General features: G+C 29.2%; 4 protein-coding genes and 1 long non-coding RNA gene across 7 annotated transcripts; 3 read left to right on the plus strand and 2 right to left on the minus strand.

The window, feature by feature from the left end:
• Positions 1-12,498: 12,498 nt before the first annotated feature.
• Positions 12,499-13,206, minus strand: LOC105436256. Its single transcript, XM_011661446.1, has one exon. The coding sequence runs from the start codon at positions 13,204-13,206 to the stop codon at positions 12,499-12,501; it is 708 nt and encodes a 235-aa protein (XP_011659748.1).
• A 5,246-nt stretch (positions 13,207-18,452) lies between these two features.
• On the plus strand, positions 18,453-21,107 carry LOC116405029. The gene is made up of 2 exons (XM_031888539.1): positions 18,453-19,281; positions 19,414-21,107. Exons 1-2 carry the CDS (start codon positions 19,029-19,031, stop codon positions 19,782-19,784), a joined length of 624 nt encoding a protein of 207 aa, XP_031744399.1. The 5' UTR covers positions 18,453-19,028; the 3' UTR covers positions 19,785-21,107.
• A 6,900-nt stretch (positions 21,108-28,007) lies between these two features.
• Positions 28,008-30,141, minus strand: LOC101216105. The gene is made up of 2 exons (XR_180852.3): positions 29,912-30,141; positions 28,008-29,257 (listed from the first exon to the last, which is right to left on the minus strand). It is a non-coding gene; the product is annotated as a BURP domain protein USPL1 (long non-coding RNA).
• Positions 30,142-47,637: 17,496 nt separating this feature from the next.
• On the plus strand, positions 47,638-49,344 carry LOC101212185 (hypothetical protein). Its single transcript, XM_004151433.3, has 2 exons — positions 47,638-47,725; positions 47,970-49,344. Exons 1-2 carry the CDS (start codon positions 47,684-47,686, stop codon positions 48,996-48,998), a joined length of 1,071 nt encoding a protein of 356 aa, XP_004151481.3. The 5' UTR covers positions 47,638-47,683; the 3' UTR covers positions 48,999-49,344.
• Positions 49,345-62,354: 13,010 nt separating this feature from the next.
• LOC105436132 (proteoglycan 4) lies at positions 62,355-70,216 on the plus strand. 3 transcript variants are annotated; one of them, XM_031889425.1, is made up of 4 exons: positions 62,355-62,433; positions 68,291-68,377; positions 68,849-69,294; positions 69,364-70,216. In XM_031889425.1, the coding sequence occupies exons 2-4, from the start codon at positions 68,330-68,332 to the stop codon at positions 69,989-69,991; spliced, it is 1,122 nt and encodes a 373-aa protein (XP_031745285.1). In that variant the 5' UTR covers positions 62,355-62,433; positions 68,291-68,329; the 3' UTR covers positions 69,992-70,216. The 3 variants fall into 3 exon arrangements, with proteins under 3 accessions (XP_031745285.1, XP_031745283.1, XP_031745284.1); XM_031889423.1 differs by having other exon boundaries at positions 62,356-62,433; positions 68,849-70,216; XM_031889424.1 differs by lacking the exon at positions 62,355-62,433 and having other exon boundaries at positions 68,272-68,377; positions 68,849-70,216.
• Positions 70,217-72,089: the final 1,873 nt, after the last annotated feature.

Raw genomic sequence — 72,089 nt, forward strand, 5'->3', positions numbered from 1 at the left:
TGGAGTCAAGTGATAGGAGAACTTTAAACCTGAACATTTTTTAACCTGAGAATGTAAGTAAAATTAGAGCATGTTCTATATATGTCTATCTAGATAAACAATGATAGATTTTTATCATTGTCTATTTTGTTTATCAATACAATTGCTAATTTTTCACTAATCATCTAACATCATTTTACTTGTAGTTTTCTATGACACCCCTAGACTTAACAGAATAAGAGTCTTAAACAATTTTGAAATATTTCAAAGAGATTGAGAAGTAGGATAAAAAAGAACAGTCATAGAAAGAAATGGAAACAGACATAGAAATAATACAAATAAACAAAATATTGAATGAAATAAGTGAAATTAGAAAAAATGGAAGAACAAATTTTGTTATTGCAAGGCCTAAAAGAAATAAAATGTATGTTGACACAACTATCAGAAGCTTGAATGTTGGGATACCATTAGAAAAACTTCCACAACAACAAATAGAGAAAGAAAGTGCGTATTGACGAGTTGTGAAAAAAAAAATAAACCACCTACTTGTAGCCTTGGCCTTGTTGAGGAAGATGAAGTTAATACAATGGTCAACTATGCAACAACATATTGCTCTATGGTTAGTGTTTAGTTTATTACATATTACTTGTTTTGTTAAATTGGTTAACTTCTAAATAAACAACAATTGTGTTTTTTCTAGGTAAGGAACTGTGGTCCTTGAAATACAAAGTGATTTGGAAACAATATGAATTACAGATTTAGAAATACCAAAAATAAAATTGTTGCCACATGTTTAATTCTTTTGCAAACAATAGATTTATCTATCTATGATAGACAGAGATAGTCATCTATATCTGATGCACAATCTTAGACATCTATATGATGTTTTTCAACATTCTTACTTTATATACTTGCAGGTGGATGAAGAAGAAGATGATGATATCAAAATTACAAATTTAGAAACACCAAAGACACGAGTGTTGACCCAGGTTTGATTTCTTTCGTATACAATTGGTTGCACGATTGTTTAGATATGTTACATGATCGTTTAGAGCGTTTACATCATCATTTAGACTTTATTACATGATCGTTTACAATTTTACACGATCATTTACTTTTTCTTGGACAATCGTTTACATTTTTTTGCACGATCATCTCGACAAATTTTTTTTGTTACATTCAGACAACAGATGAAGATAAAGATGGAGGAGAAGAAGTAGTTGAAGATGATCAAGAAGATAATGAAACATCATATGAAAGTGATGAAGAAGAAAATATGTGGAGGTAAAACAAAACAAAAGGAAAAACCAAGAGCAAAAGGTAAATATTGTGATATTCCACTATCTCTGTTTATCTAATAAGAATAAACAACTATCTCATTGCGGACCATTCATTGTTCTTTATTAACTCCAATAATTTCTTGTAGTAACCCATTGAAGAAAAGAAAATAGAAAAAGAGGATGAGAAAGTCTTATTGATAGTGAAGGAATTATGTTTACGACAAAAAGAAGACAAAGTGGAAACAAGTTATTGATGCTGATGATAATAAAACTGAAGAAGAGATTAACAGTGGTAGTAGTGAAGAAGATGTATAAAAGGAAATAGAAATGAAAGTAAACAAAATAAAAGCAAACGGGGAAATTGAAAATTGGAAAAACCCATTATTTTAAGAACATTTACTTTGAATCTCAAAATGAATAATATCAATGTAACACCCGAGATAAGAAGGGAGACATGAATGAACTGATATCACATCTGAATGAGATGGATTCTAAGGATATGAAAGTAATGTTAAGAAAGACTTAAAAGAATTAAAAAAATTAATACATATACCAACAAGGTGCACATTCTTTTTCGGTGGCTTGATCATAGATACTCCAAAGTTAACAATGTTTAACTTGGAGTAATTCTATTTTGGGTGACCTTTCAAGTTACTTAGTGTTTGTTTCCTTGATTTGATGTTTGTTATTTTTTAGAACAGTCTTATGTGTTTCTTTTCCCAAAAAGATAAAGAAAAATATCTCAGACCTCCTCTCTTCTATTTATTGACAGATGGGCTTCGAGATGTAATTTTAAAAAAACTATACAAGTAGAACTTGAACTCATGTTGGATAAGCACAATTACCACTACCTATCTACAAATATTAAACATTCATTAGTTTTTTTTATACATATTATATAAAGACGATAAAATTGAGGAGACGAGTCCCTGAACCTATACTAATTATGCCGATGATTGAATACGTTGAATGAGCTTTGGGTAAACAAACGAGGTATTTCACCTTGAAAAACTTTGAAAGATCTCTCTATCAAAGAAGATTTACCACATGGTAGAATAATTAAGATGTTTCTTTTCTAATCTTCATTTGGTCTTTTCCTCTTCCCCTCAATCAACAACTAATTAGACGTTTCTAAAAAGCAATTAATTATATGTAATTGACAAAATTGCCACCAAACTAAAGCGAGAAATTATTATTATAAAAGGACACAAATTGACCTAAAAAATTTAGAAAGATGAACCCTTCAAATTATGTAATTAAAGCTCTACTCTCTTCATTTTCCATACCATTTAATTTGCTCACTCAATTACAAAATAAATGCATAAATTGTTGCCACCAATTAATAGTGAGAACACAATTGATATGGTAGAATAGTGTGGAAGGACAATGTTGTCACCAAACTAGTTGTAGAAGAGTTGTACTAATTAGAGAGTAAAATGGGAACAAAAATTTATTTCACATACCTACTTTATATCATAAATATAGATATTAGATAGATGTACTAATCTTTTGGATGCTTTTTCAACTTCAAAGGTTTAGAATATTTTGTCATGTGTGTGTATTATATTGAATAGGAAATGCAAGTCCCCATATTGAATGAATAATAAATATGCATATATCTTCCCAACTCTTATAATATAATATGTGGAAGAGATTTTTAATCAAATGAAACTGAATAAATTTTGGTTATTCTAGAACATATAACAATTGTTATTAAGAACTCTAAGATAGCCCATTACGAGTGCTATTAAAATTTGCTAAGGAACTCAATCTCTATCTAAGTTGAACTAACAAAACTCATCCTCACACGGTAAGGTTGTGCTTAAAATTTCAAATTTGGGGTTTTGAAAACAAGACAAAAACAAGTTATAATGATTAAGTCCATAACACACAAACTTATTGATTACAAAAATGGCAAAACGAAGTCTAGCCCACATATATAAAATGTAAAATGTCACAAATGCCTTTGTTACTGATATACATTTCATACTATTTGATACACTCAATACCCTTTAATATACGTGAAACACCTTGGTGCACCTACTACTTTTTGTTACACTTGATTCTTCTTAATATACTTGATACTCTTTACGCCTTGATACACTTAATGGCTTCAATGATAAGTTTGATATACTTGATGCACTGCTAATAAATTTGTTATGCTTCATTAGTACACTCAATAAATTTGATACGCTTGATGCACGTGATATGTTTGATACATTTAGTATTTTTCACTGATACACTTGATATGCTTGAAGTCCTACCTATACATTTGATACATTATTGATGTACACTTGTAATTAAACTTGATTGATATATACTTGATAATAATTTACTTTAATGATATTCTTTTATACTTTAATAATATATTGTTGATATACTTGATAATGATACACTGAGTTATATCATTCATATACTTAACAAAATTTGAAAAAAAATGAAAATTCCGTACGTTTTTCAACCAACTAATACATATAATATAAACAATCACAACACTAATATACAAAACTGATACAAAGTAAAACCAAAACAAAACCAATGTAAAAAAAGTAAAACAAAATCATTTAAAACCAAATTCAACTCAAAATACACGTCGATGAAAGTAGAGAAAAATCACAAACGAAGTTAAATTACTCCAATCAACAACTATTATATTTCATGCAATTAATGTACCATTGATATCCTAAAATCAAGATTAAGACAGAAGAACAAATCATTTTTCTAGTATAATAAAGGATGATTAGGGCCTTAAAAAGTGGGAGAAGAGATAAGTGAGATAATTAGGGCCTTAAAAAGGGAAGAAAAAATAAGTTATTAAAGGGTAGTTTAAAAATAATAACAAATTTAAGAGGGAGAATATTTTAAAAAGTAAGAACAATTTTGCAAAAATCTAAAACAATATACTATATTTCTTATATCACATTCTTGAAGCATTACCTAGGGCAATCTCTCCACAAATTTATAAACAAACTTATCCTTAGTTATTGATCTTTAGAAATGATAATAGTCATTTTATATTCATTAAACTTTGCTTGAATTCACCTATTTATAGGTGTCGACAAAAAAATCTACCTAAAAAGGTAAATTTCGAATTTTATTCATCGGTAATCCACACGTTGTACTCTTAAAGAAAAAATACATCGATAAGTGAGTGAATCAACATTTTCATTATATGATCACACAAACTATTTTATAATAAAAACTTTAATTAAATGATGCCTACTACTAAGAATAATAATAATTAGATATTTTTAACTTATATACAAATAGAACAAAATATTATATTTTTATCATTTAGGGAGCGTTTGACAACCGATATATATAAATGACACTTGCAAAAATGGTAAAACAAGTTATAATAATTAAGTTTATAGCGCACATACTTTACTATTTGTGAAAATGGCAAAAACAAAGTTCAGTCCACACATCAAAAGGTAAAATGTTACAAATGTCATCGTTACTAATATACATTTGATACACTTTATACACGTCTATACACCTAATACCCATCGATACATTTGATATTTCTTGATACACTTGATGCACATGATACTCTTTGATGCACACTTGAAACATTTTAATCTACATAATACTCCTTGTTACACTTGATTCTTCTTGATACATTTGATTAATTTGATACACTTAAAGACTTCATTTATACGTTTGATACACTTGATACACCGCTAATAAACTTGTTATGTTTCATAGGTACACTCAACAAATTTGATGTGTTTGATGTACATGATATGTTTGATACACTTGATGCACTACAAATACACTTAGTATTGTTCACTTACATTTGATTGATTAAATAGACTTGATATGCTTGAAGCTTGACTTATACACTTGATATATTATTGACAAACACTTGTAAACCTGATTCATATATTTAATAATGATTCACTTTATTGATATGCTTTAACAATATATTATTGATATACTTGATAATGATATACTGAGTTATATCATTCATATACTTAATAATACTATAATGAACTACATAAATTTGAAAAAAATGAAAATCACGTAGTAAATCTATCAACCAACTAATACATATAATATAAGTATATCATAACACTAATATACAAAATTAAGACAAAGTAAAACCAAAACAAAATCAATGTAAAAAAATAAAAAAATAATAATAGAAATCAGATTCAACTCAAAATACACATCAAAGAAAGTAAAAAAAAAAAAAAACAAATGAAGTTAAATTACTATGATCAACAATCATTATATTTTCATATCGCAATTATTATACTATTGATATTCTAAAAGGGTTTTTAACTAAGATAATCACCTAAAATAATATACTATATTACAAGATTGACTTAAATTTCTCAAAATTTTCAGAAATATTCTAAAAGACTAATATTTTACACAAATATATAACCCAAATGATCAACTTATCCATCATATATTATTAATAATATATTAAAAATAGAAAAGGAAAATGAAAAGTGGATCATGATATAAATGAATTTACATTTATTAAATATCTCATGTAAGTATGGTAAGTGATTAATTCTGTTATGGTAATATTTTAATAAAAATTATTCATTAATTATTTTTCTTTTGATGTTTTTGTTCAAAAATTCTTTCCTCCCGATCTCTCTTCACTTTCCAATTTCTCTCTCCGTCCATTATTTCTTTCGTTTTGCATTTTTTTCATATATTCCACGTAATTATAATATATATTGAATAACACATTGTATATTTTAGTTGTTGTCTAGTATATGTAATGTTGAGGAGTGCTGAATATGTTTGCGATATCGATGTAGGAACTTTGATGAAAAAATTGAAAATCTAGCGAATTGTATGAAAATATGGTTGAATGAAAAATTGGTTTATAATAGTATATATGAAATAATACATTATTATGCTATCAATTTGTTAAATTGGTTTATGAATAGTATATATAAAATATATGTATTATGCAGCAGTATATATGTAATAATTAAAAAAATTAATGATCCGTTACATAATATGTGTATGCAATTATATATAATTTCGGTGAGAAAAGATTACATAACTAAAAAAGAAAAAGTTGTGAATGTATTCTTGAATATATGCAATAGTATATATGAATAAAAAAAATACAAAATGGATATATAATCCGTGTATATGGAGTGATATATCTAACATGATAGGAAGATGAACTGAAAAATATAAAATTAAACAAAATAGGAGGAACATGATCGGAATATATGTAATTGTTGCTAGAAGAAAAGAGCAAAAAAATTGAAGAATGAAGTCGTTGTTGGCGACTGATGGAGGCACTCAGATTATTTACGAGGTATGGATAATATGAAGTCGTTCTGGATGGAAGAAAAGACAGAAAAAATTGAATGATGAAGACATTGCCGGCCATGGATGAAAGCACTAAATACATGTATACTTAATTATTGAATTATTCTATGTTAGAAAAGATTTTGTTTTATACTTAATTAAAAAAACTATTTCTAATTTATTTCCATAACAAAGTTAGACATTAATTAAATGCATAAATAAGAAAGTTATCTTTTCATAATAAATTGCATATAATGTGAATAAGAAAATAATATAAATTTAATTTTAAAAATCATATATAATTAATAATAATGATGGGGTTATAATTGTCCAAAAAATATACGAAATCTTAACCAAGAAAATTTCATTTATATTTATATTCATATATATTTATAAAATTTCATAGTCAACTTAGGTCTTTTGTCTAAATCTTTCATTTAAATCAAGATTAAAACATAAAGAATAAATATTTTTTCTCGTACAAGAGTAAATAAATAATTAAGGCCTTAAAAAGTGGGAAAATAAATAAATAATGAATAAGTCCATTGAAAAAAGGAAAAGAAATAAGCGATTGAATGGTAGTTTAAGAATAATAACAAATTTAAAATGGAGAGTGTTTTTATAAGTGAAAATTTTGTCATATTTACAAAATTCTAAAAAATGTGATATATTTGCTATATCATATTCTCAAAATGTTACCCTCTCCAATTTTTCTATATATAATTGAGTTGAGTAGGTAAAAGAAAACTCACTCAATATTTAGGGACACCAACAATCTTGAGGTTTGTTAATTAGCTATTCGTGTTAACTCATACTTATTATCTCGTTATTTGTGTTAATTTATATTTTTTTACCTTGTTATTCACTTCAACTCATCTAATTACTCTCTTATGATAATCATGAACTCCACTCAACTCCTAAAAAATAACTACAATCACAACTCAGCTTATGGGTTATAAGTGTACCCGATCAATGAACTGATCAAGTAAAGTCAAGATCAACTCAGAGGTTAAATTCCTGGTTCCAAAGGTTTGGCTGACCTAATTATTTTGAATGGTTTTTTTTTGGGGGATTTTAAAATATAATAATAATAAACAAAATATTTACATTTAGAAAAAAAAAAACAAAAAAACACTAGAAGACATGATTTTTCTATTACTAAATATTTTGTCTATTTTTTATAAAAAAATTTATGCATTTTTTAATTTAATTTTAAAATTGTCCATCTAACATTTTATCAAAATTCTCGTGAAGTGTATATGACCTCATTGTCTCCTTAAACTTTCTTTCAAGTTCAACTAATTAACATTTGGTGGAATTCAAATTTCTAATCTGTTAATTGAATATATATGTAATATACAATTTACATTTTGATTAATCATATCATCTTTTGTTTGTGGTGTAGTTTATTTGGATGGTCAGATTGAAGTTCATTCCTCAATGAAAAGGAATGAAATTTTGGGGATAAAAGCACTTAGGGAGTAAAAAATCACAGAGATCAAACTCAAATTTAATTTGGGAAAATAGAAATACCGATACATTATTGGCAAAAAAAAAAAAAAAAAAAAAAAAAAAAAAAAAACAAAGAAACAACTACTATAAAATTAAGATTAAATATGCTTTTGAACTTAAATCTAATTTAAAAAATCATACAGAAAAGAAAGACCTTACTCTTATTGATGTCTCTAAATTCTACAGATCACCAATTGATAGTCTCAATTAATCTTCATACACCAACGCTTGGAATCTCTCATATTCTTTGAGTTAAATATGAGATTATTCTTGGCTTGTGGGAACGGAAATGAGATTTGAAAAAATAGAGAGAACTTTTATATAGAGAGATTAATCTCTTTTGTAGGTTTATTAATTAGGGAGAGGGAGAAACATGAGAGAAGACCACATAATTAGTAACTCCATGTAGGGAAAAGTTACATTTACATAATTACTTTAACATTTAAATTAGTACATAATTAAATAATTGTTAATTAATTAAATCATATTTCAAAATAAGTTTTGTCTAGGAGGGAGAATTGTTGGAGAAGCTAAACTCAACTTCCTTCGCAATTGAAGGTTAGAAAAGAAAAACAAACATCAGTTGTGAAATCAGTTTGTAGCTAACTGATAAAGTGTGAAGTAACCTTCTGATAAAGGTGAGGAAGTTAGATGAAAAGAAGAAGAAAAAACTTATCTCTTCATTGTAATTGTAATGAAATGAATTGACAGTGTTCAAGTGGACGTAGGTACACTCTTTACCAAACCACTCTAAACTCGTTTGTTGATCTTCACTCTTTAAGAGAGAGAGTTTGTTCAAATTAATTGCAAGCATGGCTCAGAAGTGAAAAATGAAAAGTGTTTTGAGCTACCCTTTACCTTCACTTTTGTTCTTTTTAAGAAGAGAAAAAGCAACGTGGGGCAGCTGACCATTTTAAAGCATCACAGACGATAATGGTAATCATACAGTGGACTTTTTGTAGTGTAATCTAATTAAAGAGAGTTTTTCTTTATATCACTTGATGTGAAAAAGTGACTATTTAATGTATTCCCTGTACCATATTGCATACATTTTATGACTTTGCATCAGTCTCTCTCATCTTTTATTCTCTCTGACTCTCTTCCCATGCTTTGAATATATTTAGAAAAACTTCCATATTCTTTCGATCTAATTCTCTTTATGGTGCATTTGTATGATTTGTATTGATTGTTATAGATGTGTTTTTACTCCTCTACTCTCATATACATAGAGTTGGGTAGAGTTATGTTAAGTTCATTTTCCCTCTTTCTACAATCATTTTTTTCTTGCAATTTTTTTTTTGAATTTTAATTACTGTGATCTAAAAAACATGAAAATTTCTTCTCTGTACAAGAACAATAGAAAATTTGTTGTTGGACATTTTAATTGTTTTCATTGCTGTTGGAGACATAAGGGGAATCCATGGACGGTAATCATTGATTAGTTTTCTAAATAGTCTTTTTTTAGCTTAGACCAAGACAATGTACACTTAGGGAACATAATTAAATATACAAATAGTCGGAAAATAAGGAAGGTATATACTATCTAGGGAGTAAGACTATAAAGACTAGGAATATAAACGTAAAGAAAGGAAAGAGATCTAAAAGATTTTTTTTGTTTTCTCTACCTTTCTTAACCTAAAAAAACAAAAGGCAACTTACATTGGCTCAAAAGAAGAGATATCTTCAATTCTAATATATAAATAATACCAATATATTAAAGATTCATAATAAAAAAAATACTTTTTTTATTTATTTCCTTCCAAAAGTCTTTTTCATTTTATTTTTACTTCACACGGCTTGACTTGGTTAGTGTGTGTTTTTTTGTTGGGAATGAATGGTAGATTAAATTATTTATTTGTTTTGAAAAGAAAGAATAGGAACAACAAAAATAAGATTTATTATTTCAATTCCTATAATATAGGAAAAGATATAGAATCAATTAAATTCCTTCTCTTTGGATAGATAGGGAGGAACCAAATTGGTTATTGGGTAGTCAAAATTGTAATTATTATATATATATATATAAAAAAAATATAGTTATTCTCAACTCAAATTGTTATAATTTCCACTTGTTTTTTTACTCATTTGTGGAAAGGTTGTGAGTTATGTATCTTGATAGTTTTCTTGATTAATCACGGATCAAGTTTAAAGAAATGATTCTTTAAAACTTAGGGAGAACTGAGTTTTACTAGATGAAAGGAAGATATATCATTTGGTGGGAACGAACCCTACACTTAATTAAGAGAGCCTAAAGGCACTAATGTGATCTATACTCGGACGGATCATGTGATATCTTGAGATCTGAATCCTTTTTAAGCTCCAAACAATGGATCTCACCTATGAAAAAATCAATACTAAGGGTTAGAAACCCTATTTACGAAAAGCTACATTAAATCCAAATTGTTCCAAAACCTTACTTCTTACCAAAAACGTACTGAATGCTCTTGAATTTTGCTGCGAAGTATGATAACACAGCTTCCAAAAACTCGAGTCTACGGTCCAAAAATGATGTTTAAATTAAATTTGTGCCAAACACACACGGCGGGTTTTTGAGACGATGAACCAAAGAAAATCTTCAAAATTAGTTTACAAAATCCTTACCCATGTTCAAGAATTCGGCAAATTAAGGAGACGGCTGACTCACAGTAGCTGCAACAATGTCACTCCGTTACAGTGGGCGAGGGCAGTGGTGTACGGCTATGAGGGAGAGATCCTGTTAATAAGATAGGAAAGAACGTAGGGCTAGAAAGATGCATGACAAATTATATACTGTGTGTTTCCATACTTCCTAATATAAGACCTGATACCAACAAAACTACAAGAAAATCATGTCAATGTTCTAACTGGACTGAACTGTCTCATGAGGTTCTGAACCCAGCTCACACATTTGGTTGTGAATCCCAATGTGACTGATAAAAAGCCATACATCTACATGGCCGAATCAATAGTTCAAGTCACAATCTCATAATCCATTTACTCTTTCAAGAATTCCCTTCAACTATTATTGAAAATAATAAAATTTTGTGTAGTTGAAATAAGCCATAAATTATGCATATTTGCAGCAGTACCCTTTTGTTGAAGTTGGTTTGAACTTCTCTTGAGAGTAAAACGAGGTATTTTCTCTACCTCTTCAGTTATATACGATCAGATTATATTTGTTTGATACACTGTTGTCAATATGAATGTGAATAATGAAAAACGCTTATAATGGACAAACCAAAAGAATTATCACGAAGGTCATACAGTTAGAACTCAGCATGAACTTTGAAGACCAATGATATTCTTCTCTTTAAAATAATCATCCCCCAAACAAATACAAAAGGAAACTCTACAAAATATTACGAGCCCAGCAGATAAGAAAACACAACATCGAAGTGAATAAACAAAAATGCATAGCGGAACATAAAAGGAAATCCTACATAATATTATGAGCTCAACAGATAAGAAAACAAAGTATCGAAGAGAATAAACTGCCATAATAATCTTCTTGCTAAGGAAACAAACAATCCACAAATATGCACCCTGACAAGTACACCACGGAGAAAATATGAATAATTCTTAAGCAAATATTGCCAATATATAATACAACTCTAATACTATTTACACTTCCATTTTCAAAATCCAACAAGATGTGCTTGAATTTTCAGTTTTTCATTTGAAAAAAAAAAACTTGTTTTTTCTTTTTTGTGATCTAGAAAGTTAACTAAAGAAATCTATATTTCCTAGGACAAAAGATAAAAAGCATGATAATAAAAAGTGGCGTGGGAAAATAAACACAATTTAAAAATACAAAAAACAGAAATAAACAAATGCTTACCAAGCAAACTTTTATTTCTAAATTGATAATTAGTTGTGTAAATTGGGAGAGCATATATTAACTTATTATGCAAATATATATGGATAAAATGAGAAGTCAAGATGATATGAAAGTGGTAAAAAATGACTTTATGTACATAATTTTGTTTAAAAACCTATTTTGAATTCTTTAAAAATAAAGTAAAATTTCCCAACTTTAAAATCAAATTACATACCCTAATTAAATTACTAGGGTATATATAACATCATAAAAATAAATAAATGAAATAGCGGACATATAAATAAAAGTTAAATAACAATCTCTTGAAACAAACACTACAAAACAGATTTTTTAATGTTAATCAGAAAGAGAATATACCAATTCAAATGTGACCATAAATGGCTAAAACCCAAATTTTTTTTCTTTCCTCCAGGCTATAGGTTTGGATTGGAACATTCGACCTAAAACACAAAATAAACTCGCAATCATACTAAACAATAGACGTAACATCTCTCGAACCACATAGATTTCAAACACATCTGAAATCCATTTTTTTTTTTTTTGACAATCCTAATTAATTAGTTCCTAATCAAACCACACAGTTCAAAAACAATAATACTAATTAACAATCCAAATTATTGCTTAAACTCGATTGAAACGGCCAGAAGGATCAACTTGGTGGCACAAAGTGATATAAGTCAGATAAAGAAGGCGATTCTTTGCTCCTGTTCGATGATTGTAAGTGTTACTGCAGAAATATTTCAGATGATTCAAATTCAAAACTCCAAGCATTTCTCCCAAAAGCAAGAACAACCAGTTGATCTTTCTCCACTGCTTCGGTATCACTGGCCTCGCTCCATTCTCGTGTCCGCAAAATCGACAAGTAGGGTAATTAGGGTTCATCCATGACTGAGGCGCTCGGTCACGAAACGAGTTCTTGTTCTCCTCCACAAAGCTTGCAATCTCCTCGAATTTCGAATCCATGTCATATTCGATCGTGTATTCCACTTGGCACTGTCGGCACTGGACGTCCCCAGTGATTTGGAGGATTTGATTTGATTTTAAGTCGTTTAGGGTTCTAACCATGGCTCGTCGGTTAGTTGACCATGGATATGGTGGCTCGATTGTCTCTGTAGTCCTTGGCGATCGAGAATTGCAGCGTTGGTGAGATGATCGACGAGTTCCCAAACTGCGAGTGACTCTCATATTGGTTACTGCATTTGGCCTTGCATGACCGATGGGGGCAGCGGATGGCTGGGACGAGAGATGTCCGGAAGGTGGGCGGAGTGAGAGTCGAAGATCAAGGCCGTTGTGACGTTCATTGATTTGGTTTCTGATGGTGATTTTCATCCTTTAGGTATTTTCTCCCTGTTCTTCTATAATGAGAAGGTAAATGATTTTATAAAGAGAAAGAAATGGAGTTTTAGAGGGAAGATTATCGAATTAGGGTTGTTATGATGTGATCTTTACTGTTTCATATCAATCGTTGGATTGCATGTTTGAAATCTATCTACTTCTCAAGAACCGTAGGATCTTTCATTTCTTTATAACAGCCGTAGGATTACGGGGTTACAAATTTTTCTACTTAATAACCGTTGGATACAAAATTGTTGTTATGATATGGTGTTCCCGATAATCATCCTTTGTTGGATTGCAAGCCTTAGAAAATGCGTATAGTTCGTTTAGTTGTGTATTGTTCCATCTAGATTTTTCTAGAATCAATTACTACCACTCAAGCAAGAACAATAAATAAAATTGAATTGCATGTCTTAATAATCATTGGAGGTAAGGTTTAGAAATTTTGCTAATTTCCTCTATTAAACACGTGATACAAATTCAAAATACTTACAAATTTCTCTCTTCTACAACTAAATTCCCAATATTCAATTACTTATAGTTGATAATATAATCCAACCCATTAATTTTTTTCTCTCTAATATATAGAGATACAATAGAGAATCGAATAAGGAAGATCATAGAAGCACCAAAACTAAAATCAAAATTAGTTTCTAGTAGTTTGTTGTGATGGAAATTTCTCGTTTATTGAATTTTTTTACTGCCTCTATATTATGTTTTCTGTTTATTAATATAAGTTTCAAAATTCAAAATTTCAAACTATGTGTGATTGTTACTCTCTCTTAGCACATTGGAGTTGTTTATTAAGTTATGAGTACCTGAATTGATTTCTATTGTCGCTGTCCTTTCAAGGTCGGAGTAGCTCCTAGAAGAATTAGTTAAGAACTGGACTAACTTCAAATTTAGCCAGTGTTTATTGAAATATAAACTTAACTTTGAGTTAATGATATTTGAGTCTGGTCCAAATAAAAGTTCAATTTCTAGAAGCAGTAATTACTAGGGGTGGCATTCAAATGGCACATTTTCTAAATCGAATTGAAAACTCAATGAAATCGAAAAACGTGGTACAATCCGGTTTAAGAAAATTTGAAACTGAATGGAACCAATTTTAACTATTGTATATTTATTTTTATATTTGTATATATATATAAAAAAAAGAGAAATCGAATTGAAAATCGAACCACTTTTAATTTAATTAAAGAACAAAATTGAATTGAAACGCATAAATATGGTTCGATTTGAATAAATAAATTGGATTAGTTCGTAATTACTATAATATTTTATAAAAATTAATTGCAGGAGATATTTAGAGTAGAAATTATATGTAGGAAAATATGAGAAAGAAGAGTAATTGTAGAGAATATTCTAGGGAAACATTTGTAACCATTAGATCATGAATGTATTATGACAAAATACGTCATACATTTATGTAGGCACCGAAAGAAATTGAGTTTTTAGTCGCACACTAAGAACATTTTACTGAAACCAATGTCATTCATCGTTAGGATTGTTGCTGTATCTATGTAGCTAAAAGCTTTAGCAACACAATGAATGCACGTCGCAAAAGATATACTTTGAGTGACATTTGCATGTTACTAAATGCTTACTTTTAGTAACATATATGTTTTGTCACTTTATTTTTTATAGTGACATAGTACACTTGCTACTAAAGATGATATTTTAGTGACAAATAATATTGTTGCTGAAGGTTAATATATTTGTGACCATTACAAAGATCTTTTACAACACATATTGAAATTAATATTTAGCGCCACTACTAAAAGTTACAACTATTTTTTTTAGTTTAAAAAAACCAATGCTTTTGTGACGTTATTGAAAGTGCCGGTAAAAGTATTTTTATTAAATAAAAAACAACATTCAATTTACTATATAAATCAGTTATAAAATGTTAAATATAATACTCTTAAGAACTATCACTAGTCAACATGCAATAACACAAACTTTATTACAAGAAATATATGTCAAGAAACTTCGATAATTTTATAAAGAGTTTGAGTAATGTAAACTTAAGCTATAAGTATGAAGTTACATCAAGTAATAAATGGATTTAAAATGTTAGTTCCAAAATTATTAAGTATGAAGTTACATTCGTGCAAAAGTAATGTGTATAACAAAAATTCCTACAAGTCTTGGAAGTATACAATGATATTTCCTAACAAAACTCTTTTCATTTTCATATGAAGTTAACATCAAAATCTTGTATAGACCATTAGTGCATCAAATCCGAAATATGTAAGCATAACAAAATAAATAAAGGGTGTAAACGGGTTGGGTTCCAACCCCTATTTTTGGATTAGTTGAGTGGGCAACCCGAATAACCTGAATTAATTTTCCAACCCACCCCAACGTAACCCCATAAATTATGGGTTAGGTTGAGTTGTATTATTATTATTTTTTCATTTCTAACCCAACGATTATTTAGCTTTCTATACTATGGTTTACCCTCTTACGCGATCGTTTAACTTTCTACCTTCAAACGATCCTTTACTTCTTACACGATCGACTAACTTTTCATATGATTGTTTAAGAAAGTACTCTTAACTTTACTTTTATATATATATATATATATATTATTAATTCGGGTTAGGTTGGGTTGAACCAAATTTTGTCAACCCCTACCCAACCCCAACCTGAAAAAAACCAAAATTTTCAACTCAATTCAATCCACATTTTAAACTAATCAAACTCAATCCATATATAATGTGGGTTGGATAGTCCGGGTTGGACTTACACTCCAACATTTATGAGTGTCAACTAGAATATATAGGAGGGATGTCATATCACTTGTATAGAAAAAAAAAACGTCTAAACTCAAGTGTACCCTCTTTCCTCAATTCTCTCTTCCAAATTTCTTCCAAGCTCCAAAATTCCTTTCCAACAAGAATATGATTTCAAAGCCAATAAGGTTCTATTTTTGTAATTACACCATGCAAACTCTTAGTATTAGATATAACTGTTGTAGTTAATCATTTTAGTTTAGGGCAAAAAAGTCTAACTTAGCATGTTCTATTCTAATCACATACTTTCAAATGTCCAACTTTAGACAATGTCGTTTTAATCCATTTTAAATTTAAGGTCTATGCTTGTTTATTGTTGTTTTCTCATTTTTTGTTATCTATTAATATTTTGGGTTATTTTCAAATATAAAAAAACGAACCAAAGTATTTACAAAATATAATATAGAATAATTTCAAAATCTAATGTTGACAGAGACAATGTGTTATGGCATGGATTGATTGATTAATTTTTATTATAGACATATAACTTGAGTCATGTCAAGACACTAGCAACAACAACGGGACTGTCTATAAGCAACAACTTCATGAGGAAAAGATTGTTTCCATATATAATTGTGTGTGATTTGTAGATTTGTGTGGATCTTAATTCTTCAGCCATATGTTATCGTCCCTTCCCTTATTCTCTTGTAATTAATATTTATTATCCCTACAATATATTTTCAAAAGCAAACCATATTTATATGATTCTCTTATTTAATTTTAGGTTAGTCACCTCAAAAGAAAAGTGTATATATTAAATACATTTGAGCTTAGGGTTTGTCTAAGTCTCAACCTTCATGTATTGATATTGAAAATTCTTATACTTTTCGTGGAAACTTTTAGTTTGGTAGCCATTATAGAACTTGGGAGGAGTTCAATATTGATATTGTACTTAGGTGGAACCTAAATATAATAAATGTGAGGGGATCTCTCACTCTTAGGGGGTGCCTAAGCATATCGTATTGAGGGGATCTCATATAAAGCTTGAAGAAGCATATTGTGAAAATGAAGGGAGCTCAAACTCAAGGGGAAGCTTAAGTTGAAACATTGGAAGAACAAGTTATACAAGAATCACTAAAGAAGATAAGTACTATTATTGTACTCGAACTCTTTACATAGTAAAGTTTCTTTCCACCGGACATACTGTCCCCCAAACGTATGTGATTTTGCACCAAATTGAGTTATCAATCTTTGTGTCATTACTTTTTTTTTTGCTTGCTTTCGTAATAATTCTCTTGTTGGATACATTGTTGTTACATTATTGTGCTTGACAATGTGTGTCCTCTATTAGATCCAACTATTGTTTTTTCACTAATTTTATTGTCATTTGCAATACTTTTCCTAATATTTTCAATATATATATTTTGAAATCACATTGAAAGATTTTTTTTATTATTTATAAATTTTAACTTTGAAGGATTATATTTAAAATTTAGTAAAAGTATAAAGAAGATTAAAATTAAGAAAATTGCATTAGATGACAAAAAAATTTAGAAAAAAATAACTCATAACACCTCTTTTTTGCATATTGTAAATTTGACAAATATGGCGGTAATGTAATGGTAATTTACTTTTAAATTTGCTATTTTTGCAAATTCTCCTTAAAATTAAGGTTAATTTTCATAAATATAACAATCAAAATATTTATGACTCCAATAACCAAATAAAAAAGCTCATTAACTTAACCATTTTTAAAAATATTTTAGATTTTCCTTTCTTTTCATTCTTTTGTGATTTTTTTCCTCCCCGTTGTCTTTCTCTCTTCTTCTACCATTTTAATTTAATTTTTTTAAAACTATTATTCCGATTAAAGAGTACAAAATATAAAAAGATATATATATATATATAATATATATATTCTATTTTTTCACGTTGTTGGTTGTTCAAGATCATCCGCCAAATACAAAGAATCTTGAAAAAAAAACATTGTTTAGATTTGGAAGCCAAATCTAAACTATCCTATAAAAAATAGTCAAATCTAAACTATCGTATACAAATGTTAAAAAAGTCGTTTAGATTTTGGTAGCCAAATTCAAACTATCAGATCTAAACACCAAATATAAATAATTTTGTATCAAATCTAAACGATCGTATATCAAACCAAATCTAAATGATTAAATCTAAACGTTTGTGTACGAAATAATCTTTAAATTTTTTTTTGGGAACAATAAAATCTAAACGATTGTGTAGGAAACAATAGTCAAATCTAAGCAATAAATATGATGTCAATTAATCATAACACATTTTTTGTATTTTTTACTATGGATCCGTGAGTTTTTTTTTTCGTTTTTGAAATTGTTCTATGAAGTGTAAATATTTTATTATATTTTTGAAAATACCCCTTTACAACATTTGAAAGTATTTGAACTAAAATTGAACCGAATTTGAAGTATAAAGAACTAAAATAAGATGTTAACCTGCTTTTGAAACAAAGTTGAGAGGAGGAAGCTAAAGAAAGAAGAAAATAAGGAAAGAAGGAAAGAAGGGAAGAATGAAAGAAGAAAAGAAGGAAAGAAATGCAAAGCTTAGAATGGGGAAGGCTTGATTGAAATCGAAGATGTGGGGAATGACTCTCTCTCTGGTTTCTCCCGCATTAACTTTTCCTGATTACCCAACCGTCGATTCACTATCTCCAAGTAGAACAGCTTCACCTCTGAACACATGTCGATCTGCGGCAAGAAGATTTAAGTATTAACTCTTGCATTTACTTTATCAAATCTTCTTCTACCCCAGGCAGATTTTCATATCATCATAAACAGGTACATATTCCCAACCTCATCTCTCTTCTACCATTACTTTCTCCTCATCTTCTTTCCTTATGCTCTCATCAAGCAATATGGCTTTTCTCCGAAAACTTCCTCGTCATGTTCCATTGAAAAAAAGGACTTTGTGATCTCTGTTGACAACCGGTCCAGAGAGCTGAAAATCCTTATAACAGAAATGAGTCCTTACAAATCCTTCTCCATTGCTGTCACGCCAGAATCCTTTGACTAGCTAAAGTCTACCTTCAATACCCTGATGGATACTCCTAGAGCGACAAGATTTTTCCTTGAAAAGAGATTTGATGATAAGCGCTTGTGGGTCGAAAAGACACACAATCGAAAAGGTTATTTGGCAGAAATCTTCAGAGTGAATGACAGAGGAAGGAAACCTTGCATTCTAGTTCCTGAAGGAATAGACAAACAAGGATGGGTCCAATTCACAGAAATGTTGACGTTAAGGAAGGAAGTTATCCAAAAAAGAAAAACAACAACAATTACAGAGGACATAGGTAAAAAAGTTTTTTCTTATAGCTCATGATCATCTGAGTCAGATAGTCCTTGCAGTTCATATGTTGAAGTGCTGACTAAATATAGCTCATTCGACTCTGGTTCTCCTAAATCATATTCTTTTGATTTTAAAGGAAAAAAGAAGGAAGAGACAGACTCAGGGGCTTTTGATTCTCTCGATTGGAGTAAGACAGTGGTGATCACAAGGAGATACTTCCACGCTGACTGGAAGAAAATCATGGTGAAAATCCAAGAGCAGCTGGATCTTAACATTACTTATAGACCCTTTCATGCAGAAAAGACAGTGGTTGTGCTCGAAGATAAGAACTTGGTGAACCTCTTCTGTAAAAACAGAGGATGGACTACGGTTGGAAAGTTCTATGTCAAATTTGAGACTTGGAACTTAGCTAAACATGCTTCCCCAAAACTTCTGCCAAGCTACGGTGGATGGGTCAAATTCAAAGGTATTCCCCTTCATGCATGGAATTACTCGTTTTTTTATTAAATAGGAGAAGCTTGTGGTGGGTTTGTTGAAGTTGCTAAAGTAACCAAAGACAGATTCGATCTCATTGAAGCTGAAATCAAAATTAGATACAATTACACGGGTTTTATTCCTGCCTTTATTAAAATTGCTGATGAGGAAGGAAATCGTTTGACGATTCAGACCATTGTACAAGCTGAAGGGAAATGGCTTAAGGAAAGGAACCCCAGAATTCATGGCACTTTCACCAATGAAGCAGCAAAGAACTTTGATGAATTCAAACCAGATTGTGAACAGTACCAGTTTATTGATAATTTTACACTGCCTGCAAGCTGGGCCACATTGGAAAATTTCCAAGAAGGTAAACAGAAAAAAGTTCACCGGAACAGTGATTTGCCAAAATCCATCAAAAAACCGAATGCAATGATGAAAATTTTAAATTATGACAACGGAAGTGACAGTAGTGGAAAAACTCAGGGCAACTCAATTGACAAGACAAAGACTTCTGTTGATAGTAAGAAAGAGAAAAAATTGTACAAAGGGGAAGGCTCCAACCAATGGTCTACTTTAAATTCTAAGAGGAAGGTTTCATTTACTTCCCCAAAGAATAAAATTTATTTCTTTGACCCAAGAAGTATGCCCCTTAGGCCCATCAGAATAAGAAGCCCAGATGAGACCACTCAGAAAGGAAGCCCGAGAAGCCCAGCCAATTTAAAGAAGAAAGGTAAGCAGATCTATCGAGTGAAGAATCCACAAATGCCAATGGGATTAGAAAAAATAAACCCAGAAAAAGAGAGGGGAAACCAGATGCAAACAAAAGATGAAATTTTTGATATGGAAGGAATAAACCTCTCGATAGACTTGGGCCCTCTCTCTCCTATCACTGATGTGGCAATCTCAAGTACATAAAGATTCTCTCCAACAACTCCTCCTCCTTGTCCAACTCAATCTGAGATAGTCAAGGGCAGTATTGGCCCAATGATGATTAGCGACAAAGAAGAAGCTGGATTGGAAGACACAAAACAGATTAATGAAGAAGATGCCTTTAAAAAGAAGCTTATGGCTTGGCTGAAAAATAACAACCTGAAGCTTACTACAAACTCATTTGTTGATATTGAAAATGAAGATAGGGAGGCAATCAGTGAAGTGAATGTAATGAATTTGTATGAAAAGGGGCAAAATAGTTCCCCATGAAAGTTATTTGTTGGAACACTAGAGGGTTGAGCTCTCCCGCCAAAAGAGCACAAATAAAATGTTTGCTTTCCCTTTACATCCTTACTTTGTGATTCTTGTAGAAACCAAATTACAAAATATCAACAAAAAAATTATAAAATCACTTTGGAGCTCTATAAGTGTAAAATGGCACTTCTCTCCAGCTAAAAGTAGTTCAGGAGGGATTGTAATCATGTGGGATGACATTAGATTTAAAGTGGTCGATTATCTTGTAAAAAAATTCACTCTCTCAATTGAAATAACCTATCCTAATGATTCAAACAATTTAAATTGGTGGCTTACTGCAGTCTATGGCCCTTCTAAAAGAGAAAATAGAGGAGATTTCTGGATTGAGCTTCATGAGATTAAATCAATTTGCCTTCCAAGATGGCTTATGGGTGGGGATTTTAATATTGTTAGTGTTGGCTTTTTCGCCCTTAATCTCAAATTAATTTATTTTAATTATTCAATTAATTTATGTTTTGATGATAACAAATCTGATTTTTTTTATTGACAATTTTATTAATTTGAATAGACCATATCGTAGAGCTTGGAAAAATGATTCTAACGCCTCTTGAATCACCCAAATCGAAGTTCAAATGAAGAAAATATTGCTAAAAGAAGCTTAACGAAAAATACCCGAGATGGTGACGTGGCGACCAAGCATTCAATTTGAACCAATTAGAGAAAGCCACTTGGAGCAATGAAGGAGTAACAAATGTGGCTTTTTGTTATGTTTTATTGGCTTTTATAAAGAAAATGAATTTAAAAGAAAATGATTTTAATATTATTATTTTTTCTTGTGTCTAACGGCTAGTTTTTTTAAAAGATGGTGAAGTTGCTTTATTGATTTCTTTTTAAACAAATATTTTGAAAAGACATATTATTATATTATTATTTGTATTGTGTCTAACGGCTAATTAAGTTTAAATCTCAACCATTCATTTTTCTTTTACTTATATCTAATGACCCAAATGATTTTGAATTTATCTTTCCTCTCTTTTTAAATATCACTTCAATTTAAAAGACAACATCATTAAATCTTTACAATCCTCAAGCAAAAAGCCAACATTGTTATTCTCTCTAAAGCTTCCAATTTTTATTCTTTTCATCTTATTCTTGAGAGCTTCTTATTGTATTGTGAGGATTAAATTTGTGAGCTTCAAATTGTATACTCACTCTTTTAGAGAGTTTTCTTTTGTGTGATTTAAAAACTTCAACATATTGTAACGGTTGGATCCTAACCCGTGGAAAGGATCGGGTTTGCTCTTGAACCCGAAAAAGGAGCAAGAATCGGTTCGGCTCAAATCCGTGGAAAGAGTCCAAAGAAGATTTTCAATCAAAATCCCAAGAGGTGCTTGGGAAAGTGGATGTAGGTTGAGTTTAACCGAACCACTATAAAATTACGGTGTCTTCTTCTCTAACTCTTTTCTAATTATTTTTTAATTTAATTTTAGTTACATATTCTTATTGGTTGAGTTTGATTGCATACTTCCATTCATATTTTTTATCAATCTTGTTATTTAACAAAGTTTACAAAGTTCTTTATTTAAATTTTAAAAATATCTAATTAGTTGATTTTACTTTTTATTTGTCAAAAAGTTTATTTAAACCCTATTCACCCCCTCTAGGGTTGCCATACCGATCCAATAGTTAGATAGCATTCAGAATCTACAGACAAAAGTATTACATTCTCTTGTATGAATAATTTCAATACTTTCATCTCGGGATGTGATTTCATTGATCCTCCCTTAATAAATGCCAAATTTACTTGGTCAAATCTCAAAGCTCAGCCCATTCTTTCAAGACTCGACATATTTCTATACACTCCAAATTGGGAAATTCTATTTGAACCACACTTCTCCAAAATGCTCCCTAGAGTAACATCAGACCATTTTTCCATTGCTCTCGAGTCCAATAGTCTAAAGTGGGGCCCTTCTCCTTTCAGATTCACAAACTCCTTTCTCAAAGAAGTCTCTTTCAAACAAAACATTAAGGTATGGTGGAAAAACACTGCTCAAGTTGGTCACCCGGGTTACTCCTTTATGGGGAGGCTCAAACAACTTTCTTATACAATAAAAAAATTGGAGTAAAAGCCTAAAAGAATCTAACGAAGAAGAAATACAAACTTTATTGAATGAGCTTGAGCACATAGACAATTTGGAAGCTGATAGCAATATTACCGATTTGCACATTACTCGCAGAGCATCCATCAAAACTGATCTGTGTCAAATGCCCTTTAAAGAAGCTCAAATATGGGCTAAAATATGCAAACGGTTGTGGAACCTGGAAGGGGGTGAAAACTCTGCTTTTTATCATAAAATCTGCTCTACTAGACAAAGAAGAAGCTTCATCTCAAGCATTTCTACCGCACAAGGAGTTCTTTGTAGTTCTGATGTGGATATAGAGAAAACTCTCATTGATCATTTTAGGGAGATCTATACTGAAAAGAAAAGAGATCTTTGGCTCATTGACAATCTTCCCTGGATTCCTATTAAAACGACAACTCATAAGGATCTCTGCAAAATGTTTTCTGAGGAGGAGATTTACAATGCTCTCAACACTTTCTCCAAAAATAAATCTTCGGGTCTAGATGGCTTTACTACGAAGTTTCTCAAAGGTACATGGAAATTCACCCAAGAAAATATTTTGAAAATCTTTAATGACTTACACAAAAATGGCATTATCAATAAAATTGTGAATTCTACCCATATTGCTCTTATTGCAAAAAGGAGAAAAGTTATATCCCTTTGGATTACAGACCCATAAGCCTCACAACTGGTCTATACAAGCTCATTGCTAAAGTAATTGCCGAAAGACTAAAATTAGTTCTAGCTGAATCAGTTAGCTTTCAGAGGGAGGCAAATAACTGATGCCATTTTGATTGCAAGTGAAGCTGTGGACTTCTGGAAAAAGAAAAAAGTCAAAGGCTTTGTTGTCAAGCATGACATAGAGAAGACTTTTGATAAAATTAATTGGAAATTCATTGACTTTATGCTACTTAAGAAAGACTTTCCCCAAAAATGGCGTAAATGGATTGAAGCTTGTATCTCAAGCGTTCAATACTCCATCCTTATCAATGACAGACCTAGAGGAAAAATCAAATCCAATAGAGGTATTCGACAAGGAGATCATATCTCTCCTTTTATTTTTGTTCTCGCTATGGATTATCTCAGTACACTTCTCAATCACATGGAGAAACAAAACCAGATTAAATGAAACAAAATCACATGGGAATACAATCAATGGAGAAACAAAATCCCATTGAAACTCACTCTCACACATCTCCTTTTTGCAGATGATATCCTACTTTTTCTGGAGGATGATGACACAATACTATTGATAACATGAGATTTTCTTTTCGTCTTTTTGAATTGGCCTCAGGTCTCAACCTCAACAAATCTACCATTTCACCTATTAATACGGATGCACAGAGAACAAATTGTGTGGCGACAAAATGGGGTATCTCTATAAATTTTCTTCCCATTCAATATTTGGGGGTGCCATTGGGAGGTAAACCAAGTTCTAGAAATTTCTGGTATGAAACTACTGAAAAACTTCAGAAGAAAATTAACAATTGGAAATATGCTACTCTACCTAGAGGAGGCAAAATAACTCTTAAATCATATGAAATGAAAAATATAAACCTCACCAAAATAACTCTTAAGTCATATTAAAGCTACGTTATCTAGCATACCAAACTACCATCTTTCAGTTTTAAAGCCTCCCAAATCAGTCTACAATGATATTGAGAAAATTTGGAGAAATACATATGAAAAGAAAAATATAAACCTCATCCAATGGTCAACGGTTCTGTCTCCTGTCAACAAAGGTGGCCTGGGCATTAATAGCGCTGAGAGTACAAATTTCGCTCTCCTGAGCAAATGAATCTGGAGATCTTATGAGGAAAAAAATCCTCTCTTGAAATGTATTATCATTGCAAAATATGAATAATCATACTTGGGTGAGCTTCCTACTAAGGGCAAATTCAGCAGCTCCAAAGCTCCTAGGATGTTTATCATTAAAAGGGTCGACTGGGTCCTTCCACAGATCAAATGGAACATTAAAAGGGGTGACTCCCTCTCCTTCTAGCACAGTTGATGGCATGATCTTAGTCCTCTTTCACAGTTCAACCCAAGATTATATGCTCTTACTTCCAGGAAAGGAAATTCTATTGCAAACATGTGGAATGCAGAAAAGCCCGATTAGGATCTTTGTCCTCGAAGACCGTTGAGAAGTGTTGAAGAAGCTCTTTGGGGAGATATGAAAGCTTCCCTCCCCTCCCTACCTGCATTTGGTTTTGACATTCCTCGTTGGAATTTGAACAACAATGGCAGCTTTACGGTGGCCTCCATTAAACTTGCGAGACCTCTCAATAATCAAGCAGAGGTTAATTATAATGATGGGGTAATTTATAACAACGTATGGAAATCATCCATCCCCAAAATGTGTAAATTATTCTTATGACTCTCATTCAAGAGTGTATTAACACTACGGATATGCTTCAGAGGAGACTCCTAACTTGGAATATAAAACCTTCTTGGTGTACTCTATGTAAAGCTGCTAAGGAAGACAAAAATCACTTGTTCTCCCTTTGTCCTTTCTCTTCGAAGCTTTGGCAAAAAGTTGAAGTTATCTTGGATAGACCCCTGTCCCCAATTAATTCCACTGATTTGTGCAAAGAAATCTACAAAACAAAGGGTAAAACAAAAAAACAAACTATATCACTGCACTTGGTGGCTGCAACCCTTTGGAATATATGGAACGAAAGAAACAGAAGAATTTTCAAGGGAGAAGAAAAACTAGTTGGTTCTATGTGGAAGGACATTCAAGCTACGACTGATCTCTGGACAAGTCGTTATCCTCTTTTCAAAAATTACTCGGCCAGTTCTATTGCTTTAAACTTAAGTGTTTTTTAACTGCTTGGGCTCATAGGGCTTCCCTCTAGCCCTTTTTGTATCTCCTACTTCTTGTATTCAACTCATCATTATTTAATGAAACGGTAGTGATGAGCGTGCTAAGGAGATGTCCACCTAGTGGAGATGTCCTGGTGCACCTACTGATCCACAGTATCTTTCTCTAAAAAAATGAAACCGAAGATGTGGGTTGCTAGGGACGCTCTAGGACGAGAACAATTTTTGATAATTTGTTCATTTCATTTCTTATACTAATACTAGATTACAGACTTGAGGGGTTCTAATCACTTTAGGCCTTAGCTTACTCCTATTTGTTACTGGTTTTTGAGTATTATTTGTCCATGCCTTGTTTATACCTATATTAGTGCATAGAACGATGATTTGCATAAAATTCATTAGAACCCATATCATATACTCAATTATGCATATATTAAAAAAGAAGAGTATAAACAAGGCAAGCTAGAGATTAACTTTAGGCGAGTTAGAGATTAGAAAAGTAGAAAAATGTATTATTTAGAGAAAAGTTTCTAATTGAGAGCAATATAGCAAATTGTTATCATAATATACCAAAAAGGAGGATCTATTACTCCATCTATGTCATGTCACAAATGAGAAGCTAACAAAATAAATGTCATGTCACAAATGAACTAAACTGCTGTTTTTCAACACCCTAGAAAGTTCATCTATTCTTTCATGCCACAAGTACCAAAGTGTTGTGATGATGTTGCTCCATTTCATTCTAGCTTTTGAGCACATCTTGAATTGCAAAAGTGACCTAGCTAGCTACAAGAATTTGTCGATCGCCAACTCGTAATCAAATAATTTTGTCTCTACCTTAAAATCTATCAGATGTAGAATAGGTAAAATCTACAGAGAGCCAACGTGTTTCTCTATTAGAATGCTTACTGTCCAAGGTAATTGAGGGGAGAAAGTTTTATTTGAGTTGATTTACAAGATAGTAAATTGCAGGAAAGTAAATAATTAAGTACTGATAGAACTCGTATGATTTAACCGATAATCTAGAAATGAGAAATTGAGTCCAAATTATCTTGGTATCCAATTGGATTATATGAGTCCTAATTAGTTGAACATATCCAACGTGGTGCTCTATAGATGGTTGCTAACAAAATAATATCATCCCATAAATGACTTTAAGCCTTTTTTTTAATGCTCTAAAAGGTTCTTATGTTTTTTTTCAAGCCAAATGCACCACAAAGTGACAACAATATAGTATTCTTCCTGATAATTCTAATGTTAGAGTTGATATAATTTTTTTCTAAAAAATAAGTTGAATCGACTGCACGAACATTTCAAGTAATTAGTGGGCACCTTTTAACACTTTCACTTTCATAATGACAAGTCCACCGAATTACAAAAAGCTTAGGAAAACAAAAGATTAGTCAAAAGATTAGAGATAAGTCCAGGTACAAGCAAGCGATTATAAATTACAAAAGGCATAAATATTGCTGGCAATATGAACACAGAACTATAATCTTCGAAGATTAGTAGAGCTTTTGTGCATCTTCTTAAATGTACGGTTTTGTTTCGTCCATTCCAAATTGTCCATAGAACCACAACATGCAGCCACATTGAAGAGAATTAGTTGTTGAATAAGGGAACTTAATGTTTGCTGGAAACCAGCAACAACCACATCACTGAGACGGTCCCATATGCTAGACGAGTATCTACAACTGATAATTAGAAAATTGAATGGCTCACCGTCTCCGAATTACGCATGCACAAGAGTCACCAATTAGGATTAAGGTATAACGATGGATATCCAGTTCGAGGCCTTTATATATATGAAGAATAGTCCTAATATAGAATTTATACTTTTTAGGCTGTAAAAGAGCGAGATCACAACTTATCAAACATTCAAACAAAGAGCACGAGGTAAACCACTGAAACTTTGGCAATGATGTCACTACCAATTTTATGACAATGTGCGAGGCAACATGATCAAGAACAACATTACTTCAAAGTTTGACAACATGGATGGAACCATGGGGATTTGGAACTTTTGTGGTTGCAAATCATGATCTTATGCCAGCCCTCTTTTCATGTGTTCGGTTTCCGCCTCACGTAAGCTTTTGTTAAGACTAGACAAAGTTCAAGGACATTACCAAAATTTATGCTAATATTACATTATAATATTAATACATTATTACATAATAATCATAGATCTACACCCATACATGTTATAAACATGCTATTACATGATCATATGAACACACCCATCATACTTTTATTTTATATTTACCTAACTCAAAACAAACATGAGATAGGATAGGAGTATTCAAACCTCTGATCTCCTACTCTCATCTCTTCACAACTAACTTTACATATATCCTATTATATATATTATCACTTTTTTTTTTTTTTGAAATTAAAAAGAGAAATTGAAATATTACAGCATATATAATTATTAGGGCTTTAAGGAGCTGGAATCCAAACAAAATCATCAGCAGGAAAGAAATGACAAATGGGCATGTCTCCTGGTTGAAGTTTAAGGACTTGAAAGGAAGGATGTGTTGGGCTCCATTGAGAGGTATCCATATGACAAATTGCCAAAGCATCAACTCTATCTCCATTTTCACCTTCCAAGGCAATTTTCAATACATTATTATCTCCTTCTTGGTAATGACAATAATAAATAGCATAAGGATAGGGCATAGTGTGACAAGCCACGAGCTTAGGAGCTGAAATTAACTCTGGAGTATCAAAGATTGTGTAATTTTGTAAATGGACATTGGATTTTGTGAGATGTGAAGTTTTGAGAAGTTTGAATGATGATGATAATGGAGAAGATTTTGTAGGAATTATTAAGGATGTTCTTACAAAATCCAACATTGATTCCATTGAAGTTGCACAAAATTTGGTCTCTCCTTTGATGGGTTTCAACTCACATTGTTGGAGGGTTTCTTTGACTGCTTGAGCTTGAGGGGAATTTGAAGGGAAATGGAAAGAAGACAGGATTTGCGGGAGTTGTTTGAAGGAGAAAGAGATTTGATCAGCTTTTTCTTTTGGTAAAAATGGAGGGGATTTTGAAGGGTCTCTTTTAGGGAAATAAATTGAGAGCTTTTTCCCAACTTTTAGGTCATTGATTGTGAAGAAAACCATGAGTAAAGGGTTTATATTGTGATTCATATGAGATGAAGAAGAAGAAGAGTGATCATTATGCTTATTATTGTTCTTCATTGGAAATTCATCATCTTGGGAAGTTTGTATGTTATCTCTAATTGTGGTCACCATTTTTATGATGGGATTTTGTACTATACTTGATGTCGCTTCATTAGAATCATTCGTTTCAATTTGTTTCCTCTTCACAACAATTTCGCTCATGGAAGATTCAATTCTTCCTTCAGCAAACTGCAAAATGTGAAAGTTAATTTATGTGAGATTTTTTTTGCCAATAAAAATTGATACTGATGCCCCTTTTGATAACCGTTATATATTTTACATTTGAGCTTATAGAATACTACTTTCACATTTTTTTAACAAAAAACTTTGGGTAGGTCGGCTAAGAGTATTGGGTAGGTACACTTAGGTTAACATACCTATCATCACCCTCTTGTGCCTAAACCCAATAGACAATGTATGATTGGCACAAAAGAAAAACAATAACCAGAGCGTTCCTTGGTACAAGCATTGAGAAATAAAACCAACAAAGGAGAGGCTAGAAGAAGCAACAATAGATACTTCATAATTACAAAAAATAAATGATTTAGTGCATGATACCACCATATTGATAATTCCCTTCTAAATAGCGATGGAACCCTACTTACAAAAATAAATGATTTAAGTTTCTTTGTTTTACCATCCTTTCTCTACCCATATTTGCAAGAGTTTTGAAAAAAACAAGAAAAAAAAAAAAGGTTAAAAACGTTTTATTTTAATTCAACTATATGAACCTCTATCTATCTATACATAAGAAATCTGGAAAAAAACGAGCATAAATTTCAGAAATATAAAACTAAAATCGAAATTCGTTATTAGTAACAACACAAAAATTTTGAACTTCACCATATGAAGAAAAAGAAGAAATAGCAAGATGAAGCAAGCCACTGTATTGCCCTCCATCATTTTCCCTTCAAGTGTTTTTTCTTCAACTTCTCTTAGCTCAAATGCAATAATATGGGATGAGATATGAAGAAATGGTGTGATATAAAAGTAAACTACTTTTTAAAAGTGGGAGTAGATTTTCTTTTTACTGAATGATTAATTAAATTGGAGTGATGATATGAATTATTGCCTATGATATGTAGGCCATTCTCATTTGCATTTTATCTTCCACATATGTTCATTAGGTTGTATAAGCTTCCAAAAAGTTAATATATAATTTATAAGAATCATATCTATAAGCAATCTTCTTTATTTAGATATTCTGATATTGTATGGTTTATTTAAGATAGCTATTGAATATTATTAAAATTACTACAGCTTGTCTTTCAATAATGGATGGCTTCCTAATTATCCACTTAATATAATGTTATATTAACAATTATGAACCAAAGTAGCTTTTCCTCGTCGTTAAAAGTGATGGATAGAAATAGACATCGTTAAACTTTCCGTTTCTATAAATATCATTGATAGATGTTGATATAAAATATATATATATTTTATAAATATTTTAATTATTTTGTTTAAGTTGAGTCGAAGTATATATATATATATATATATCATTTTAAAAGTGACTCCATAATAATAAAATCACTTGTCTTCACTTATATATCCAAGATCAAATTCATAATCTAATGGATGGAAGACTTTTGATCACACTAACAGTAACATTAATATTTATGTTTCTTAAGCCCAAAGTTATAACTAAAATTTTCCTTTCTTTTTCTCCCTAGCATTAACTATTAGTAGTTTTATTTAAATTAGTTCATGATTGTTCTATTAAATATGAACATTTATGTAAACTAACTTAATTAATTCAAACTAATATGAAATTAACTATACATTGATTGATATAATATTAAATTTGTTTTTATTCATCAACTTAAATTTTATTAATTTGATGAAAAAATGTATAATTATAAAATATCTAATATTTATATTGATTTCTATGTTATTGTCAACATTTTAAGATTGTTTTCAAAATTAAAGCCAAAACAAGAAAACTAAAAAAAGTAGTTTACAAATGGTTTCTTCTAAAATGCAATTCAATTGTTTGCTTAGAAAATATATATGAAAAACCACGAATAAGAAATGGTGAGAAAACATATCCAATTTTCAGAAAGGGAAAAACTTAAAAATTTAATAGTTATCACATGATGTCTAAACTTTGATTTTGGTGTTTAATGACAAATTTTTAAAAGTTTCTTATAATTTGTTTTAACAACAGAGTATCTCGATAATCCATTCCAAGACGATGCCTTTTCCAAATTTATTGTTCTTGTGTTGTATTTTATTTTTTACCAAATGCATGTTTAGGCTTCATGCATGTGGCTGACTTTACACCATTTTAAAGATCATGATATTTCATATTCATACTAGTTAATTAATAATAATAAGAGTAATATATACATGTATATATATATATCCTATGCCTTACAAAAATTATATTGTGAGGTCTCTTCAGAATGGAATCTTAATGTAGAAAATTCGTGAAGTTATTAGTTACTTTGTATTCACTTTAAAGATAATGATGAAGCAATTGACATAAAATGAGGAGACACTCTCTCAAACCAAAGAACAAAGATGGACACTTTAAAGAGTATACTTTTTATGAAGAGACTCATTCACTTTTCACTCGAAGTTTTTCTCTAACTCTCTTACTTTCTTTCCTTCTTTCTTCATTTCTATTTATAGGTGTGAAATCATTGGAATCCAAGCAAAATGATAGTTTTAGAATTCTAATCATTCTAGATATTTTTTAGTTTATTTTTATATTAATATTTTTCCTTAACCAAAATAAAATCTAGGATATTTCTAGATTTTTTATTATGAAATATTTGTGTACATAATTATAGATAAATTTTGTTAAGATATTTTGGCAAATAGATTACAATCCTTTCAAATAAATAAAATTCTTTGAAAAGAGATTTTATTTTTAAAGAAAAATATATTAAGCGTCTGCCCAGTTTTTTCTGCGTGTGCAAAGTAGAAGACGGTGAAGAACGGGATCTAATTCACTGGCTGAAAAGACTTCAGTAGAACAGGTGAAGGACTTCATGTATATCTGTACTTAATATATTCATCATGTGAAATAGGTTGATGTTGAACAACCTACAAGGAAAAAGATAACTAAGTGGATATTTTGATATGAAATATGTTAGCAAGAAGATTGCAGAATTGAGGGATCAATTCTAAAAACCAAGGGGAGCCTACATGAATCTAGATAACTTGTTAACGAGAAAATCGTGGGAGTTGTACGAACAACTCTAGAGTTCAGAGGGAGTTTGAACCATTCTTCAAAAGATGTTTGAAACAATTAAGGAGAACCTGAGGTTTATGTTTAGTTATGATATGACTACTCATTGTAATCCACGTTACAAGTTATATACTGAAAATCTCAATAATATTTCATATCTGAGCAAATAAACTTTTCAGATGTAGGCAATATTTGTCGAACTAGGTTAACAAAGTGGATTGAGTTTCTCCTGTTTTTGCCTTCTAGTTAGATATCTGCTTAAGTACTCATAATATGAAAAGTATTTAACTTATTTCCCTGTTATTTACATATTTAATACTTCATGAACATTCTAGACTGGTTAGAGTTGTTATATATATTTTAATAATCCCCCTCAACACTAACTATTTTAGCCTTATGGCACTTTGACTGGTTGGATGCACTTAGCTTTCTGCAACTTTGTCTCAACATCTATTTCTTCTTAATATAATACATCCACTTATTCTTTTAGGTTTTTCTTCGATTGAATATTTTGTGATATTTCTGCGATTGGATATTTTGTGATAGTTGAAAACATCTTAAATTTGAGGTAAATTGATTGATAAGTTGGTATATTTAAGATTAATTCGTTTGAGGATGTTGATTAATTTAATTGGAAGTTTAGGCAAAATGTGTGATTTTGGTTAAATTTGGTTAAGTAATTATATATTTAATTGGACGAAAAGGTGAGTAATTGTGGATGTTTTATTTAAAAATTGTAATAAAAAAATATTTAGAGATATGTAGAAGATTTGAAAATATTTGTTTTAATATTGTAGTTTTTAATAGGTCTTGTGTTGAAGACTTGACCTATATTTTTGATGGTCTTCAAAATCAAACATACACCGTTGAGTTGACGGAACGTAGCTTGCTGCCTGAGTGCTGCTGCTATCGCCGGTAAGGTGATGTTTCAAAGGAGGATGTGTGTAACATTACACTCGTCGTCTTCCTTCTTAAATCTTCAAGCCATCCACTTTCTCTTATTCACCCGATCACCACTCTCTTCTCCACTTTCGCTTCTTCATTTGATAATTTTTTTATTTTTTTATTTTTAAATAATCCCTCGCCCTCACTTTATTTCCTTCTCCTTCCTTTCTATTTAGACTCGGTTCACTTCAATTCCACCGCTAAAACCAAAAATATTATTTGTTATACAAATAATTTTGGGGTACTTGCAAAAATGACAAAACAAGTTATAGTAATTAAGCTCATTGCACACATACTTTATTATTTGTGAAAATGGCAAAAACAAACCTCAACCCACACATCAAAAGATAAAATGTCACAAATGTCATCATTACTTATATGCATTTCATACACATTATACATATTTGATACACGTAATACCCTTTGATACACTCGATACATTTGATAAATACACTTGCATCATCACTTGCATCTGATACTCTTTGATACACTCGATACCTTACATCTTTACATTTGATAAATACACTTGATGCACCTGATACTCTTTGATACACTCGATACCTTACACTCGATACCTTACATCTTTATACACATAATACTCTTCGTTACAGTTGATTCTTCTTGATACACTAGATTAGTTTGTTACACTTAGCTTCACTTATAAATTTGATACACTTGATACACTGTTAATAAACTTGTTATGCTTCATAAATTTGATACATTCGATGTGCATGATATATTTGATACACCAGATGTACTGTAGATACACTTAGTATTCTTCACTTACATTTGATTGATTAAATATATTTGATATGCTTGAAGTCCACTTATACACTTTATATACACTTGTAAACTTGATTAATAGAATAATGATTTACTTTACTGATATGTTTTCACAATATATTGTTGATACGTAAACTTGATTAATAGATTTGATGATGATTTACTTTATTGATATGCTTTCACAATATATTGTTGATATAATTGATAATGATACACTGAGATATATCATTCATATACATAAACTGCATAAAGTTTGAAAAAATAAAAATCACGTAGTAAGTATATCAACCAACTAATACATATAATATAAGTATATCACAAAACTGATATACAAAATTAAGATAAAGTAAAACCAAAACAAAATCAATGTAAAAAAAAAAACAAAATCATTTGAAATTAGATTAAGCTCAAAATACACATAGTAGAAAGTAAAAAAAATTAACAAATGAAGTTAAATTACTTTGATCAACAACCATTATATTTCATATTACAATTATTATACTATTGATATTCTAAAATCAAGATTAAGACCAAAAGACCAAATCATTTTTCTCGTATAAGAGTAAATAAAAAAATTAGAGCCTTGAATTGTGGAGAATAAATAAATAATTAGGACATAAGAAAGAAGAAGAGAAATAAGTGATTGAATGACAATTTAGAACCAACAACAAATTTAAGATGAAGAGTATTTTTATAAAGAAAAATTTTACCATATTTACAAAATTCTAAAACAATCTGTTATATTTGCTATATCATATTCTCAAATGCTACCCTTTCCAATTTTTCAATTTTTAATAGTTTTATTCTTATTAATTACATTTTTGCCATAAATTTTTATAGAAAGTTTTTATAAATTCTCATAAATACTAGTTAATTATATTTTTTTCATAAATTCTCATAAATTACCATTTGTTTTCCATAAATTCTCATTATTACCATTTTTCTCATCAATATTTTTATTGGTTTTATTCTCAATCATTCTCTCATAAATTTTTATAAAAGTGATAAAATAAAAATATTTACATATAGGTGATTCCAAATTTGTTTAGATAGTCATTTTTAATTTCAATTGAAAAATTAAACGTTTACATGGTTAGTATTTATTTTGTTGAATTTATATTTTGTTTTAATTATAGATTTTATTTATATTATAATACTACCATTCTTACATTTTGTAGATCGAGACAAAAAGAACGAGGCAAATTGTCACAGAGGTATTGTACTTAATATTTTCTTTATGTTTTAATAATTTTTACAATATATATATATAATTTTTATAGTTTTGTTGGATTGGATTAATATAAAAAAAGAAGAATCATGGTCAATTTGAGGAGAAGGTAAAACCATTCTTCAATTTGTGAATTTCCATCTATAATGTTAGGATAAGAAAATGATTTAGAAACATATTATTAACATATTTATGGTTTCATTTTGATATTAAAATTATGTTATGCATGTTACTACAATATTATGTTAGTAATGAATCTATGATTTTATTGTTACGATATTAAGTTATAAGAATTGTACTACTAAATCTATTATATTTATTATTTTGAACACGTATATTAAAAAACATACGTAGTCATGTTAAGTCAAGTTTAAAAATTAGATCTATATAATTATAAAAAAATTCTAAAGAACAAATTTTTAAAATTGAAGATAAATTAAATCTTTATAATGGAAATAAAGATTTGTATATACTATTATATATTGAATGTATTATTATCATATTATGTTTTAAACAGTATAAATATTTAAATATTTTTTTTGGAATAATATATATATTTGTTTTACCATGAAAAATTTATTAAGGGCTTTTGCAAAAAAAAATACTATATGCGAGAAGAGTTTGGTGTCTTAGTTAGTCCACGAGAAAGGATTAAGTGCCAAAACTTTTTGTAATATGTGTTACTTTGAAATTAAGGTGTTGCGCGAGAATAAAGATTTGGCGAAAAGAAGTAAGGAAATTTTTAAAATTTTCTATCAAAGTGTTCTAATGGGATGCTTGGAGAAACTAAGTTAAACATGATTAATTTAAACCTTAAGCTTACATGTGTGCCACTAAGAGCAGGAGTTGGCAAACAAACAAGAGTTTGAGAATGACTAAGTTTGTTAAGGAGTAGTATAAATAAAGGTTGAGGACAAACCATTAGTATTATTATTACTCTGAATTCAAGAGAAAAGCATAAAAATAGTGAGTATAAACATAAACTCAGTACTAGTCCCGCTAGGTGTCTGTTAACTTTCTATTAGGGTTTCATGAGGAAATACCCTAAAACTATTGTTCTCCCGAACACATGCTATCTAATGATCCCATAGGGACACATCTGGGTTGTCGATGAACCCGAAGGAACACTGTAGAGAATCGGGCTGTAAGTAACCCCGTTGGATCACTCATAAAACATATCATGACAGACTGACAGTCTTGTCAAACTAGCAAAGTCATAAAAATGTGGCGATTCTGAGGGACACACATATAGGTACAACTCTAGTACACAAAGTTAACAAAGCACTCATCCATAGCATGTAACATATCATAATATAGCATCAATCATAGCGTCCTTATCATGTGATTAACATGTAATGCATCATAACATATCAGTCATAACATATCAGTCATAACATATCAATCATAATATATCAGTCACAACATCTCAGTCACAACATATCAGTCATAACATATCAGTCATTTATATTTGACATCTATATCAGTCACACTATGCAACTTAGCTACATCAATGCATAATGAAAAATACATTCAAGCTCTTAATTATATTTGCGAAGGTCTAGTAGTAGAATCTCTTACCTTAAGATTAGCTTAAATGCTCGTTGACAGTCAGAACTCAAATAACTCAATTCTAAACATAGAGACAAAATTAAATTAATAATTTTGTGAACTAATATCAACCAAAAATTTATTTAAGGTTTCCAAACCAATTCAACCTTGATTGGGGAGAAATTCACAACTCAAATCCTCCAATTAAATTGAGCCAACCCTTCAAGTAAAATAATCCAACTTAAATCCAATATTAACTTATTTAGAACAAAAAAATTACCACTTGATATTAAAACCAAAAGCAACACAAAAACTCACTAATTAAAGATTGCTAAAAAGTAAGTGGTGTTGGTTTTTTGGCCTTTAATCTCTAATTAATTAATGTTTTGATGATAACAAATCAGATGTTTTTATTGACAATTTTATTGTTTTGAATAGTCCATAACTTCTTGAAACAATGATTCTGACGCCTCTTAAATCACCCAAATCGAAGTTCAAACGAAAAAAATATTGCTAAAAGAAGCCTAACGAAAAAATACCCGAGATGGTAACGTGACGACCAAGTATTCAATTTGAACAAAGTAAAGAAAATCACAACAATGAATGAGTAACAAATGTGACTTTTGGTTTTGTTTTATTGACTTTTATAAGGAAAATGAATTTAAAAAGAAAATGACTTTAATATTATTATTTATCTTTGTGTCTATCGGCTAGTTTTTTTTAAAAAAAGATGGTGAAGTTGCTTTATTGAGTTTTAAACAAAGTATTTTGAAAGATATATCATTATATTATTATTTATGTTGTGTCTAACTACTAATTGAGTTTAAATTTGATGGACCCAAAATGATTTTGAATTTATTTTTTCCTTCTTTTTAAATACTTTATTTTTTTTCAAATTTTCAATGTCATTATTAAACTTTACAATTCTAAAAAAGTGAAAAAGCTAAAATTGTTATTCTCTCTGAAGCTTTTAACTTTTATTCTTTTCATCTTGGCCTTGAAGAATTCTTATTATATTGTGACAAAGATTAATGATTGAGAGCTTCAAATTGTATACTCACTCCTTTAAATAGTTTTCTTTTGTGTGATTTAAAACTTCAAGCAAGTAATGGTTCAACTCTAATCCGTGGAAAGAGTCAAAAGAAGATTTTCAATTAAAATCCGAAGAGGTGCTTAAGAAAAGGTAGATGTAGATTAAGTTTAAGTTGTTGGAGTTTGATTGCATTCTCTTATCATCTCGTTATTTAACATATTTTAGAAAGATTTTTTTTTAATTTAAAAATTATCTAATTAATTTAATTTAGATTTATTTATGAAAATGTTTAATTAAACCATATTCAACACGTCTAGGGTTGCCATACCTATCTGACTTTAAGCAAACAGGGCTCGGGTATGGGGCTTAGCTTGAACGAGGGTTGTGAAATACGCACTACTCGAACGGAAACTAGACTTGAAAAATGGATCAGACTAAGGGAACCTCACGCGAACAACCTAGATTCGTCGGAGACTTCACGTGGCTTGGTCAGATCAGAGAAAAACGTTGCAGACGAGGAAGGAGCTCCAGCACGGACTGGATGGAGAACACTCTACAATGTTTGGCTTGCTCAAATCGTGAATGGAGATTGAAGAACCTTCACGCAGCGTGAACGATAGTCAGACATCAGCTCTTGCAGTGGCGAGGACATGGTAGATGGAGATGGTGAAGCGACGCTGGACGAAAGCACCCGGAGGGTTGGTGGTGAACGAAAAAATGGGCGGGGGCTAGGGTTTGACGAGGGAGAAGATGAAAAAGTAAGGTTGAAGATGATGAATAGTAAAACGCACGCTTCATGATGAGACCTATATAATAATAATAATAATAATGGGAATTTTTTAAATAATTATATTATGACTATACATAATTATTTTCATTTCAAAAATCTATTTGAGTATATATATTTATATATATTATTATTCTTAATTCATTCAAATCCACCCTTATTTTAATTAACCAATATCATTTAACCATCATCAAAAACACCAAAATTTCTAATTTCAATAACTAATTAAATATTCTTCCAATAAATATTTAATTAATTCTAATTTTCACATTAATTTAAACTAAGATAATTAAGCTTTAAAATTTTCTTAATTTTTAGGACGTTACATAATTTATATGTTTTCCAGTTTCTTTATAAAGTATTTACTAATTTGAAATGTTGATTTCAATTCAAATATTTCTATAAGAAATGTATATAAAAAGCTTATATGTTTTATGTGTTTCAAAGCATGATTTGTTATGAAATGGTGTTCAAACCATTAGTTACTTCCTGTAAATGAGCTAATTATTATGCGCACATAATGAGTCAAGGCAACAATGTGGTGAAAGGGGCTACATGGTTACGAGAAGTTGTCTAATACGTTGAAATGTGTATATTAAGCTTAGTAAATTACTAAGCTTAATATACACATTTCAACGTATTAGACAACTTCTTATAACCTGAGCAACAAGGTTGAATATGTATTTTCTCGGATGCTGTTATTGGAGTAGTCTAAAAGTGAAGTTATGAGACCTAGCGTAGAGAATGATTCTGAATCCTTGGTGAAATGAATGTTTGGTAACTAATGTGTGTGTTTATGTGAGATGAAGCACTTATGCAAATTGTTGATTGTATGAACCGATATATATTTCGTTTTAAGATGAAATGATGTTTACAAAAGGGCATTTCATGAAAAGGATTTCTAAAAAATCTCACTAATTCTTGTAGACTTACAATTTGTTTTAGATCTTATCTTCCAAGAAGCACATTAAGGCCAAGTAAAGAAGTTAATAGGCTTGCTAGGTGAGAAGAACAACCATGCGTTCTAGTTAAAGATTTTAGCTTTGTACTTGTGTAAACTACAAAATGTTGTAATCTTATGATTTAAGATTAATAAATGATTTATTTCATTATTTTATGTGTTAAGTTATTTATATCGTCTAAAGTATGATTCCAAAACTCAGTTTAAGAGACTAGGTGATTAAGTAGAGCTTAAGAACCTTAAAATCAAGTGCCTTTGACATCTAACTGTGTCAAGAATACTCAAGTCACGTTGCGTCTCGCTTGATGAGCAATGTTCTGTACGGAGCGGGGTGTGACAAGTTGTATAGTCTATCCGTTATTAGTAACAATAAAGCCTATCACTAAAAGAGCCCGAGAATCTATTAACTGTAAATCTAATTTTAATTTTGGAAAATTGTATAGGATAACATTTTGAGAATGTGATATAGAAATTATAACACATTGTTTTAGAATTTTGAAAATATAGGAAAATTTTTATTTCTCCATCTTAAATTTGTTATTATTCATAAACTACCATTCAATAACTTATTTATATTCCTCTGTTTAATGCCTACTCATTATTTATTTATTATCACACTTTTTAAGACCCTAATTATTTGTTTATTTTTATACTAGAAAAATTATTTATTTTTTCTATCTTAATCTTAATTTTAAAATATCAATAGTACAATAATTGCAATATGAAATATAATATATATAATGGTTGTTGATTAGAGTAATTTACCTTCATTTTTCTTTTTTACTTTTATGTGTATTTTGAGTTAAATCTAATTCTAAATAATTTTGTTTTATTTTTTACATTAACTTTTTTGTTTTACTTTGTCTCAGTTTCATATATCAGTGTTGTGATATACTTATATTATATGTATTAGTTGATTAATATACTTACTACGTGATTTTCGTTTTTTTCAAATTTTATGTCGTTCATTAAAGTATTATTAAGTATATGAATGATGTAACTCAATGTATCATTATCAAGTATATCAACAATATATTCTTAAAGCATATCAGTAAAGTGAATCATTATCAAGTATATGAATCAAGTTTATAAGTGTATATAAATAGTATATCAAGTATTTAAGTAGGACTTCAAGCATATCAAGTGCATTTAATCAATCAATTGTATAAGTGAAGAATACTAAATGTATTTGCAGTGTATCATGTGTATTAAACATATATTAGTAATGTTTCGGGTGTGTATCAAAAGATACTGAGTGTATCAAAGAGTATTATTAATTAGGTGTATCATACGTGTATAAGGTGTATCAAATGTATATTAATAACGAAAGCATTTGTGACATTTTATTTCTTGATGTATGGGCTGAACTTCGATTTTATCATTTTCACAAATAATAAAATGTGTGTATTATAAACTTAATTATTATAACTTATTTTGTCATTTTTGGTGCAACTATTGTAGAAACTTATACCTAATTCTCACAAAAACATTATAGCTTATTAAATGAATTGATATGCTCTAAATAGTTGAATAATTTATTCGATTATTTAGCTGGTAAGATTTAGTAAAAGATATGGGCTTCCATTATTATATCTAGTGAAAAGATATATGGCCTTCGATTATTGGAATATGACAAATCACGTCATTTCTTCTTTTAGGTACTAAATAAAGTGAAACAAAACAATTTAGCACAATCATGCTTTCCTTTAATAATGCAAATTAAACTTTTAAAATTTATTTTTAATTTTTAGCAATTATTTTTAATGAATAGTTATATCCTAATTTTTTTAAAGAAAAATTATTTTAAACAATAAAACATGATGAAAATATTTACAAATATAGGAAAATCTTGTTATCTTGTTCTACCATCAAAATCTGGAAAGCGGTGACCTTTTGAATTCTTCAATAAAAAAATCAATTTACCATCTAGTATCTAATTAAAATTAAAAAAAGAATGATAATCTTATTTGGCAGCCTAGTCATCCACACGTAGAAGTCACCTCATTTATTCCATTAGAGAGTTAATGAAATTTTCCTAAATATGCCATGAGAAGTTTAACAGACGTTTTAAAAGTTTAGAGGCCAAAATAGAATGAGTTACGAAGTGTGTAGGATCAAAATAAGGCAAAAAAGAAAAAAAAATCAAATATCAAATTGGTTAAGAATTTATTAGACAACATTGATGAATTTAGTATTTAAAAATAGAAATAAAAATAACTTTAAAGACGTATTAGACCCAAGTTGGGATAAAGTATAAAATATAAAATTATATAAAATTGGAAAATCATTATCACATACTTTTCAATTAAATCTATCATAAACTTTAGATTAAAAATTTTAAAACAATTTGTCTTCTTCCAATTGACAGTTAAGAAAAGATGATGGGTGAGTGTATAGACTTTAATAAAATCAAAAAGAGAAAATGTTAACATTACCAAATGGGGACGCCTAAAGGCAATAATTTTTTGCACTATTCATCTAACAGTAACCATCACAACCAACACATGACAATTAATAGCAAAATTGGTATTATAATATCAATGTTGAAATCAGACGCTCCATTTTTTTCCACACACCACATCATATATTATTCAAGTGTATGTGTGTGGTAAGAAACTAAAATTTCACATTTTAATTATGTTACTATTAAGTTACAACATTCAATCAAATGATTGTAGTAGCACTACTATAACAAAAACAGGCTCTCATGACGTTTTTAAACTGTCAAGACTCACTATTCTTGACGATTTTAAAATCGTCCTTGAAGCCAGTGTCAAGAAAGCAAAAGTTCTTGACGGTTGATAAAAACGTCAAGAATATTGAATGTTGACAGCTTAAAACCGTCAAGAGTATAAGTGTTCATGACATTTAATAACCGTCAAAAAATTGATTGTTTATAACATTGAAAAGCCGTCAAGGATGCACTTGTTTATGACATTTTAAAACCGTCAAGTATGTTATGAATTTTTTTTAAAAAAATGAAATTTATTTATATTTCTGTTCCTGTAATTCAATGATTCTATTTTAACACAAAACTAGTACACGTATAAATAAAAACTTTCGTATATAACAATAACATAGATAACATTTTTACAAAAAAACTAAGTACACGAAATCTAATGAATTTTTCCAAAGGAATAAATACAAGTAAAATATAAACTAAATATTGGTAATATATTTTTACGAAGAAACTAAATACAATGTATTGTCGTTGATAACTAAATTACAACAAGTCTTGTCACGAATCAAACATCAATCACTTGCTTGGTAGTTTCATCACTATAGTAAATCAATCAGATATTAGTGCAAAACCTTGGTAATCTGAAATGTGTAGATGTTCCACTTCCACACCATCAGTGTCCTCCATTTCATCTTCTTCACCGCCAAAATCAGCATCTCCTTCAAGTTCATTTCAATAAACTACATATAGTACCAATATAACCATGTGGTCAAAATCATTCTAAACCTCCACAATAAAAAAAAAAAATCCGTGCTCCATCGATAATTACGTGTGTTCTTACTGCAACATCATACTCTGCTAATGCATACATTATTACATATTATTTAAGTTATCATGTGAATAGAAGTATTTGTTTACTATTTCTTAAGGTGAAAAGAATATCCCACAAATTCAATTACATGTATAGCCTTTTCTGCCATCCAAATGTTGTCTTTCATTTTTTTTTAAATAGCAAAATATTAAATCGAAGCTTACAAGAATAGCAAAAAAAAGTTTATAATAATAGAGTCAATGTCATTATATTTTTTAAATAGTAAAAATAGCAATTTAAAAAACTTATAATCATTTTATAGTCCTTTAATAACCTTTTGATAACCGTCTAATATCACTGATTGCTTGTCATAATTGTCATATTCGCAATATTAAAAAAAGAGGTGTCATGATCTGTTTTTTTCTAAATGTTTTTATTTTTCAATATTAAAACTATTTACAAAATATAGCAAAATCTGTCAAACTCTCTTCGTCCATTTGAAAATCTTGTTATACTTTTGTAAATAGTTTCATTTTTTTTTATGGTATTCATAACAATTTCTCTAATACATATATTAGTATTCGACCACCCATTTTAATAATAATAATTGGTTCCTAAACAAATACATTAATTTTAAATGAGATAATGAATGCGACATGATAACATGTAACTCTTTTAACTCTTTTTACCATTTTGCTATATTTATAAATAAATCGATTATTTTACTGTAGGCTTGGTTATAGTAAACGTATATTTTAAAACATTTTGGTACTTAACATGTAAATTATCACAATTAAAATATTATAAATTTCAAACTAGAAACATTTAATATGTTCATCTGCCTAAATCCACACTTTTGTCAAATTCTATCAATATTTTGTTAAATGTAAAAATCTGAATGATATATTACTATATTAAATGGTTGTTTCAAATACACTAAAAAAAATATCAATATATATTTCTAAATATCTATATAAAAAATATTACTATACATAGATGATAAGTACATATAGATTTCTATTAGAGCATTGATAAATGTTTGTGAATGTTCACCTATAGATAAAACTCTTTTATATTTGTAAACATTTTAAACGGTAAAACCATAAAATATGTATAATTAATTAATTAAACTATCTTTATATATAATATTATTTTAACTTTATAACCACATGTTTACTTTGTAAATAATATTTTTTTAAACTCTACAACCACGTGTTTTATTTAAGTAAAGAAAATTATCTTCAACCCTAATTTCATATAATTTAACAAATAATTTTATTTTTACTTTTGCAGAGGATAAATATACTTTAATTATGTATAGGTCAAAAAGCTCCTGGATATAAAAAATTTAAATAATTAAGCAATTGGAAACATTTTCCTTATCGTAAATTTCAACTTGGATAGATTTTTATAGGAAAAAAAAAAAAAGAGAAGGGTTTAGTTGTTCGTTGTTAAACATTGGTTAATATTTTCTAGAAATTAATATTTTCACCATGAACCATCAAATATTTGTTTAATAAAAAGAATGATTGGAAGAAAATTGGGATGACATATATATTAAAAATATTTTATTTACTCTTGAACAATAATAAATTAGTAAAAGTTTGAATATATTGCATTTATTAGTTTTATAAAACAAATACAATTTTAATCAACCATATTTAACCCATAAATTAAAATTTGGACACAATTAATCCAGATTATCCGATCCTGAAAATTTATATGGATAGGTACTATATAATTAATAAACACACTTAAAAAATATAAAAAAATATTGATAGCTTCATATGGATGGACATTTTATAATTAATAAACACACTAACAAATGTTTAAAAAATATTAATAGCTTTGTATGGATGCATACTATATAATTAATAAACACTAAAAAGTAATTAAAAAATATTAATAGCTCATTAAATAATTTAATACGTCTATGAATTTTCATGTTCAAATCGATTCGTGTTAAGTTTAGTATCTAAATTATCTCATAAATCTTTCTCAATATAAGCTATAAGACAATCACATAGATTGAAAAATATTAAAAATAAAAAGATTAAGTAGAATTTGAACTTATGGGTGAATTGATATGATACGTATATTCTAAAAGATAACAAAAAAAAATCTAGTAGCATTTGTTTTTAAAATTAAATAAAATAAATATATACCTAAGTAATGTAAATATAAATTTAAAAATTACATAAAAAGTAAAGAAAAAAATAATACATTTTTTTATGAAATATTGTAGAGAGATTGAAAACTTAGTTTAAAATCTATTTCATAAAACTCATTGCAAAATCCAAAACTTAAAACCATGAATTAGTAGTTGTGAAGTAATTCTACTCTATTTAAAATAAAATATTATTTAATATAGATTGTAATTCAACATTTCAACACTAATATTGAAATACAAAATTTGGGTGGTGTAGGTTATATATATTTTATTGAAGCATATATTTAATGAATAATTTATGTTTGACGATGATAGACTCAACAATTTCTTCAAAATCACTAACCAAACAACCCTTCAAATGGCATATTTATGAATGGTGTAACGCAACCTATGTCACCTAATTTGGAAAGTGGGATCCATTTTATTACCTTAATTTGCGCTATTGTTTACGGGTGTTATGTATTCCTCTTGACAAGTAGGCCCTCAGTTGAAAAACTCTCAAATAAGCTAATGTAATCCGAATGGAGTCGAATGCTTTGATCAATCAAATGGTCTTTAATTTTGCATGGAATCCACATCCATACGTTTTCCTCAAAAGTTTGTTTGAAATTCCAAACGTTGCCTTCACATGTCATTTTGTACCTATCAAGGTAATTGATATCAGTTATTGTTCATATATTATTTAGGGTTATTGATCTATCGGTAATGCAACCAAAAACCATACCAATACATATATGTATTTCATTATGCATTCCTTAATATATTCTTATTTTTCATGCATTTAATATGTTTTCAATACTATTACGTGAGAGGTTTGTTTAGTGAGCTTGACTATACTCAAACAAACTCCTCACAAGGTCATGAAAAAAAAGGCATCCATTTTCATCAAACCCTAGTTCAGAAGTTTTGAACATAAAAATCGGACGTGTTCATGGTATGATACCAAATGAAAATGTAGGATAATAACTGAGATGTACTTATTGAAGGTTAAACGATTAGTTAGTAAGCCCTACTGATGATGCGATCGAACTGTTGAACAAGAAGATGGAGAAGAAGATGTAGAGTTCCAAATATGTTTTTAAAAAATCATGTGAAAATGGTGGAACGAGCCGAAAATTTGAATTATGATGGAGGGTATTTTTGTAATCTAGCTTTGTCATTTCAATTAAGTACAAATCATGAGTACTAAACAACCTCAGTATAAGTATTGAATTATCTTTGTGAATTCCATATGTAAATATTGATAATTACAATCAAATAACAAGTACTATTAAGGTCCTTTTCCATTAAATCCATCAATGCAAACCAAATCCAATTACATCAAATTTCATTACCATGTTCTAAAGTTTATCCATACGCGTAGGAGCATATTTATTTGAAGCCTATCTCCTCAAATTTAAACTTATATTTAATCTATAATAGTAACTTTCTTTTTTCAAAGAAAAGGGTATTTCATTGTGCATTCCAATTTAAATAAATGAAGTATGAATATTACAAAATAACTTTGATTTTGGAACGTCAAGTAGTAGCATCGAGGATTGTTTATAAAGACGACAAAGAGGAAAAAAAAAAAAAATGGAGTATTGATATGTGACTCAGTGCAGGCCATACTGCCATTATCCAATGGAAGGAGATATTTTATTTCAAACTTTTTTTTTTTCTTTTTACTTGGATGTCAAACACTTATATTATTTTTCAAAAACAATTAATATATATTGTTCGTCTCAACTTTTAAAAGGTTTAGCCATCCCTGCATTTGTTGAATCTAAAATAACTTATCTTTCCATCTATACACTTACATTTTTGCATCTCTACATTCTGTCGTAAATACAGAGATTAAATTTCCAAGCATCACACATTTAGGGTTTGGCTCAAAGGATTCGAAAGTAAGAGTAGAAAAATAAAATGTTGTTACCTTCACTCCTTATTTGGTTCAAATAGTGTGTGGATCTTTAACTCGCAAAACATTCATTTTATACATTATTATTTTTTTACATTGTGGATCTCAAGAGTTCGAAACTGTTGAGACTTCGTACTTCAATTATTTTCTCATATAAAAGTACTATACACTCTGTTCGTCTTGAATTTGACATTTGACACTTTGAATCATAACCAAAATATGGTGCTTCATTGTCCTCTTTAAGTTATTTATGGTACTAACTCTAGGATTTTAAAAGAATGTGTTATATAAACTCTTTAACCCTAGAGACGTTTCTTTGATCGGTAATATGATATTATTTTCTCTAAAATAATTTGATTTATCCCCGGTCTATGATTTAACTAATGCAATATCAGTAAACCACATAAAGTTATGTGTCAATCATCAATCGTTTTCACAAAATTTATGGATATGCTACTGTGATAGGCTACTGTGCTAGCTTATGTCTATATATCTGGTAGTAGGACTTCATAGATTTTTCAAGGAACTGAGCAAAGGAGAAACTTGATTTTCAGCGTGAAGTGATTCCAAAATATGAAGGGCCTTATCTTCATCAATGTCTTCCTGCTTGCGTTGGTAATTAGCCATTCCATTTATGTGTATTATCCATTTGATAACAACTTTGTTATAATTCTGAAGAGATATATAGCATTCATTATCAAGACCACTAACCATTTGCATGTGACTGATTTAAATCGATATATTGAATTATTATTGCGCATTATTAATCAAATTTTAGTGTACTAAAACAAGAACATCTAATTGGAATGCTCACAATTCCTTTATTTTTTTCTCTTTGCTCCTTTTGTGGTGAATTTAGTTTGCAGGTACCATAGAATCAAGGCATGAGCCAGGAGATCACCATTGGAGAAATTTGATGAAGGATAAAATGGATGATTGTACTGAAACTTTAAAGGTTGAAGATGGAAAGCTTTTTATTGAGCCTCGGCCACAAGCCACATTTCATGGTGATGTCCAAACGAAAATTCTTTCCAAAGACTTAGAACAACGACCAAGTGTCTCATTTCGTCCAGATGACACCAGAACAAAGCTTTTTGTCGAACATATAGAACTATCACCGAGTATCAAATTTTATCCTCATGAAATCAAAGCAAAGTTAGATAAAGATACAGATGTTCCACCAAGAACCTTAATTTATCTCAATGATATCAAATCCAATTTTTTTGTCAAAGATATAGAACGACAACTAAGAGCAAGATTTTATCGTGATGATAACAAAAGAAAGTTGGCCAAGGATATAGAACCACGACCAAATGTTTCATTTTATCCAGATGACACCAAAACAAAGCTCTTCGCTGAAGATTTAGAACCACGACCAAATGTCTCATTTTATCCCGATGACGAAACCAAAACAAAGCTCTTCGCTGAAGATGTAGAACCACGACCAAATCTCTCATTTTATCCCGATGACGAAACCAAAACAAAACTTTTTGCTGAAGATGTAGAACCACGGCCAAATGTCTCATTTTATCCCGATGATGACACTAAAACAAAGCTTTTTGTTGAAGATGTAGAACCACGACCAAATGTTTCATTCTATCCTGATGACGAAACCAAAACAAAACTTTTTGCTGAAGATGTAGAACCACGACCAAATTCCTTCTTTTATCCTGATGATGACATTAAAACAAAGCTTTTGGTTCAAGAAATAGAGCCTCGACCAAATGTTTCATTTTATCCAGACGATGACACCAAAACAAAGCTTCTTGCTGAAGATATTGAACCACGACCAAATGTCTCATTTTATCCCGACAATCTAAAAGCCAAAGAGCAGCTCTCGGCTCATTCTCACCATGGGGAAGCTGGTTTGCAGGTGGCACAAGCTTAAGTTTATTCAATATGAAAAACAGCCCAAGTAAAGAATGAGAAGCAATAATAATGAAGAACAATATTAATATGGTGATGAGAAGATTGATGGAGCCTTTATAAATCGTTCAGGGTATGTTTCAACATGCTAATGGTTGGTCTAATTTACTTTTCTATTGCATATGGGGTGTGTGATCTTGTTAAAAAAAATAAGTTGTGTACTGTTTACGAACTACAATACTTGTGAGGAAGCTATCTGTTTAAATTTTCGTTTCCAAATCAAATGTGTGGGACATTTTAATTTAATGGGTTTAAAAATGTGTGATATTATATATAATGAAAGGGTGTATATATATTTGATTGTGATATATATTGTTTACTTGATATTATATGGGTGCCCTCTTTAGGAAATTTTAGAACACTTTCTTATTTTGGGTGATTCTAAATTTTTGAAGGAACAAACCCTTTCTCATACATTTATGTCCATATCTCTATTCACATAGTGGTATACCATTGTGGAGGGTCATCCTTATACAAAAATTATACTCGTTTTCTTTTTAGGTAAAATTTGTGTCTTCAATCCTTCATGCACCAAAAAGCTTCAAATATAACCTAAAATATTTACAAAATATATCAATTTTAAGTATCGATAGATATTGATAAACTCCGATCCGTCCATGTCTATTAGTTTATAGATAGACATTGATATCAATGTATACATAAATTCCTATTAGTCTTTATCACTAATAGAAATAGAAATTTTATTGTATTCTATGAATATTTTTAGTAGTTTTTTTTATTTACAATTTATCTGATTGCAATAAAGATATCTTAAGGAAAAGTGTTTTAAATAATACAATTGTTAAAAATATTTATAAATATAGTAAAATTAGATATAGACTGTGATGAACTCAAATAAACATCTACCAGTGTTCATCACTAATTAAATTGATGGATACGTAAGTTTATCGTAGTTTATCATAAATAAAAAGTAAAATTTTGCTTGAAAACATTTCTTATTTTCAACTAATTTAAATCACTTTTGGACCAACTTTCTAACCAAACTTACAGTGTGTTTGAACAACTTGTGAGAAAATTAATTTAAAACAAAATCATCTTTTTCCCATAATTAAGTGCTTATGGAAATAGCGAGGTTTGTACAAGTTAGACCATAAATCTGTTTGCTTAAACGAGAATTAATAAATTAAGAAAAAAACATTTTGAAAAGCTTGGATGAATAATTCAAAAGCCATTTTGAAAAGAAAATATTTTTTTCATTTAATTTGGATTATTTGATTACACATTTAATTATAAGATTAATTTTTATAAATATAACAAATCAGCAAAATATTTATAGTCCTATAACAAAATGAAAAAGTCTTACCTAACTATTTTCTAAATATTTCAGGTTTTTCCTTCTTTATAATCGTCTTTCTTCTATTCCTCTGAAGTGATTTTTGTTATTTCTAGTCTTTTTCTCATCTTTTGCAATTTTTTAAAGTATTTTTTTTTTCCTTTCTTTTCATCTTTTTTCTTCTCCAATTTTTCTTTTTCTTTTCATCGTCATTTTCTCTTCTTTTGCATATTTCTTTTTTCAAATTGTTATTTGATTGTTTAGATTGTGAAAAAAAATCGTTGAATATTGGATTGTCAAATCTAAACAATCGTGTATCAAAACATCTTGAACTTTTTTTTTTGTTAAGATTTGGCTAGCTAAATTTAAACGATCGCGTACCAATTATAAACGATCATGTACCAAAAAAATTTGAAAAAAAATCGTTTAGACTTGGCTATGCAAATTTAAACGACAAAATATAAACGATCGTGTGTCAAATCTAAATGATCGTATACCAAAAAAATCTTGAAAAAAATCGTTTAGATTTGGCTACCCAAATTTAAACGATTGTGTTAAAAAAAAATAGCCAAATTTAAACTATCGTGTACCAAAGAATCTTGAAAAAAATCGTTTAGATTTGTGTTGGTCAAATTTAAACGACCAAATCTAAACGATCGTATAGGAACAAATAGTGAAATCTAAATGATAGTTCTCCAAATACATCACATATGTTGAATGTCAATTAATCATGGAGCATTTTTTGTATTTTCCATTGTAAGCCTGTGGGCTTTTTTCATTTTCAAAATTGCTCTACATAGCATGTAAAATATTTTGGTGCTTTTTTATAATTTTGAAAAGACCCCTAATTGTGACCATTAATTTCTTTTTGAAGAAATTTTAAACTCTAATTTAAACCATGTGTTTTTTAAAAAAAAACAAGAAACAAATATTGACAATTCTCTCATCGTCAAGCTTAAATTTAAGTCGTTTTTAAAAAAATACAACAAACTGACAATATTTACACTATACATAACAATTTTAAAAATGGAAGAAGCCAACAAGCCCACAATAAAAATTGTCAAAAATGCTCCTAGTCAACATGTGATTAATCAATCACACGCGCACGTGTAATTCTTCTTTTAAACGATTATGATACCCGATCATGTACCGATCGTGTAGGAAAGGATACACGATCATGCATGTAGTATCAACACTAGCCACACATGTGCATATAATTCTTCTTCTATAAATGATCATGATACGTGATTGTGTATCATTGTGTAGGAAATGATACCCAATCACGTAGTTCATGATGTATGATTGTTAATTCATGATAAACGATGGTTTTAAAAAGTCATCGTAAACGATCGTGTAGATGATGATCCACAATCGTGTGTAGCTTATGATACACAATCGTGTAGTTCATGATATACGATCAAGTATAAATGATAAACGATAGTTTTGAAAAGCCCTAGTAAACGATCATGTAGATCATGATACACGACGGTGTAGGATCATGATACACGATCGTGTAGTTTATGATAAATGATAGTTTTGGAAAGACCTATGGTAAACGATCATGTAGTTCATCTCTGTCCATGACACATTGAAAATGAATATTGCACATGAAAAGACTAACTTCACCTAATCATTGAATCTTTGTTTCATAAACTATAAACTATATGCTTTCTGGTCCTGATTGAATCATAACTACTAAAATTTTGACTCTATATTACCTAGTATATGGATAAAACTCTGTCGAATCCTTCATGAAACGTAACCTAGAATTGGATCCTCATTATCTAAACAAACACAAAACATATAATTGGGAAGTGATTTCAGTAGTTAAACCTTTAAAAATTTATTTTTGCCCTTACATTCCTAGACAAAACACCTTTAAAAGTATCAAATTAATGAAAGGAGAGTGGTATTATAAACTATAAATCCTCCTTTTTTTTCACAGATAGGGAAGTCCTGTGTATAATTCGATTGAAGAAGATGGAAAGGAAGAAGGAAGAAATCGAAACTGCGCAAAATTCAAAACAGGAAGGGAAACTTGAAATATTTAAGAAATGGTTGGTTTCATAGACTTTTTATTTTGTTGTATGGGCCGTAAATATTTTTGAATTTTGTTACATTTATGTAAATTAACCTAAATTCAATCTCAACAACACCAAAAAAAACTTTAATTCTACTAATTAATTAAATATCCATCCAACAATTATTTAATTACTAATTGTCGAAAAACAATCAATTGTAAATCAGATATCTAAAAATAACATCCAATAATTCGAACATAATTAAATTAAATTAAGATAATTAAATTTAAAATTCCTTTAATCTTTGAATGTTCTATATTATTATTATTAATTTTACTTTTCCTTTTTTCTTATTCATTTAAAATAAATCTAACTTTTCTCTTATGTTATTAAACCCCATCAAATCCACTTTTTTCTTCCCAAAAAATTATATTTCTACAAACATTTATATATTTTCACAAAGAGAAATGGAATATTGTACACGATCGTGTAAAAATTTAAACGATCATGTACCAAATATAGCCAAATCTAAACCGTCGTGTATAACCAAATATCAAAGAATACAAATTTTTTAATATTGTACACGATCATGTACCAAATATAGCAAAATTTAAACGATAATATACCAACTATAGCAAAATCTAAACGATAGTATATCAAATATAGTCAAATCTAAACAGTTTTATAATTCTTTTATATTGTACACGATCATCTATCAAATATACCAAAATCTAAACGATTGTGTACAAAATATAGCCAAATTTAAACGATTTTGTACCAAATATTGATCGCGCTTGGTACATGATCGTTTAAATTTAACTACATGATAGTGTATTATGATCTTTTAGAAGAAGAATTATGAGTGTGTGTGGCTAATTAATTACGCTTTGACTAGGGACATTTTTTTATACTTTTCATTGTGGGTCTATGAATTTTTTTCGTTTTTGAAATTGTTCTATACAACATAAATATTTTCGCGCTTTGTTCTATTTTAAAAAAAAACCCTTCCACAAATATAACTTTTTTCACTTCTCTCATAATAACTATATAGATATAAATACATATAATCACCCAAAAATTCTTTAAATCCACAACTTGAATTGAAACCTCATATACAACTTAATGTAATTATCAATAAAACACCAAAATCCAAATCCTTCAATTAATTAAATATTCATCCAATCAAATATTTCCACAAAACCAAATAATTTTCATTCAATTTTCTCGAAATAACACCCAAATTGCCTTTTTTTTGTTGTTGGGAGGGGCATTACAAAATATTTCTCTTATAAACTATAGTTTAAAATGTGTATTATATACACATTAATTTTAACCTTATAGTTTTAAAATAAATCTAATTCACGTTAAATTAATATTTAAACTTATATAAATATTTTAATCCCTCATAAATTAATTTTAATTCATTTTGAAAATTAAATTTATATTATAAAGTTTGATTAATATATAAACTTTATATTATGATGTATTGTCATACATTATTATTTCTCTAAGTGATTTTCAACCATTCAAATTCCATCCAAAATATAATAACCTCATTATTTTTTACAAGCTAGGAAAGGGACCTAAATGGATATTGACATCATAAGTTATAACGAATGAGATTAATTGGCTAAATTCATTAATCACGTTAATCAAAATTTATTAACTTGTGTGCACACTCCACTAAAGACTCACAACTGAACTATTCTCAATGTAGATATATTTTTGTGTCTGCCGATATAGACCATTAACATCAAGTCAGTCTTTCACAAGTGTTTGTAACACCAAATAGGTCAAATTACTATTTTACCCCTAGGTTACTTCTTGGTTCTTAAATATACGAGTGTTCCTCTAATGAACAATGTGATTATGATCTAACCAATAAGTAGAACCCCTCTTGTGTCATATAGAGAGGGTAGAACCATTTATTTAAGTCCAAGAGACACCATTTAAGACAACACTCATCTACTTACCCTGAGTTGGAGAAAAGTGAATTTCATCTTGTGTGATTATATACCCAGCTCCACGCTTGATCTTGTTTCCAAAATGGTTGGCTTATTATGTAAAAAATTAGGCCACTCTTACCCGTACAAATCAAATAACAATATCTCACAAACAGGAGTTCATAAGACACTTAGGATTAAGACTAAGTTACCTAGATCATCCTATTGAAATAGAGACCTATAACTAGTCAATGGAGTTACATCTAGTGGTTACTATTTTATGGTCTAGTCTTATGCAAATTCATTGTATAGGATAGCCCATTCACATGTCGCTTACACAAATGCATAGGATCATTGCATTTGTATGAAATACAAAGTGGATCGTACCCATAGTGTTACTAGGATAAGTAGTTACCGAACCTTATCCCTATACCATATATCCTTTAAGTTGTATCTTGAACATGAATAACTTGTAGAAATACAAGTTATTGTAGACTTTTTAGGTAGAATAACGAAGTCTTAATGCATGAAGAAAGAAAGAAAGCGCGTAGTAAACAAGATAAAATTAATTTACTTGGTTACACGTTGTTAACTACAAAAGAGCTTTATGTCTGTTTATCGTGTTTTTCATGCCTTCATACAGGTTTTTAGGCGAAAAGAGAAGAGTAGCTAAGCGACAAAACGTCAGGCGAGGAGACAACACGACTAACAAAGGTGACCAGAAGTGTAAAGCCAGGAGTTCTGAAGCACTAGCAGACAAAAAGGTTGGAGCGACTGCCAGAAAAGGACGAAAAGAACGTATGCAGCACATATAACAACTTTATCAAAGAATAACGGTTGTGTCTTCAAGAAGAAGTATATGAAAAATCAACTGAAGAGCAAGTTTTTTCAACCTCCATTCCATTCATTTGTTTTAGGTGAGAGCTTAGAACAAAGAGAGAGCTCCCCATCCGCTTCCCTTGGTGTAAAAGGAAAAAAAACTAGAGTCAATGATTATGAGAAATCATACTCAGTAACTCGCCTCATTTCCTTGCATCTTCACTTGTAATTTATATATATAGTTGAAGCATTCATAAACCTCTCAATGTATTGCATTCATAGTTGAAGCTTTAGGCCTTTCGGCCATGAAGTTTACATTACAAATATATATATTGAAATTATGCATCCACTCATGATGCATCCATTCATGAAGAATCATAACCATTTATTCCAACAATCCCCCCCATAAATGATAATTTGACAAATGGGAGAAAATAAGCGTTCGGTATTTTCCAATGGAGAACCTGCATGATGATAAATAGTATAAACTTTGAACTTTCCCTAGTGAAAATCAATCGAGTTTACTTGGTTAATCAGTGAACATGATGTCTTGAACTGTTAACCGTTCTAGAGTAAACTAAAACAATAGATATCACACAGCTTCTCATTATAACAAAGTTTGTTCTCATGGTTGTGTTCGTTTTGACCTTGAATACCGCCTGGTCTCATGAGTGTTTTAGAGAATGTTGCCTTAAAAATTCTCACAGAAGCGGTCCCTTCACACTCACATAGGTGATTTCTGTATAGAACATCGTATATGTTCTTTTGTTAATAAATATCACTAACAAAAATCATTAAAAGCATAAAGCTTACCCTAAAACTATACTGGCACTACCTCATCATTCGTAAAATGGGAAAATCTTTTAATGCAGTGCTTGTTGTGTTATTTAGAGATCAGTTTTCCCGTTGAACCTAGATCTTGAAATCTCCAGTCAACTAGGTTGGGTTGCCTCTCTGGATAATTTCATATTATAGGCTTTAATTCCATTCTTTTTGATGAATTTTCAACCAACTCCCTAGTTAGGCCTTTAGTAAGTGGATTCGCTATATTATCTTTTGACCTCACAAAGTAAATTATGATAATTCCACTAGAGAGTAGTTGCCTGATTGTATTATGTCTTCGTTGTATATGTCGAGACTTACCATTATACATAATATTTTGTGCCCTTCCAATAGCTGCCTGGCTATCACTATGTATACATATTGCAGGCACTGGTTTAGACCAATTGGGAATATCTTCCAAAAAATTTCGAAGTCATTCTGCTTCTTCTCCAGCCTTGTCTAAGGCTATAAATTCAGATTTCATTGTGGATCGTGCTATACATGTTTGTTTGGAAGATTTCCAAGAAACAGCACCGCCTCCAAGGGTAAAAATGTAACCACTAGTGGATTTGGAGTCTTTAGTGCTCGATATCCAATTGATATCACTATAGCCTTCAAGTACAGCAGGATATCGAGTATAGTGTATTCCATAATTTTTCGTATGCTTTTAAGTATCCCAAAATTCTCAAGATAGCTTTCCAATGATCATGACCTGGATTACTTGTATAACAACTTAACTTATCGCATATTAATTGTATAGCTTATCGCATACGCTATATCAGGACGTGTACAACTAATGATGTACATCAAACTACCAATGATGCGAGAGTATTCTAATTGTGCTGTACTATCTCCATTATTTTTACTTAAATGGAGACTTCCATCAATTGGGGTCTTTGCAATCACAATTTCATGTTTTGTATATTTCTTCAATATTTTATCAACATAATGTGATTGAGATAGCACTAATCCTTGTGGGGTTCTAGAAATTTTGATACCTAGAATAACATCTGCGACACCCATGTCTTTCATCTCAAATTTATTGGCCAACATTTGTTTGGTTTTCTTAATAATGTTGATATTGCTACCTATAATTAGCATATCATCAACATATAAGCACACAATGACATGGTCATGCTCATTGCTTTTGACATATACACATTTGTCACATTCATTGATTTTAAACCCATTGGCCGTCATTGCACTGTCAAAATTTTCATGCCATTGTTTTGATGCTTGCTTTAGTCCATAAAGAGACCTAATTAATTTGCAAACTTTCTTTTCTTGACCGAAAGAAACAAACCCTTCGGGTTGTTGCATGTAGATCTCTTCATCAAACTCACCATTTAAAAATGTCGTCTTGACATCCATCTGATGTATCTCAAATCCATGCAAAGATGATATTGCTATGAGCATGCGAATGGAAGTAATTCGAGTAACTGGTGAGTATGTATCAAAATAGTCAAGTCCTTCTTGTTGCTTGTAACCTTTAACGACAAGTCTTGCTTTACATTTATCTATTGACCCATCGGTCTTCAATTTTCGTTTGAAAATCCATTTGCAACCAAGTGGTTTACTTCCTAATGGAAGATCAACTAGTTCCCAAGTATGGTTATGCATAATGGACTCAATTTCACTATTCACAGCCTCTTTCCAATAGGGAGCTTCAGGAGAGAACATGGTCTCTTTAAATGTTTGAGGTTCGTTTTCTAACAAATAAGTTAAAAAATCATCATTTTACTTCGTCTGAGTTCCTCATTGTTCGTTAACTCAACATTTGATCTATTGTGAAATTCACTCGTTATAACATCAAACGAATGTTTTTGTAACCTTGTTTCACAAAACATTTTATGAGGAAAAATATTCTCAAAAAATGTTGCATTCCTTGATTCCATGATTGTATTAACATGTATATCTTAAATATCTTATTTATGAACTATAAATCGATATGCACAACTGTTACTAGCATAACCAATGAATATGCAATCAACAGTTTTTGGTCCAATTTTAACCGTTTTAGGTTTAGGCACGACAACCTTTGCTAGGCACCCCCTACTTTTAAGAATTTATATGAAGGTTTTCTTCCTTTCCACTTTTCATAAGGAATATTTTGTGACTTCTTATGAGGAATTTTGTTTAATAAATAATTTGTTGTTAACAAAGCTTCTCCCCACAAATTTTGGGGTAAACCTGAACTTATAAGCATTGCGTTACGTTCATCATTTCCTTAAGTGTTCGGTTTTTTCGTTCAGCAATTCCATTGGATTGAGGTGAGTAAGGAGAAGTAGTTTGGTGAATAATGTCATGTTCTGAACAAAATTGTTCAAAAGGAGAACCATATTCACCACCTCAATCACTTCTTATTGCCTTAATTTTTGTGCTAAGTTGATTTTCAACCTCTTTTTTATAAAGGTTCAACACTTCAATTGCCTCATCTTTGCTTTTCAGTAGATAAACATAACAATATCGAGTGCTACCATCGATAAAAGTAATAAAGTACTTTTTTTCACCTCTAGTTTGCACAAATTTCAAGTCACAAATATCACTATGAATTAACTCTAAAGGTTTGGTAATTCTCTGAGTTGAATGAAAAGGTGCTTTAGTCATTTTTTATTCCACACACACCTCACATCGATGATTTGTGTCAAAAGTGAATTTTGGAATTAAGTTCATATTAATTAGCCTTTGCAAAGAATTAAAATTAACATGTCCTAGTCTGCCATGCCAAACAAATGACTCAACAATATAAGCAAAAGTATATATTTTATTAATAATACTTTTGGGTACAACTGTGAGTACATTTAATTTAAATAGACCATCACGCTCAATAACCCTTTCCAATGTACATCTCGTTCTTGGAAAGTACAAACTTATCAGATACAAAGACCAACTTAAAGCCATTCTTACTAAGCAATGAACCAGAAACTAAGTTATTGCGAATGTCAGGAACATGAAGCACATTGTTGAGAGTTAATTCCTTGCCAGAGATCATCTTAAGAATCACTTTGCCTTGTCCCTCAACCTTTGAAGTAGAGAAGTTACCCATAAATAGTTGTTCTCCACTAGAAACTAGCACATATGATGTGAACATATCCTTGTTAGCACAAATATGACGAGTAGCCCTAGTTTCTACCCACCACTCCTCGGAATTGCCCACCACGTTGCATTCTGAAATGACTACACAAAGGTCAATATATGCAACACCATCTGATACGTCATCAACTTCTATGATACGAGCTTGGGCATGTTTTTTCTGAAGATTCTTTGGCTTACGATAATCTTTTGATTGATGTCCCATTTTGTTGCAGTTGTAACACTTGTCATTGAACTTTTTGATGAATCATGGTTTTTTATTTGAACCTTCACCAGAAAACTTCTTTTTCTTGTTACTTTGTGGTATATTTTCCACAATGTTGGCCTTGGGATCCATTATACTATCCATAGTACACTTTTCTGCATTTCTATTATTTTCTTCAATCCCAAGTCGGACCACAAGTTCCTCAAGTTTTATCTCTTTGCGTTTATGCTTGAGATAATTTTTGAAGTCTTTCCATGAGGGTGACAATTTTCAAATTATTGATGCTACCTGAAAAGACCCACTCAAAGTCATATTCTCAGCATGTATATCATGTAGAATTACCTGGATTTCCTAAACCTGACTGATTACAGTTTTGGAGTCCACCATTTTGTAATCCAGAAATTTTCCAACGATAAATTTTTTTGCACAGCAACTTCAGTTTTGTACTTCTTCCCTAATGAAGTCCATAGATTTTTGGCCGAATCAACACTACTATACACATTGTATAGTGTGCTATCTATCCCATTCAAAATGTAATTCTTGCAAAGATATTCTGCATGTTTCCATGCATCAACTGCAAGTTACTTTTCTTTGTCAGATTCTCCCTCAGGTAAATTGGGAGCATCCTCTGTGAGAAACTTTGCCAAATTTAAAGTGGTGAGATAGAACAACATTTTTTGTTGCTAACGTTTGAAATCAACACCACCAAAATTTTTAGGTTTCTCTCCTCATGGGCAACACCAGTTACAAGAGAATTAAAGTTTGTTGAAGTCATATCTTCAAAACAAATAATCAAAGATGCAATCTCACAGTTAATATGCTTACTGTTATATTTGAAACAAAAATAAATAATTAAAACAATCAAGTTAATTTCCTTAATGAGATACTTGAATAACAAAAAATATTTAACACATTCAAGATAATAGGCTTACTGTGATAAAAAAAAAAATCTAAACAATATGTATATATAAAACAAACTAATTTGTATGTGTGTGAAATAAACTAAGGCAGTGAAAAAAAAATCCAAACAAAGTAATCTTTATTTATTTATTTAGTTTTAATTTTGTTTTAAACTTATACAGATATACATAGAAAATTTGTCTTAAGATTGTTATACAAATTATCAATTGCTAATATATATTATTATCACAGTGAACAGAAAAATCATACACAAATATAGATCTGAGCTCAACGAATTCAGGTTGTCTCCTTAAGACAAATTTACTCACCCTAGTGCTTGAGAATTTAGAGTCATTGCTTCCTAGGATAGAACATATCAACTTTCTTCTAAAAGTAGCACCCCGTATAGAAGATCTACAAACGAAACCTTCTGAATCTACCGAATGTCAAGATTGTGGATATAGAGAAAAAATTGTTTATAGAAGACAAATGATTTTTTTTTTGTGTTCTTTTCTCTCAACTAAAATAACTTATTTATAGACTTTTCATGGTAATTCAAAAAGTCATACTTTTTTGTTAATAACACTTTTCATGAAATGATGCATCAACTCATGATGCATCCATTCATGAAGAATTATAACCATTTATTCTAACTTTTCATGAAATGATGCATCCATTCATGAATGAAGAATCATAACCATTTATTCCAACATATAGTTGCACGACATGATCTTGAGACAACTACAATACATCAAGTAAGTTCATCTTCTCCCTTTGAAAGCTTAACTTGACCATCGATAAGCACCATAAAAAAGAAATTTACTAGTCCTCATGCACTAGAAAAAATCTCTATAAATTATATAGTGTAACAAGATCAATCATGCAAACAGATATTTTTAGCACCTATTACCTCAATAATTTTTGCAAATCAATCCATATGCTTTCAAACAGTTTGTTGAATTGTTTAGCAGACAAGATCTAGAAAGAATATTGGCTTTTCGTTTTCTTAAAAACGATAATGGTCTTATCCTTTTTCTTTTAGGTAGAAAATAAACAATAATTAAACCAACTTTTAAAAAACATTAGTCAATAAAAGCATTGCCTTGCACCCAAATAAATCAAAGGAACGGTTAGTAATGGGCTTAAATTTTAAAATTAGAAAGAAAACAAAATGTTCAGTTTCAAATGGGGCCAACCTAGAATCAATATTTTTCTCTCCATGTGTTTGTAATATTCTACAGAGTAAAAGAAAAAAATATCATATGAGGGTCAAGTATAAGTAGAAAAACACATGGTATAGGCCTTTCCTATTAATAACATTAAAATAATAATATTGTGACAATTAAAATTTTGTAATTTCCATGGCTATGTGAAGGCTTCTTTTACAAAAATAAATATATGGCTTAACCCAATGTGGGAATATTGGAAAGTTTTGGGAGTATAAGTAAGTTCTCAAATGAACTAGGAGAAAAAAAAGGGCTTATAAACTTGCACTTAATTTAGTTTTTAAGTTGGATTATTCTTCTCATTTAGCTATTATATATGTACACATATGGTTTAAAATCATGCACAAAATATGTGAAATTAGAATACAAGTTGTGATATTATATATCAAAATTGAATTGGAATGATCAAATATCATTGTAGACAACTATTTGGGCGATTTGTTATCTTTATTCTCTACCTCACAATTTCATCAATGCTTATTTTCATATATGATTAAGTTTTCTTATTTTATACTTTAAAGGGATCAATGAAACAAATTATATATACTGAAACATCTTTGGTTTAAGTTAGACAATAAACGGCCTTTAAATCCTAAACTTTAAACCCTAAACCCTTTAACGTCAAATTGCAAAAAGAAAATACTAGTACTAATTAGTGGAATCCTATTATGGAGTGTAGATAGGGTATTTGATCCTATATCTATTTATTTATTATAAAAGAAAAAGACAAGAATTTGAATTTTAAATTTATATTTTAAAACAAAAACAAAAATAAAAACATATTTAAAATTAAAATTAAAAGTAAAGATTTTTTTCTCCCTATTTTTCTCGACCGTTCTTTCGTGCGTCACAACCTTCTCACTTTCTCCCAATCTCTCACGTTTTCCTACTCTTCCACCTTCTTTCCCCTTTTATTTCATTTCACCATCTAAACCATTTCACTATCTAAACCTACTCCATTTATATCTAAAAAAAAGAGACATTGCCCTATAAAAGGAGAATGAGAAGATTCAATTTGGGAGGAGAATTTTTTTTGCTGCGAAGATTATTTGATAGAGAAGAGGAACACACCTTGTAAGTTTTTTTCTTTTTATTCAAGTTGATGATAGTGGCTTAATTATTTGACACCCATTTGGGTGTTGTTTTAATTATTCATTTAAATCACTCATTAATTAGCTGCTGTGTTAATCATTTGATACTCATTTCACATCTTTTAATCATTTGAATCATTTGACACCCATTTGAATCATTGATTGTTGCCCTAATTATTTCTGCACATTTATTTGGCTATTTGACTATTTTGATGGTTGAGTTCTGCATCCGTTTAATTATTTGGCACCAATTTGAATGTTGTGAGTTAATTATCTGATTTGGCTACTATTAATTATTTCATTTAGTTAATTAATTAGCATACTGACAATCTATGTTAATTATTTGGTCTGTTAATTTTCTGCATCACATCCATATCCATTTGGCCATTGGACTATTTTGATTGTTGGGTTCTGCATGTTAATTAATTTGACACCCATTTGACTATTTGATTAGTGCGCTGATTAATTAGTTGTTTTGCATCCATTTGGCTACTGCCTTACTTAATCAGTGTTGTTCTGAATTAATTATTTAGCATCCATTATTTTATTTGGTTAATTAATTAAATGATTTGTTAATTATTTAATTGATGTCTCAATTATTTAATACTCATTTGGCACTCATTTGGCATACTGATTTAATTATTTGTTATCTTTTTAATTATCTAGGCACCAATTTTACATTATGTGTTCTTGCTTTAATAATTATCAATTAGGCGTATGTGTTAATTGCATTTGAAATTTGACATACTCTCTTAATTATGCATTGTTAATTAATTAGCACAATGTATTTGACAGTTTTAATTTTTGGCATCCTCCATTGTGAGCTAATTATTTGCATATCGTTAATTATTTTGACACTCATTTGACCTCTTATGTCAATTACTCATTCGAATTATTTGTATTTTGATTAATTAGCATGCATATTGCTAAAATTATTTGACATCCATTAGCTACTGTGATTATTTATTGGCATATTACATTAAACCTACCTGGGCACTCTGTAGTTAATTATTATTTCACTCATTTGACATCATTAATTATTTTACATATTTCTGAATTAATTAATTATTTTTCATATTTTTAAATTAATTAATTATTTTTCATATTTGTGAATTAATTAATTATTTTGCTTATTTATGTTTGTGCATTAATTAATCATTTTGCATCCTTTTGAATTAATTAATTATTTTGCATTATTTTGAATTAATTAATTATTTTACATCATTTTGCATTAATTAATTATCTTGCATGTGTTGTATTAATTAATCATATGGTACATTTTGCATATTGTTTACATTATCTTGTATTTGTTTTATGTATTTATTTTATCTAACATATTACCCTTCAAGTATTTTTCAAATTTCATAATGTCTTGCTCATTGTTCTTATTCATTTTCCAATTGAAATATAAAAATGTAAATCGGAGAAAAGTATTGTTTTTATGGATTTTATAATTTAATTTCCATGAATACATGAAATTATTTTGTTTGAAATTTAATTAATAGATTGTTTTTAAATAAACACATTTCATATTTTAAATGAGATTGAGTAGTGTTTCATTCTAGATACATGAAATTTCTCATTTAAACACCTATGATAGAGATTAAAATATCAAGTTTTGGTATCTTAATATTCTTAAGGTGAATAAAAATCTTTTAAAAAAAAATAAACTTCATTTTTTAATGGCTCTCTGCCACCATAATCATCAATTCATGTTTGGTTTTATTTCTTCGATATGAATTGATAAACATGGGACATTTAAACAAAACCTAAATAAAAATTTTGTTTTGTGAACCTCTATAATTTAATTTAAAAGATAAAATTTTGTTTTGTGAACCTCTTTTATAATCTTCTCATTAGTTCTTCAATACATTTATAAGTTCTTTAAGTTATTGCATACTAGTTTCCTAATTATACATTCATAACGTAGCATAGGTAGTTTCACCAAACCTTTCCCACATAGGCACTAAAGCCTTCATTGATGTACTTGTCTTAGACCCTAAAATATTTGTTTTGTAGGGATGAAATGGATATTTAAAGCTTTCATTTTTAAAATTTAAAAATAAAATTACTAAAAAGTAAAACCTAAATTAATTGGTTTTTTTGTTAAATTCAATTTTAATTAATTTAAAAATTAATGACTACCAAATAACACCAGAATTAATTCATTAACATTTAATTGAATTAATCAATCAAAACATTTAATTGCTTAATTATGCAAACAAAATGATGAGTTTGGCTGATGAATTAATCAATTAACCGATTTTTTATAAATTCTCTATAATACGTTGGAAAATTGATAAAAGTAGCACAAATTAGGGCATTGCTTGACAAAGATTTTCTGTAAATTAAAATATGGACGTGATATTGACATAAAATTAAAAATGTTATAAAAATATTTAATGTGATTTAAGTTGTTTGGGGGAAGGGTTATGTATGTTGTGTTATGAAATTTATTTTTTATACATTTTTTTTAAAATTTATATTCTAAATCCAAATAAAATTTTGTATATTTAATTTACTAAATTATTCTATTTTCGTAAAACAATTTTTAATAATTTCTTTAAATGTGACGTCTATTTCCAACATTTTTTACGTTGTCGTCATGTGCAAATAATTTATTGATTTTTTAAAGAAATTTGTATTCTAAATCTAATACACGGATTTCTTTGACGTAATTGTTACGTGTAAATAAATTATTAATTTTTTAAAGAAAAATCATATTCTAACTCCAATACACAGATTTTATATATTTAATTTATCTAATCGTTCTAGTTTTCGTAACACAATTTTCCTTAATTTATTTAAATACAATATGAACTTTTTTTTAAGTAATCATTTCGGTTGAATAAATTACTATTTTTCTTTTAAGGATAAAACATTCTCAGTTTTCTTTTTTTTATCTAAATATTATGTTTTTTTTTCTCCTCTTTTTAAATTAAAGGATTGTTGTTCCAAGAGCAACAAAAGTATAGAAAAAATTATAATAAATCAATGAAAGATATAAAAATAAGGAAGAAGAAAGAGAAGAAAAAAAAGTACATTTTGGAAAAATATAGCATAATTTGGTAAAATTAAATTCAAAATTAAATTCAAATAAATCTTAAATCAGATCTTCATTAAACTGATTTTTTTAAAAAGAAAATTCTTATACATTTAAAGTTTAAATACTTCCCAAAAAAAATTTTGTTATACATTTTTTTAGGTTGTTTAAGAATTCTAACGTTAGTTAATTTAATATTAAATCGTCTTATTTGATTTTGTTTTGATTTTTCTATAAGTTTAATAAAATTCATTTTTTAAAATTTTATTTAACTCAAATTTATCCGAAATAGTTTAGGTACATATAGATTAGTTTTAAAATAAAATATTTGAAAATGTAAAAAAAAAAATAAAAGACATAAAACAATAAAAAAAATTAAAGTAAATATGTGTACTAAATGCATAAATTAATCACAATTAATATTTATTTTGTAAATAAAATAAATTAAAAATAAAATTCTTTTAAGATTATTAAATTAATTAAAAATCAAATGACATTTGATAAATAAAAGAGTAATTTTTTTTATAAAAAATGAAATGGTAAAATTATGGAGAATTGAAAAGGTAGTATTATAGAGAATTGAAAAAGTAGGGTTATGGAGGGTTGGAAGAGGGATTGAGAAAGAAGAGAGAGGGAAGATGGGTTATGATAAACCTAACACAAGGGTTATGATAACCCTTCCCTCAAACAAGGGTTGGGTTACCATGACCCTAACTCAATAGTGATAATCCTCCCCCAAACGACCCCTTAGTAAGAGAATAATAGCTAGTGTGCAATATCTTCACATTTGGATTAATAGATGATATATTTTTTATGGCTTATTGATATATATAAAAGATACTTTTGAACTCTTTGATTAATTACAATGATGGCATTGCTTACGGCACCTTTTAAGCCTTCAATTCGTGTGTTGACGTGACCGAAGCACTATTTTCAAAAATAACAAATTTTACAAAACATTTTCAATTTATACCAAATTTTATAATCGATAGTGATTGATATATGATATGACACTCTTTCAAAAAAAGCTAAAAACTTTTTATTCTCATACCTACTTATATCCATAAATTTTAAAATTTTTAGAAAGATCTAGACGAATGACCTAAATTGACTATGATTTTTCACAAATGTTCTAAAGTATAATTTATTTTCTTAATTAAGAATTCGTATAATTTTTTTTTTTTGACAATATTAACCTTTTAATTATTATTAATTATATATTCTATTCATAATTATATTTAAATTATTTTCTTGTTGACCGTACTTTTAATTTATTATGATTTTCGTAACTTCCTTGTATAAATTTGTATCTTTACTATGGTAATAAATTAAAAATATTGTTTTAATGAAGTATTTGAGTGTCATCGTAGAGAAAATTTTGAGTGTCATTATTATTTTCGTAACTTTCTTGTATAAATTTGTATCTTTTTTACGGTAAAAAATTGAAAATATTGTTTTAACGAAGTATAACACAATCTTTTCTAATATGAAATTTTATGTTAAATAATTACAACCGTGAACAATCTGGAAAATTTTATCCGTCGCTGACAGCTCTTACACATATATACCACATTATATATACAATATGACATTATATAATTATGTACCGTAAGAAGCTAAGTCCGAATTTATATATGTTATTTAGTATATATACCTCATATTATATACAATAATACCTTATACATAATTCCTACAGAATTTGTGTTTAAATTTTTTGTGTATAGAGTAAATATTACTAAAACAGTAGTAAACGACATGATCATACTTACATATTTATCATTTATAAATGTATTTGATTACATTATACTTTAATATATCTATCTGCAATCTATAATAGTTATGTTTTGTGTTTTAGTATATATATATCTCATATTATATACAATATTACTGATATATAGTTCTATTATTTTTTGATAGGTTTGGTCAAAATGTAGTTCTTCTTCACCTTTGAATTTTCAATAAACTCTAGAATATATCACATTCAAAACTAGATTTTCGTTTGTTTGCCTATTTAATCGAATATCTAAAATATACCTAATATACCAAATGTTTCGTATGTTTTGAATATAATCTAAAATATACATAATGTACCAAATGTTTCATATGTTTTGAATATATACAATATTAAGCATGAAATTTCTAGCTAGATTCTGTCATATAAGTTTTGTATTTGTCGGTCATCGAAAGTTTTCTTCTTCACCGTCGAAATCTCAATAAACCCTAAAATGTATCACATTCAAAACTACATTTTCATTTGATTGCCTATTTAATTGAATATCTAAAATATACCTAATAAACCTAATATACCTAATGTTTCATATGTGTTGAATATATATAATACTAACTTTGAAATTTTTAACTAGATTATGTTCGAAAAATTTTGTATTTGTCGACTGTTGAATGTTTTCTTCTTTAACTCCAAACTCTCTAAAATTTCGAAGTAAAAACCGTAATCCACGTTGGAAGAAGTAGACAACTATATTCGTAAAATGAAAACATGAAATGTTTTCCACTCCTTTCCAAAACCGTATCCCATGATTTTTTTCATTTAGATATTTGTTATAAATCAATTAAATAATAGAAATTGGTATTAAAATAATTTGAGCCCTACATTTACGTACTCTATTTATGAATTTTGTGAAATTTATTAGTAATTTGAATCCTTAACATAATATGATATAGTAATTTAGACTGTATGAGTTAAAAAGACCCAAATTTTTATTAAAACTGAACTTATAACTATTAGCAATTATTTTTTTCTATAAATAGTAATTAGGTTTTGAGCATATTTGGGCAGAACGAAAGCAAGAGGCTTAGCTTATCAGTATCGAAAGATATGAAGATCCAACCAACCTTTGGAATCACTCTCATTTTGCTTCTTTTGGTATGAATTTCTTTTTTCTCACTCTCTTTTTTCATGAGTTTTTTTTTTTTCATACAGATAATTGTTCATTGCAGTGTTGTTTTTTTTGTGGCTTTTTCTTTCTTTAAGTAATTCGATTTGTTTCTATTGTCTTAACCTTACCTCTTTTCTTTAAGTACAGGACTCAAATTCTTGACTAAATTTCAAAACTAAAAATAAGATGTAAAAACTACTAGGTTTTTAGTTTTCAAGGTAAGAAGTAGATAACAATATAATAGAAGAAATTTAATGGTTAAAGAGGGTGTTGTAGACATAATTTTCACAGGTTAAAAACTAAAACACCAAAGGATTATTAATTAATAGACTTTAAGAAACTTGTTTAAAAATTTTACCAAATAAAATATGTGTTGCAAGAAATTAAACCCATGAAATTAATTGATAGTAATCTCTCTTATTTTTCTTTCTTTGTTGTCATGGTGGGGCATTATTTAGTTTTTCAACGGCATAGAGTCAAGGCATGAACCCGGAGGACAATGGAAAAATGTGATTGAAGATGACTCATTACCAGTTGTATCACAAGAAAAAGAAGATTGCTTTAAATACAAAAGCCTTAAAAATGAAAATACTTTTTTCAACGATATAAAACCACGACCAAGTATCACATTCTACCCAAATGATGGAAGCAAGGACAAGCTTTTTACTAAAGATATTGAGCCACGACCAAGTGCCACATTCTACCCAAATGATGAGAGCAAGGACAGGTTTTTTACTAAAGATATTGAGCCACGACCAAGTCTCACATTCTACCCAAATGATGATACCAAGAACAAGCTTTTTACTAAAGATATTGAGCCACGACCAAGTGCCACATTCTACCCAAATGATGAGAGCAAGGACAAGTTTTTTATTAAAGATATTGAGCCACGACCAAGTGCCACATTCTACCCAAATGATGGAAGCAAGGACAAGCTTTTTACTAAAGATATTGAGCCACGACCAAGTCTCACATTCTACCCAAATGATGATACCAAGAACAAGCTTTTTACTAAAGATATTGAGCCACGACCAAGTGCCACATTCTACCCAAATGATGAGAGCAAGGACAGGTTTTTTACTAAAGATATTGAGCCACGACCAAGTCTCACATTCTACCCAAATGATGATACCAAGAACAAGCTTTTTACTAAAGATATTGAGCCACGACCAAGTGCCACATTCTACCCAAATGATGAGAGCAAGGACAAGTTTTTTATTAAAGATATTGAGCCACGACCAAGTGCCACATTCTACCCAAATGATGATACCAAGAACAAGCTTTTTACTAAAGATATTGAGCCACGACCAAGTGCCACATTCTACCCAAATGATGAGAGCAAGGACAGGTTTTTTACTAAAGATATTGAGCCACGACCAAGTGCCACATTCTATCCAAATGATGATACTAAGAACAAGCTTTTTACTAAAGATATTGAGCCACGACCAAGTGCCACATTCTACCCAAATGATGATGCAAACAAAAAGTTTTTTACTAAAGATATTGAGCCGCGACCAAGTGTCACATTCTACCCAAATAATGATAGCAAGAACAAGCTTTTCATTAAAAATATTGAGTCACGACTAAGTACCACGGAATGATTACGCCAAGAACAACCTTTTCAGGAAAGATATGCAATCCTTTGGTTACGTTATATGATCAACTGTATATGTGTGGTTGGTAATTTACATTTCTGTTGATTATTGTGGCATGTTAAGTATGTGTGGTTGGTAATTTACATTTCTGTTGAATATTGTGGAATGTTAAGTTGTAAAATAAATAAATAATTTGTGGAAAATAATGATTATGTGAGCAAAGCTTTCTCATGGGATGATTGTTAGATTTATTTTTAATATAATATTATTATTAATATGATATATATGCATTATATGATAATTTATTTCTTTCGGGTCTATTATTTTGTATTAAGTAAATTAGGTAAAAAAATAACGTCTTAACTAAACAATCATGATTTGTGACATCTGTAAATAGAACCTTAGAGATTGATCATCTCACTGCTTCATTCAAGTAGTTTACTATTTTCTATCAAAAAAATTTAATTAAGTTAAGAGAGGTCAAGTGAGATAAACACAATCTATTAAAGAACCATTTATGGATGAAGGTATGTGATTCTGTTAGTGAGTTTGATTTATGAAAATTTTCCATTGACGTGTAAAAATATAATTTTATGTTTCTACTGAAAAATAATTTTGTTTCGACTTTTCTTTAATAGATGAAGAACTATATTGGATAAGAAAAGATTAACACAATAATAATATTAAATAAATGAATGAATGGATAAACTATGATGAACACGTAAATTATGTATCAGTCGTATTTTGTGTTATGGTTATATAATGATAATGATATAAAGTATGATTTAGAGTATTCACTTATCCCAGTGATTTTAATTATGTTGTTTAGATGGAATGATAGTTTGATAAAATTATTTGCAATATTAGTATGTTTGCAAATTTTGTGATTAGAATTACTTAAGAGTTATGTTATTTGATATCTATATGTTAGGAATAATTTGTTAGTCACCAAATTGACCAAATTAGTAAGTTATATAGATATGAAATGAAACTTAATTGATGAAAAATCTTTTATCTTCTTATTATGAAAAAGAAAAATAAAAATAAAGAAGAGGATAAAGATCATCAACAGATAATTACACTGTCAAGATTAGAGTTTCCAAAATTCATATATTTTTTTTATTAAAATTATCCGAGATTAATTACATTTTTAATTACTCCATTAATAATGTTACTATTTTTTCATGATTGAGTTGCTCAACTTTAAAATATAATAAATTATACATGTTTAAATTCCATAAAATTTGGTATAATAAATTATGTTTTATTGTCCTTTTCCGTTATATTTAAATCACAAATAGTTTAAAGCATCTATTTATTTGTGATTATTTGATATCTATAGTATAAATAATTTGTTAATCACCAAAATGATCAAATTATTACGTAATTTATAAATATCAAATTAAAGTTATGTTAGTTCAATTATCCATGTTTGTGATTGTTTTGTTACAATATATCTATGTTATGATCAATTTGTTGGTCATCAAAGTGGCAAAATTAGTAAGTCTTATAGATATATTCCATATTGTTTTGAAAATGATGAAAATTAAATAATTATTTGTGATTATTTTAATATGATATCTATATTATGAATAATTTGTTAGTCATCAAAGTGGCCAAGTTAGTAAATTTAATAGATATCAAATTGAAGTTGATTCAACTACGCATGTTCACTTGATGCTAATGAATGAGATGATATTATGAAACATTAATGATTGTCATGAGTGTATTGATCTTCGTTATTATAAAACATTTAATTTGACCAAAGGTAATTAGTAATTTTATAATTTAGAATCTTATTATGGTTAATTGAGGTGTTTGGTTAGATATTATTAGTATATCTAAATATAACTAATGTATCTAATTTAAGCATTTAAATTACCAATTATATGAAACTAAATCTAGCATTAGTTAAGTATAAATATTATACATTGTTTGTGCCTTCCAAAGAAGAACTTCAATGTATAAGCTAATGATTATTTAATATTATTTGAATATGTGTTGTATCTTTATGTTTATTTCTCAAAGCAATAATGTATAAGCATGTTTATTTTGTAATTAATTGCATCATCTGCTCTTGTTTCTATTTATTTGCATGCTACAT

The sequence above is a fragment of the Cucumis sativus genome, chromosome 7 (genome assembly GCF_000004075.3).
Source record: "Cucumis sativus cultivar 9930 chromosome 7, Cucumber_9930_V3, whole genome shotgun sequence".
NCBI classification, from domain to species: Eukaryota; Viridiplantae; Streptophyta; class Magnoliopsida; order Cucurbitales; family Cucurbitaceae; genus Cucumis; species Cucumis sativus.

Excerpts from the sequence above, each read along its gene's own strand:
- LOC116405029 (XM_031888539.1), top strand. The coding sequence starts at position 19,029 with ATGGATACTCCTAGAGCGACAAGATTTTTCCTTGAAAAGAGATTTGAT. Across the intron at positions 19,282-19,413 it reads AACAATTACAGAGGACATAG|GAAAAAAGAAGGAAGAGACA; the intron begins GTAAAAAAGTTT and ends TTGATTTTAAAG.
- LOC105436256 (XM_011661446.1), bottom strand. The coding sequence starts at position 13,206 with ATGAAAATCACCATCAGAAACCAAATCAATGAACGTCACAACGGCCTT.
- LOC105436132 (XM_031889423.1), top strand. The coding sequence starts at position 68,330 with ATGAAGATCCAACCAACCTTTGGAATCACTCTCATTTTGCTTCTTTTG. Across the intron at positions 68,378-68,848 it reads CTCTCATTTTGCTTCTTTTG|TTTTTCAACGGCATAGAGTC; the intron begins GTATGAATTTCT and ends GGCATTATTTAG.
- LOC101212185 (XM_004151433.3), top strand. The coding sequence starts at position 47,684 with ATGAAGGGCCTTATCTTCATCAATGTCTTCCTGCTTGCGTTG. Across the intron at positions 47,726-47,969 it reads ATGTCTTCCTGCTTGCGTTG|TTTGCAGGTACCATAGAATC; the intron begins GTAATTAGCCAT and ends TGGTGAATTTAG.